General features: G+C 43.0%; 1 pseudogene; it reads right to left on the bottom strand.

Annotated features, from left to right (window-relative positions):
- Positions 1-16,807: 16,807 nt before the first annotated feature.
- On the bottom strand, positions 16,808-17,958 carry LOC101139759 (hsc70-interacting protein-like; annotated as a pseudogene).
- Between the last annotated feature and the right edge of the window lie 42,990 nt (positions 17,959-60,948).

Genomic DNA, 60,948 nt, shown 5'->3' with positions numbered 1-60,948 from the left:
TGTACAATGGGAATAAAAGCAATCCCTCTCTCATGACCAGAATATGATCACCACAATCACTCAAGGCAGTCCCTAGCCCAGTGGCTGGCATGGAGTAGGCCCTCATCAAAAGATACTAAACAGAGACAAACATTTGTTTCTCTGTGCACTACTTGCCTTTGCAAGCAGCCGCCATTTATTTAAGCACTTAAGAAATCTCAGGCATTTTAGAGACATTATCTTAATCTTGTCCTTGCTCACTTAGCTTCAGTCACACTGGTCTCCTTTCTGTTACTCAGACACAAGCCAGCCTCTCCTGGCCCCAGGCTCTTTGCACAAAGTTCCCTCTGCCTAGACTGCTCTTGCCTCAACCCCTTTGCATAGCTGCCTTTTTTCACTGTTCAGGTCTTAGATCGAATCTTATTCCTCAGGGAAGACATCATGCTCAGCCCATCAAAGCTTCCCTCTTCTTGCCCTCAAGCCACATGTGTGTCATCTCCGTGTCTCGCCATCTGCCTAACACTGCTTATTGTCCAAGGCAGAGCCCCAGACAGAGGCCATGGTCACAAAGTAGGTGGGAAAGTCAAGGGAACACTGTCAGTGACTCTTGTCAGACACTGGTGGCTCCAGGTGGCTCAGCTCTGTAGCATTTCAGAGGGGCTGGAATGAAGAATAAGTCAAGCTGTGAGCTCACCCAACCTGGGTAGGATGTGAGGAGGGCAGGAGATGTCACCGCGGGCACAGGAGAGAAAAGCAGCAGCGGCTGATGCCTCTTAGCTGGGAGGGGACATTGGTGAGCATAGTTGAGCCCCTGCCACCCCTGACTCCTCAAACTCATTGGAAGGAATGTGATTGGAGTTGGAGCTTCCCTGACTGTGTGAGGATGAAGCCAGATAAATTCTGTTTGTTAAGGCACTAGGTAGTGTGGAAAATTGTGGCTAAAATTATGACTCTTCTTCTTTAAGGGAGGAAGAGCATGGCTAACTGGACTAAGGCAGAGAGAGAGGTAAAGAATGCTGATTTCACTTAGCCCTCCACAGCAGCCCCATACAACATTTTTGTGGACTAAGGGTGATCTTAGCCAGTGAAAGACTTTTGGTCTTATCAGTCTCCTGGCTGTGTCAGTCCTGAGAGCATTTGGTGGTTGTGGTGGTGGGGTGGGGGTGTTGGGTATGTTGTGGTGTGGAGAGGAATCTTCCCTCCAGCCAACTAGTAGCTGGGTGCTTTGACCAGACAGTTCTTTAGGAGAAATTTCTTCCCCTATTCTCATGTTTTCATGAGGAAATTTTGCCCCACTTTCCAGGAGGTAAAGAGTTTGGAAGTAATGCACTTCCTACTTTTTTCTTGCTGGATCTTCCCTCAAGGGATGAGGAGAGCTTAATCTGATTGATGTTCACCTCTTCCTCTCTTTCTCCTTTCATAATGGCCTGTCTGCAGGATGCAGGCTTTCTTCCAGAGCTGCTCAGGAGGTGCACTGCAAAACTCCATGAGTGCATTTGCAGACAGGGAGCAAATGGCACCCTCTAGAGTGCAGAGTGCAGGCCCTGTATTCTCCTGCAACTGTAGCCTCCTGCCAAGGTGTAAACACCTTGGGATGAGATATGGGACATTTTCATCATCACAGAAATTTCCACCGAAGAACTTTGGGCTAGATTTAGGGAAAAGTTGCAGGAACCTATTTAACCAGGGGAAGTCGGCTGTGTTCTCTAATTAAGCAGTACCAAGATTATAGGTGATAGTTTATCCTCCATCGGACATCTGTATTTATAATTCTAGATATATTTTGCCCTGGGGGCAGTGAGGCAGAGGTGAGATTAATCCCTTTAAATCCTAACACAACCAAGTAAGGACAAAGATATAATAGAACTGAGCCCTAAAAGAGGCACTGAAAGGGAGGGGCCCAGCTGCCAAGGGACTTGAGGATGCCACACCCAGCACACATTAGGACTGACCACCAAGAGAGATCTGAGGGAGGGAAAGTGGTAAAGTCTTTCAGAAACATAACCCATACAATGGCTCCAGAACCCTTGAGATCCAGATCAGATTGACTTGAAACCTCATTCCATCCCCTCAGCAGTTCGACTCTCTTCTCCAGGTTTCTTTTTTTTAAGATGCCATCTCGCTCTGTCACCCATGCTGGAGTGCAGTGGTGCGATCCCAGCTCACTGCAACCTCCACCTCCAGGGTTCAAGTGATTCTCCTGCCTCAGCCTCCCAAGTATCTGGGACTACAGGTGCATGCCATCTGCCCAGCTAATTTTTGTGTTTTTTTAGTAGAGCTGGGATTTTACCATGTTGGCCAGGTTGGTCTCGAACTCGTGACCTCAGGTGATCCACCCGCCTTGGCCTCCCAAAGTGCTGGGATTATAGGCATGAGCAACTGCACCTGACCTCTTCTCTAGATTTCTGAGTATTCTTGACATTCTCAGGGTCCTTTTCTGCTTGAGACTAACCTATCTGCACTACGTCAACCCAGACCTGACTTTCAGCCCCTTCTTTGATTTTGATGCATCCCCCTCCTATCCCCGTGCCAAATATTTGAGAGGAAATATGGAATGATGGTGAACAGTGAGGACTCTGAAGTCACACTGCCTGGGCCTGTCACTTACTACTAGCTTTGGGACCTTGGGAAACTTACCAAACTGGTCTGTGCCTCAGTTTCCTCATCTGGGGAATTGGAATAATAATTGAGTTATTGTAAGAATTAGATGGATTAATTCGTGGAAAATCCTAGAACAGTTCCTAGCACATAATAGCCCTTTAAAAAGGGTTAGTCAATATTTGTAGGTATATTGGATTTCACGAAAATTTGGAGTCGACAGAGAGAAATCAGACTGTGTACACTGCTGTAAACAATTCAAAATATGCAGTTAGCCATTCCTGGTGTTAAATGTCTGTTCAGCTTCCGGCAAGGAAAGTTCTGATTAGCCTCCTACTGTATATGGTACTGATCTCACCTGTGTCCCCCTTTTTTCTTCTCCCTTCTTTGGCTGGGCGTCTCCAGAGTGGGGGTCCCAGCTGGCTGGAGCAGGGTATGGGGTTTTATCATCCAAATCCCTGACTGCTATTTTACAATGAGTTTTTATCATTCCAGATTTACGACTTTTCATGCGTTTATGCCAGTGGCATTTCAGGCTAAAATAGCTGTTGTTATCTATTTCAGAGGAAGTGGGAGATGGGAGCTTGCATACATCGTCTGTGAGTAATCGACTGCGGCTTTGAGTCAGTAATTCCTGGTCCCCTTTCTGCAGGGTCTAGGCTGGGGGCTGTAGTGCAGCTGATCTGAGGTTTATTCTGGGGTGTTGCCTAAGCCCAGTGTAAGCACCACTCCTCTTAGAAAAAAAAAAAAGGACCTGGAGTGGTGAACATGGGAGGAACTGGCACTGGTCTTAGAGCAGAAAAGACACAGGTCTCATGCTAGCTCTGCTACTTACCAGCCCTATGATCTTGGGCCATTTACTTCACTTCTCTGGGTCTCAGTTTCCTGACATGCAAAACGCTATAGCAACCTTACGAGGCTTTTACTACACTGTAGTTCAGTAGAATAGTGTATTTAAAAGGCAATAGTGCATTTTAAAAACCTGGTATACAGTGGGTGCTCAATAAGCAGTAGTTTTAACTTACTTTATTCATTGCTCATACAATGTTTATGAGGTAGGTGTTCTTGCCTTATTTTGATAGGCAAATTGCTGCAGGTTAGGAAGCTAATAAACACTTGAGCCAGGCTGGCAGCTGAACAGTCTAATTCCAAATGTTATGGTTTTGCCTTTTATATATCACACAAAGAAATCCATGAATACATTCTCTTTGTCAAAACTCAACAATTCATAAGCATGTAGAGTGAAAAGTTAAATTCATCCCTTATCTATTGACTCCATTCTCCTCCTTAAATATAATCACCATTAACAGTTCATTATGAGTATAGTTCATTTTCTATGAAGCTTCATAATTTTTAAACACTTTTTAAAAAGGAATGGGATCTATGTCTATCATCTCTCTCTCTCTCTTTCTCGCTTTCTCTCTTTGTCTACGTATCTATCTATCTACCTATCTAATCTATCTATCTACCTATTTAACCAGTTTTGTGACTCATTTTTGACATGTAGCTCTATGTCGTGGAGACTTTTTCGTACCAGTACATGTAACTTTGCATCATTCTTTGTAACCACTATTTAAGAGTCTGTAAAATGATTGTATGATAAATTATGTAATCAAGTTTAATTATTATAATCAGGTGTTAATGTAATCAGGTATGAATGATTTATCTATTGAAAAATGTTTGGATTGTGTACAGTGTTTTACTTTTTAACTTCACCTGCTGGTTTTAATTTGACAGGACTTGATTCTGATGTAGTTCACATCTGTCAATCTTTCTTGTTACAGCTACTGCATTTGGTGTCTTGCTTAGGAAGGTCTTCTCCCTATCTCAAGGTTGTAAAAACATTCTCCTGGGGTTTCTTCTAGAATGCTAAAAATCACACCATAATGCTAGAAGTGAAACCCAAAACATACTTTGTCACTTAAAGTGTGGGGTCAGTGTTACCGAGCTGTTGAAGATGAGAACTAATTGCCAGCCACTGGTCATGTTGTGTCTGAATTCATTTGTTATGGAGCATACTTTGTAGTTTTGGTTTCTATGTTGAACTCTAGTGCATCTGGGATTTATTGTTTTGAATGGTGTGGAGTAGGATCTAATTTTATTTTTTCTTTTGTAAGAGGGCAGTTTTGTCAATACCATGTATTGGATAGTCTTTCCTTTCTCTTCTAATTTAAATGGTCACCATTATTATTATTATGGGTCTATTTCTGAAATCTCCTCTTCCATTTATATATATATCCATTTTTATATATGTATATATATAGGATTAGTTATATTAATCATTTATTCTGTTCCATTGTTCTATACTTGAACCAATACTATATTGGCAAAAAGTAAGTGTTCAAATAATGCTAAATATTTTTGACTGAATTAATGTAGTGAATTAAATAGATGCCTTACTTCATGATTCTCATATTTCCTTGGTTATGCTCCTAAATCTGATCTGTTAATATTTATTTGGAATTTTCATTAGTTTGGTGAAGATGGACTATGGTTTCTGAAATCTTACCTGCGAATATTTATTTGGAATTTTGCATTAGTTTGATAAAGATGGACTATAGTTTTCTAAATCTGACCTGTTAATATTTATTTGGAGTTCTGCATTAGTTTGGTGAAGATGGACTATGGTTTTCTAAATCTGACCTGTCAATATTTATTTTGAATTTTGCGTTAGTTTGGTGAAGATGGACGACGGTTTTCTAAATCTTATCTGTTAATATTTATTTGGAATTTTGCATTAGTTTGGTAAAGATGGACTGTAGTTTTCTAAATGTAACCTGTCAATATTTATTTGGAATTTTGCATTCGTTTGGTGAAGTTGGACTATAGTTTTCTAATCTGACCTGTCAATATTTATTTGGAATTTTGCATTGGTTTTGTGGCGTTGGACTATAGTTTTCTAATCTGACCTGTCAATATTTATTTGGAGTTTTGCATTGGTTTGGTAACAGTGAACTATTTTGCATTGGTTTGGTGAAGGTGGACTATGGTTTTTTTATTTGCGTGCTCTCCTTGTCTGGCTTTGGTATCAGTGAACGAGTCCCATAGTCTTTCACCAGATCACAACTCCTCTTTATTGAATTTCTACATATGTTAGTGACAGATTTTATTTCGGCTGTTGTGACAGTACTATAGCTCTGGAGCATCCGTGAGAGAATATAACTAAAGAAAAATTCAGATCTTGATCTTGGATGAGATTGCTGGAATCTGGGGGGTGTTGCAGACTGGATGGCTCGGCTCAATGGAGGAATCCAGGCATCAGTTCTAGGAGTATTGTGAACTTGCCTAAGGAGGGTGGCAGGGTATTAACTCCACCGTGTGTATGTGTATGTGTATGTGTATGTGTGTGTGTGTGTGTGTCTTCATGCTATGCGTATGCATGAGTATTTGCATATGCATTTGTGTTAAGCCTGTATGCATGAATGTACAGCATATACATGCAGGTATAACATGTGAACACGTGAATGAGTCTACATGCCTGTGAGTAGATGTATGTGTGTATGAATACATGTGTGTTGGGGTGGCTTGCTTGTGTGTGTATTGATGAAATTCCTGCCTCATTCCAGGTCTGGGCAAGATAATGCAGGGACTGCTTTGGCCTTCATGGATTTTGGGAGTGGGTGGATCAGATGGTCAAGGTGAGACACAACTGGGAAAAGCCAAAGCAGGGGAAGTAAGGCCCAGGGCTTCCAGTATGGCTTTGCAAAAGTGATTTAATTTCTCTCAATCAGTCTCCTCACATAAAACACTGGAGAGACTCACCCCTGCCCTGTCCCCTCATGCCCTCGTGCTCAGTGTGAGACTCAGATGAGTTGACATCTGTGAAAACCCCTCACAGGTCAAAGCGGAAGGAAATGCCATCAAGGTCTGTTTTTTTTTTTTTTCCCGGATGTGCTGTCACTAACAAGGCTGGGGCAGTGACATGGTGACCCTAGTGCTGGGCTGTCAAACAAACACGTAGGAATGTGCATTACCCCAGGAGCCGGTACCCTCAGTGGCATGTCACAGGGCTTGGATACTTCAAATGCAAGCCAACTTCACTTCTCTTTGTCTGTGGATATCAGTGCTTACTCTTCCTTCCCAAGCCTCCCCTTGACACACAGATGAGCCAAGGCAGACAAGCTGCATCTCTCTCTGGAGCAAATGCTGGACATGCAGAACCAGCTTTGGAAGCTGCCTGTCAGGGCAACAGGAAAACTTCAACAACTCCCTCTTGCTGAACCTGCCCTGCACTGTCTGCTCACTTTCCCTTAGATAACTGTATTTGTCAGTTTAAAGGTGCCTGGGCTAGACTTCAGCAAAGTGGCTCCAACTGTGGTTCTCCTGCCCTAAACGCTATGGCATGGTCATTGTGCTCTGCAGGGGTCTGCAGGAGTGAGGTCACCCATGCTGTCTGGCAGCTGAGGGTCAGGCAGCCAGAAGATGAGGGCAGCAAGGAAGACCTGCCACATGTGAGTGTGGGGTAATGTGGGAGAGTGCTGCCTTGCAGTGGCCCACCTGAACAAATGGTACCAAAACATCCAGTCAGATCATATTTTATGGGGAGTGTATTAGCACTCTTTCTGATATAAATGACAGAAAAGCAAAACAAAACACCCATACCAAATTAACTTAAGGAAAAGGCAAAATTTATTGGCTTAAGTATCTGGGAAGTCAAAATGTAAGTTTCAGGCATAGCTGGATCCAGGCATCAACCATCTTCAGAGTATACTCTCTCTCTCTCTCTCTCTCCATCTCTTTGCTCTTTTCCCCTCTGCATTTGGCTGCATTCCCTCCTCCTACAGACAGGCTAACTCTCTGTGATGGAGGAAGATGGCCACTAGAAGTTCTGACTTCACATCTTCCCAAGACCCCCTCAAACAGATAATCTTCCCAGACTGCTTTAGCAGAAAAGTCTCAATGAAGACTAATTTGCCTGACTTGGGTCATATGTCTATTGTGGTCCAATCACTGTGGCTGGAGAGACAAAATCTGACTGGCCATTGTGGATCACTGGCTCACCCCTGTAGCTGGAGTAGGGGGATTAACAGTTCTATGATAGCACTTGGAGTGGGGGATCCATGCATCCCCAAATGGAAGGGATGCTGGACAATCAAAATTTTCTTTCCTACAGAAAGAACAAATGCTGGTTCAATTGAAAGACGATGGATTCCTTGACTTAAGCTACTTCCTGAGTAGCAACATTTTCCTATGTAGGCAACATTTTCCATTGCTTTGAAACCATCTGATAGTAAAAGGAATAACATGGGGTTATGGTCCTTACTGTTTATTAAGAGTATGGTGATTTCCCCCCAACATCTTACATTTCTAAGGCTGCTTGCAGTGTCATTACTGGAAGTTATTTATTCATGTCTATCTCTTTCTTGAAGTCTCGAGAACCCAGACTGGAAAGACGAGCCTAAAGATTCCGTGGATGTTACCTTCCTTCTGCTCTGATCATATTTGGGAAGAGGAAGTTCAATGTTTGGAGAAAATGCCTGAGAGGATCATTGATATGGTTTATAAATCTAGTAGAGCCAATATATTTCATTAGATTCTGGAGAGACCCACCCAGCTGGTAAAAGTCCTAGACATTTTATTCTTATGAAGAATCATTAAGAAAACTGGAGGTATTATTTATCTTGAAAAACAGAAGACATACTGTTACTAAAATTGCCTGAAATTATCACAAGTTTTGAGTCAGTGATGTTAAAATGAGTCTGTGTCATGGGTCAATGTTTAGGACCCTTATAGACCCTAATATATTTCCACAGATTAGTCCTCCCTATAGACAAAATTACTGCCAGTAGATTCTGGCCAGTAATTTTATCTATAGGGAGGATTAATCTGTGCAAGTATATTAGTCTGCTCAACAAAATACCGTAGACTGAGTGACTTAAGCAACAGAAATTTATTTTCTCACAGTTCTGGAGGCTAGAAGTCCCAGATCAAAGTCTGGCAGGGCTGGTTTCTGGTGAGGGCTCCCTTCCTGGCTTGCAGGTGGCCACCTTCTTGCTGTGTCCTCACATGGTGAAGACAGAGCAAGTGAGCTCCCTGGTGTCCCTTCATATAAGAACACTCATCCTATTGGATCAGGTCTCCCCAGGTACCCCTGCTTATGATCTCGTTTAACCTCAAGTACTTCTTATTACATAAAGGTCCTGTCTCCAAATACAGTCACATTGGGGATTGGGGTTTCAACATATGAATTTGGTGGGGGAGGGCATTTAGTTTATAATAGGAAGGAACAGTAGATTTATTCTTAATCCTGGTGAAGCTCATTTTCCTTATCTTAAAAATGGAGAAAAAGAATATATTAAGATTAGCTCAGCTTTGAGTGACCCAAAATTCAAACTTAAATTAATAGTTGCTTAAACAAGATAGAAGTTTAATTCTTTCTAATACAAAGAAGTCTAGAAGGGAGCAGGGAGGGGTAGTTTGGCAGCTCTATGATCATAAGGAATTCCAGATTCTTCTTCTTTTTTTTTTTTGAGACATAGTCTCATTCTGTCACCCAGGCTAGAGTGCAGTGGTGCTATCTGGGCTCACTGCATCTTCCACCTCCCTGATTCAAGCAATTCTCCCACCTCAGCCTCCCAAGTAGCTGGGACTACAGTTGTGTGCCACCACACCCAGCTAATTTTTGTGTTTTTAGTAGAGATAAGGTTTTGTCATGTTGACCAGGCTGGTCTCGAACTCCTGACCTCAGGTGATCTGCCCGCCTCAGCCTCCCAAAGTGCTGGGATTACAGGTGTGAACCAATGCGTCCAGACAGGTTCTTCATTTTATTGTTCCATCTTCAATGCACAACTTCTACTTCATAATCCAAGATGCCAGTTTGAGTTCCATGCCCAAAACATTTCAGCCATCAAGAAAGAGGACAAAGATGAAGAAGAGTGTGCCTATTTTATTTAAGTATTTTTTTCTGGATGTTGCGCATGTAATTTCCTTTTATGTCTCCTTTGCCAGAACTCCTACACTGAGCTAACTTGGATTAAATGACTGCCAAAGTGACTTCTAAGTCTACAGTTCTATTATGCCTCCTAAAAGTGAATGGAGGACTCACTGTGAGGGTTCTGATTATTGACTCATGATACAGACTCCGTTTTAACATCACTGACTCAAAGCTTTTGATAATTTTAGGCAGAAGCAGAAATGAAATTAACTTCTTTCGTAAGCAAAGGATAAGTTAGAATGTAGTGAGATGATTAATATTTTGAAAGAAAAACATGTTTCAAACACAACTCAAGGAGTCACGGACTCAAGAATAGTTGGTAGACAAAGTAGAAAATAATCTCATCTGCTGATCAAAGCAGGTCTCCTAAGCTTTCATTTCGTTACTGAGCAATCAATGGACTGGCTTCCAGATGTGCATAGAAGACAATACTATGGCACCAGCTTTTGGAAAAGAAAAGCTTTATTTTGAGTCAACTGGCAAGGAGACAGGGGGAAATGCTCAAATCTGTCTCCTTGAGCTGAGAGCTTGGGTGGGTTTTATAAGCATAGGGTAATGAGGTATGATCTGATTGGATCTTGCAATGAGGTGATGCCAGGAGGCATGATCTGACTGAATCCTGCCATGGGGTAATGCCAGGGTTTGATCTGATTGAATCCTGCCATTGGTGTCCACCTCTTAATTCAGTCCCTGCTCCTCTGCCCAAGCACTTAAGTTCCCCTCATGGTTGTACACTTGGTTCATCTTGGCATGCTGTGGTTATATGACCTTCCACCTGGGAGTCCATGGCATGTAAAAAAACTCACAACTTTGTTACATAAAAATTGAAGCAGATTGGTTTAGTCTAGTTACAATTTTAGTTAAAAGTCAAAGAATTTGATGAAATGACCTCCAAGGTACCTTTCCAATAATTCTATAAAAATTTGAGTGCATAATAAAATAACGTTTCTAGGTTTGCCCCACCCAGTTAGCAAAATGACCTTGGTATCTTCCTTTTTTATCCTCTTCCTTCTACCAGTCATCTGCTGCCACGTAACAAATTACAGCAAACGGTGGCTTAAACACACATTTATTATTCACAGTTTTTGAGGTCAGGAATCTGGGCATGGTTTAGCTGGGTTCTCTGCTTGTGTCTCTCACAAGGCTGTAATCAACATGTCAGCCAGGGCTGAGGTCTCGTCTGAAGGTTTGACCATGCTTTCATACAAGGTGGTGCTGGATGGCTGAGCACATTTTCTATGCAGTTTTGTTTGATTTTTCTCAAAGACGGTCCCCCAATTGTATAAGCTTCAGCTCCCTCAACCCTCTAGAAGGGACCTGCCTCTGCTTCCCTCTCACTATTGATTCTGTGACTCAGGATCCTCTTTCTAAGTAGCTAAGTGCCTGTGAGCTCTCAGTAGGATGGAGATCATAATGCCTCTGCCTTCATGTTGCCCTTGGGATCCCTTTCAGCTCTTACAGCAGGGTCCACAGTAAGCAGGCCCAGAGCGACCGCCTAACCTAGGTGCCTCTCGGGAATGAGGCTATTATTCATTAACAAGCCTGGTTATTTTATGGGCCAATTAACTAGGGAGGCCATGGAAGGGAAATTCCAACATTGTGCAAGTTTACATCTCCCCCTCTTCATCTCTCTTTTCTCCCTGCTGTAGTTTGGGTTTCTGCCACTGTTTAAATTTAAGCCGATTTGCTATCCCAGCATCTGCAGTTTGATTATTTGACTATTGCCTGGCTCTTGGTGAAACCACTGGGGAGCCCACTAGCCAGAGATTAAATCTGGGCCATGATTACAATGGTTTTATTTTAGCTGGGCCTCTGTTTATGGGCCCACTGGTATTAAGTACAATGTTATTGTAACGAGGTATTAGCCTCATAGAAATAGTCATGTGAAGCAAGTGGCTGAGGCGCGCCAGACAAATGGAGTCGATTATTTGGCCAATACATCTTTGCTTGATCTTCCATTTGGTTGTGAAAGAGAGACTGTGTGGAGCAATTGCAGAGAAGGCTGGCCGTTATTGAACACTTACTGTGTGTCAGGCAAGACCGAGGCACTTATCAATGTTATGCATTTTATTTTGAAATGATCCAGCGAGGTGGGATTATTAGCACATTGATATTTACAGAGGAGGCACAGAGTAGTTAAGAAACTGCCCTTAGTCACACAACTAGCAAACGGAGGAGGTGTGTGCTAACCAGTCCGTTTGACTTCAAGGTTCTGTTTCTTTTACTGGATGATGTGGATGTACTTGGATGGGCACTCCCAGCTCCTATGGGTCTTTTTTCATTTGCTTGTTTGTTTTTGATCTGGTAGTCTCAGTTTCAGAACTGCTCTCTTGTGGGTGCTGCCTGATAAGAGGAAGTCCTGAGAAGTAAGAATTCAGGTAAAGCCATTATAGGAAGAGTCACCAAGACTGTTTTTGCTATCCCAAGAGCAGGGTCTCATTCCAGCTCTGCCACAGGAGTTTGTGTTTTCTTCGGACAAGTCCCTGCCTCTCTGCCTCTCTGTTCACTGTTTCTTTCTCCAGCATTATCACCTACCACTTTCTATCTCGCTCATACTGCATTAGCTTCACAGGATGCAATTCGTTTATTTGGTAAGTGTTCTCAGGAAACACTGATAAGGGAGAGAGAACATGAGACAAAGGAGGGAAGTAAGTCAATATCGAGTGAGTTATTAAGTACAATCTCTTATGGGCAACTGCAGCTTAGTCCTGCTGGGGACTCCAGGGCCAGTGTAGAACACACACGTCAGAGTTATGCCACCTAAGGGCAGGTAGCTCTTCTGTGACTTTGGAGAAAGCAGTCTAAAAGTTGCAAGTTTTGGCAATTGGAAAACTGGCTAATGTGCACAGAACTGCCCAGTGCCAAGAGGCTATGAGAATGTCACTGATGCTATTCTTATACAATGAGAAAAATAAATCACAATTTGTTTAAGCTACTGGAGTAGGGTTTTCTGTTGCTTGCAGTTAAAGGGATTCCTAAGACGAGCTCTCGTCTAAGGACACCTTACTTTCTTTCAGTCCTGTGGACATGCTGCCTGTTTTTTGCATTAGGCAGGGACCCCTTTCATACTCTTGCCTCTGTCTCATGTTCTTTCTCCTCCTACAGCCCCTTTTCATCCCTTCAGTGTGGCTGTGTCTGATCAACCAGTCAAAAGTTGACTGCTCTTTGAACCCAGTCTATTCATTTTTTAATGATTAGATTCAAGAAGCATACATTCACCCTGTTGAAATATTCTAAATACTCCCAATTTCCATACTGACTATTGTGAAAGCAAATAAACCAGAGGCCATCAGCCCGGGGCTGTCCCTATGTTTTTGTAACAAACTGCAACCTAACTTAGTACTTGAACAAGCTAAAACCTGTTTTAGGAGTATATTTTTGTAACAAATAGCTGAATTTCAGCCAATCACAGGCATCCAACTGACCAGACCATGCCCCTGTAAGGCAAATGCCTTTCTGTAATGAATCAAGTTATTTCTGCACTTGACTTTTGTGTTCAGCCTATAAAAGCTCCCTCCCTACACTGCAGAGCGCAGCTCTCAAAACCTCTTCTGGTTCTGAGTGCTGTCCCATTCATGACTTGTTCTTTGCTCAAATAAACATTGTTAAATTTATTTTTTCTAAAGTTTTTCACTTAACATTGGTAACAAACAGTTCATTCTCCCCAGGGACTACACTTTGAATAGTATTGCTTTGTACAGTTCTGGCCATTTGTACCTATTGAATATGGTTCTGTTTAGCTATTGCTGCATTAAAAAAAATGAATCACAAAACTTTCTCGCTTCAAACAACAACTATTTTATTATCTCAGATAATGTATTTGGGTCAGGAATTAGAAAAAGGCTCAGCTGGTCAATTCTGGTTTGGGATCTGTCATACGGTTGCACCCAGTGGCTGGAGTTGGACTAATGCAGGGCTGGGGAAGTGGGGGGCTGATTGGACATCTCTCTCTTTGTGTAGTCTCAGGGCTGTTCCATGTTGTCCCCCTGCATAGGCTAGCTTGGATTTCCTCCTAGAATGGCAATCTCAGGGAAGCTGACTGTTTACATGAGGGCTTAGATGTCAAGGGTGAGTATCCTAGTAGGCAAGATGGTATGTGAGTCATCTTCTAGGGACTGGCCTAAGAAGTCATGGAGCATCACTTTGAATACTCTATTGGTTGAGATAGTCACAAAAGTGAACCCATATTCAAGGGATGGGGAAATACATCCCTCTTCTTGATGGAGGTAGCAAGATTCTAGAAGAACATGTGAGATGAGATATATTATTGCAATCAACTTTGGAATATATGATCTGTCTCCTCCTATGGTGTGGTATACATAAGGGTTGGGGATGGGGAGCAAAGAATGAAGGCAGAAAGCCTTTTAGAAAGCTGGTCTAGGTGAAAATGGAATGGGATATTATATAAGCAGTGGAAAAGAAGAGGAGAAGCTGGTTTGTATTATTTAGGAGGTAGAAATCACTAGGAAATGGTGACCAGAATGTGAAGAGTGAAGGAGAACATGGACACAGATATACCAAAGATCGTTGGTGTGGTGGTTTGGGTGGATGGTGGGTCATTCACTAAGTTAGAGAATGTAGGAGGAAGAGCAGGAAGCAGGAGTGTGGCTGTTGATGGATTTTGCCTTGGACATGCTGAGTTGGATTCATATTGTGTCATTCATTAAAACTCTTCCAAGTACAGGACTGAGTGACAGTGTGGAAATTGGAAAAGGCTATATCCAGTTCTTCAGAGTCTCTGCACAGGAGTGTGTCAGATGCTACAAGAAATTGGGAAAGAGAAGGGCATAGGGTAGATTGATACATTTCAAGCAAGGAAGCTGGTCGAGGCAGCATAGTGCAGTGTTTGCAAAAGTTGCCTGATTGTCAGAATCACCAGGAGAGCTTGTTAAAAATAAAAATTCCCAGGCTCTGCCCCAAACATACTGGATCAGAATCTTCATGGGAGAGGCCTGGGAATCCCTCTTTTTAATAAATGCCCCAGGTGAGTCTGATCAGGCAAGTTTGGCAAATGCTAAGGAAGTGATTACAGGGCTCTGCATTACACAACAACAGCAGGAGTGTCATTCACTTACACAAAATGTGAGTGATCCTCCCTGATATTTACTAAACTGTCACCCTAGATTAAGGGCTCAGACTCTCAAGTTAAACAAGTATGTGTGTCAATTTGAGCTCTACTGCTTCCTCCTATGTGATCATGGGAATGTAAAACCACTCTTAGTCTCAGCTTCTCATCTGTAAAATGGGAATAATGATCTCCTTGATAAAGCTGTTGTCAGATGATTATATGAGTGCATTTCAACACCAATTATCCCACAACTGGGTGTTCAACAATTCAATTTAATTCTGACACTAACTACCTGGAGTTCAGATGTCAGCTGCACTTGGGGTCCCCAGGCTACTCATACTTTTGCCCAACTTGGCTACAAATGTGGGGGCTCTCATGACCCCTTCTCAGGTGCGATAATTCACTAGGACAACACACAGCTCAGGAAAGCATGATATTTATGATTACCATTTTATTATAAAGGACACAATGAATATCCAGATGAGGTGGCACATACGGCAAGGTCTGGAAGGGTCCCAACCACAGAAGCCTCTGCCCTGTGGCATCCAGGGAACATGTTCACCAACCAGGAAGCTCCTAGAGCCTTGTTGTTCAAAGTTTTTATTGAAGTCTCAATTCTGTAGGCATGATTGATTGGATCAGTGGTCAAGGGATTGGGGATTGAACCCTGTCTCCAGTGCCCCTCTCCTCTCCAGAGGTTGGGGAAGAGAGTGCTGAAAGTTCCAGCTCTATAATCACATGATTGGCCTTACTGGTAAGCAGCTCCCATCCTGAATCTATCTAGGGAAACTGCCAGGAGCCACCTCATTAGCATAACAAAGACTTTCCTATCACTCAGGAAATTCCCAGAGGTTTTTTTTTTTTTTTTTTTGCACAACAGAAAATTTATCATTTTTTTAATCACTGGAGGGGAGGGAAAGAAAGCAAGCAGAGGTGGGGGTATGGTTACACTATTTAAGGAAGAGCTGAATACAAAGACAATGAGTCTTTCGTAGTCTCAACAACTCCACAATGAATAACTGTGGATTATCTCACTTATAATTCACATTGGATCAAAAAAATTGGTTCCCCTCTGTGCATATCAATTTAATTCAAACCTTATTATCTTCAGAATACAAAGATGAATACTACAAGATAAACTTTTTCTAAGTAGAAGACTAAACACCAAAGGGAATCCCTCTTTCCAATGTCTTCTGATATGGCAAGATTTTGCCAGAAGGGAAGTCTAACACTTAAATAAGCATTCTCATGGCCAAGTAAGAAGCTACAGTTGTTGTGGGTATTACCCTACAATTACCATATGTGTTACATATTAAATTAAACTCAGCATTAAATATGCTTGAATAATTATGCTGTTAATGATGATAGCAATGATGATGCTGGTGGAAAAAGCCTGTCTTTAGCCCAAGAAAAGTAAGGGAGAAAAATGTGACAAGCAGAAAGTAAACACAGAGTTGGGCAATTTTTGACTAGGAAAGAGAATTTTAAGCATAGAAATGTAAAAAGAAAAGTACTCCCTTATTTCCCTTATGTGGAAATAACATGAAACACTTATTAGATATACTGAACAAGAGCAGAACTAAGTACTCCAACTTTACTGCAGCATTACTGAAAAAGTCATCCCTTCACCACGGTGTAAGATTTAAGGGCAACCTGCCCAAGGATGCATGTTATATAAAACACAGCAAGATTGCTGCCCTGCCAAGTACTTCCAATCCCTACCCAGGTCCTACTGAAATATGGGTGGTCCCAATTAGTTTTACTGAAATAAATCTTTAAAGAAAAAGATAAAGCATTTAAAAAGACAAGTCAAAATGCATCAGGAACCACATTTCCAACACAAACTTTATCCTCAGATGAGTTATGTTTGCCTCGCACTAATAACTTTTATTTCACTCAAATTAGAGCAATAATCTTCCATACATATCTTCCCTGCCCAATAATTCAAAGAAAAAAAATCCAAAATTAGTAAAGAAAAATATAAGAATTAACAGATCCTTTAAATTTGTTTTAAATATTTTTAAGATTTAAAAAGTATTTAGAGTTTGTAATTCCTAGTAGGAAAACATTATCTGAATGAATACCCTAAAGGCAAACCACTGTAAAATGCTTCAGCTGCATTTGGGGGAGAGGGGTAGGGATTATCTTCAAAGCACCCCAGCTCTCTTGATGAGAAGGTCAGAGATACATTGGTTTGTATTATTGCGACATCCATAAGGTGATCTAGGTTGCTTTTCCTTCAGCAAGGGCTTTATTTATCAGAAGGGCATTACACTTGACCTCCAAATTTGGCTGACAATTTACTGATGAGATTCACAACCTTTGGGTTGCTCTGGTATTTTGACATATTTGCTGGGTTCTGAGCCACATCCTGGAGGGCCACCGTAACTTCTGGATCCTGCATGGCTGCAAGAACCTCTGGATCACTAAGAATTTCATTGAGTCCAGGCATTCCGGCCATTCCAGGCATGCCCCCTCCCATTCCAGGCATTCCTCTGGGAAAATTAGCAGGCATTCCCCCAGGAAAGCCACCCGGAAAAGAGCCATACTGAGCTCCTGACTGTCATCTGGCTTCTTCCTGCCTCTGGGCTCTCTCATGCTTTTCTCGAGCCTTCTTAACTCGTTCTATTCTTTCTTTGATCTCTCGCTCTTCACGTTTTCGCTCATACTTTCTCCGATGTTCTTCAATTTTCTGTGCCCTAGGTTGAACTTCTTTCAGCATTGCACTAACATCTTCATCATAATCCAATTTACAGGCAAGGGCAAGATCATGGGCTGCTTCTTCCCAGTGGCCTAGAAGTCTGTGTGCTTTCCCTCGCCACTTGTAAGGCTGAGCTGAATCAGGATTTATTTCAATGGCTTTGTCACAGTCTCGAATGGCAGCATTTGGCTTCTGTAATTTGACGAAGACACTGGCCCTCTTGGCATACAAAATGGCCAAGCGAGGATTCAGCTTGATGGCATCTGTGAATAAGTCAGTGGCTTTCTGGAGTTCACCATCATTTAGGGTTTCAATAGCAGCCACTTTCTTATCATTTGCCTGATTCATCATCTCCTCCTTTATCTCTGCATTTTAATCTCCCATTTCTTGAGGGGCATCAGTGTCTGGTTCAATCACACCTTCTTTATCAATTTCTAGATCACTTTCCTCACTTGATTGTTCGTCTGCCTTTAAGTCTTCCTCCACCTTCTTACTATCAGGTTTTTCTTCCTTGGTATTTTCTTCTGATTTAGCTTTCTGAGTAGCAGGTGATACTTTACCCACGATGCTCTCCACCCACTCCCTCAGGAAATGCATTTCCTCGGTGTGCAGAACGCTCGGATCCTGCTTACACATTTTCACAAAGGCCCAAAGCTCATTCACTTTGTGGGGGTCCATGGTAGGGAGGTGGTTGTCGAAGCTGTGGGACTGCGGCCCGGTTCCAGGCCCAGGCGCTGGCTCCGCATGACCGCGCAGAAGGGGTGGAAATTCCCAGAGTTTTTAAAGTTCTGTGCCAGGAACTGGGAACAAAGACCAGATATATTTTTTAAAATTATACCACAATGTTCAAGTGAGCTACCACAATAGCTCACTTTACATGAGCTACCACAATAGCTCACTTTACATGAGCTACCACAATAGCTCACTTTACATGAGCTAATGATGTCAAGTGTTTTGCATAGTACCCAGCATATGGCAAGAGCTCAATAAATAGTAAATGTGATAATAAAGAAATAGATACAACAACAACAGTAATAATTGTAGTTAGCAATTATAGTAGTAGTACTAAAGAAGGAGTTAAGTTGTCAGGTTTACAGCATACATGGAGTCTGGATTTGGGGATCCATATAGTTAAATTTGAAACACAAGCTCTAGACCAATAGCAGAAGTGCGTGATTTGCAGTATCCCTGGGCTTCTAGCTGTAAGTGCTCAAACCTCTTTAGCTGAGGGTCAAGATTTGTACTAGAACTGCTATCCTTAGACTTTGGTGGGCACCAGGATCATGGGTGAAGCTTCTTAAACATAGAGACCCATGGATCTCATTATTCTAATTGGTAGGGCTAGTGTAGGAACAGAGCACCTGAATTTTTTTAACAAGTTTTTTAACAAGTTTTCCAGGTGATAATAATTCATGTTAAAGGTGGAGAAACCACTGCCCTAGAGCCTCTCTGTGAGAATCAAGTTGTCCAAGCTGTGAGAGAAGGCTGGAGAAACTGGACGGAGATGTGGCAGAACTGTTGATTTCCTGCCTGACAGCCATTATTTCTCTTTTGTACTTGCCACCAGGACAACAGTTTGGTCTTAGGGAATGGCAGCCATACTGCTCTGGAAAGGCTGGGTCCTTCTCCAGCCCCAGGGGTAAGTTGTGATTTGTGAAAGCCACTCAGGGTACTCGTCCTTCACTTGCCTCCAGAAAGTCTGTGTGGCCAGGTGATGCAACGCTGGCCAGCAGGCATCAGGGGAGATCATTTGGGGGATGGGAATGGCTATCATTGTTGGTTAGATTAAAAAGATAAGGAGGAAGATTTCCCCTTTCTGCCTTCAAACCTATAGTTGGCAAGTGATACCTGGAGGTGGATCAGTTATCTTGGAAACATGAGGGAAGCAAGCCTAGGAAGATGGGCTGGCACAGTGAGCATGGTACAGTGAAAAGAAGTCTTTGCTCTCAAAAAAGGGTCCTTGAAGACATCATTGAGCTAGTGGGAGAATCTGTCCAGGAGCCACTCTCCCTCAGGAGTTCTTAATACAACTAACAGAGGCTATCTAATGGGATTTTTTTCTATTCTTGAGTAAGGCCCCAAAAGTTAGTCCTACAGGCTCCTCTCCCCTCCTCTCAACGTTATATCAAGGGAAGTCCTAGGCTAGACTTCTCAGTCTTGGAACTATTGAAATTTTGGACCCGATGGCTCTGTGTTATGAAGGGCTGTGCTGTGCATTGTAGAATGTTTAACAGCATCCCTGCTCCTCGGCCTCCTAGATGCCAGCAGCACCCCTCTAGGTGTGACAACCAAAAGTGCCTCGTGACATTGACAAATGTCCCCAGGAAGCAAGTGAGGGAGACAGCACTATCCCTGAGAGCCATTGCTGTCTGTGGACAATCCTGTTTAGGCCCCCTTCCCTTGGTTTAAGATGGAGAGAAATATTCACAGACACTAATATGTCCCCACTATGCCCACACTGGCAGCTGTGCAAACTTGTGGGCTCCAGGCCTCCACTGGATTGGAGATGAGCATAATTAGAGTTCTTGGGAGAACTTTGGGATACCTGGATGTTTTGGGGCACCCAAGGACTGTTGCCAGACTCTGGCCTGGAGAAGTTTAAAGGCAAGAAACTGGTGGAGTGTTATGTGGCAGAACAGCAAGAGTGGAGGCCTCTGTGGCAGGGGACAGATGGGGAAGCCATGCCAGATCATCATGGAAGGATTCACCTCTGGAAGTTTGAGGCAGGTGAGGGCTGTGTAGGGTGTATGGGGGAAGGTGGTGGTAATCGGTCAGTGGCAGGTGGATTATCTTTGCTCAAAAATGGTGCGGTAGGAAGTAGCTAAGGTGAGAATCTCCAATAACCACAAAAATGTTCCCCATCTGCCATCAGATGGCCACAATGCCAGGTAACAATGGCACCAACTGATTAGGATCTTCCTCTTATTCCTGTTCTGCCCTGTAGAGATCAGAGAAGCAACATTAGGAAGCGAGAGACAGCTGGAGCAAGGAACAGAAAGATACCCCCTGTCCTCCCTACTCATTGGAGGCTTTCTAGCTTCAGCCTAGCATGAACTGGGTAAAAAGGAGGGGCTGGAATATGAGGAAGAACCTTTAACTTGGATGAGAAATTGAGATTTTGATGTTAGACTGGGCTGGACTTTTATCACCTGGTAAATGAGATGATTAGTTAATACCTAATAGTAATCAGAAAAACTAAGGACTCTTCCCAAGCTATCATATATGGCAGGGTCAGCAAACTTTTCTGGAAACAGAATATAGAGTAGACATTTTAGGCTTGGTGAGCCCTGGGGTCTCTGTTGCAAATACTCATCAATTCTATCTGTTTCACCTACTCCATTCTACTACTATAATGTGAATGCAGCCACAGACAATATGGAAATGAATGGGCATGGCTGTGTTCCTATAAAACTTCATTTAAAAAACAAGCTGCTGGTTGGATTTGTCCTATGGGCCATTGTTTACCTAATCAAGGGGTTCACGGTTTGGGGTTGGGGAGCTGTGAGCTGTTAGTGAAGTTTTGAAAGACTAAATGTGTCTTCTGCTTAGCACTTACTGGATACAGCATGTTTGATAAACCAGTTACAAATACCTGTCTTAATTCCTTATTGCTGAAGCCGCTTTTCTATTACTTGTGGCTGAATCAGATACAGAAGAATACCAGGGCACCTGACTTGTAGCCATCGTTATCTTCATCATCCATCTGAATGTTTTGTTTGACAGGGATTACTTGGATCTGGGTGGGAATTCAGTGATCGGTGTTGTTGTTGTTGTTGTTGTTTTTTAATTGTGGTAAAAAAAAAAAAACAACAACATGAGGGCAGGGCGCGGTGGCTCACACCTGTAATCCCAGCACTTTGGGAGGCCGAGGCGGGTGGATCACCTGAGTTCAGGAGTTTGAGACAAGCCTGACCAACATGGTGAAACCCCATCTCTACTAAAAGATACAAAGATTAGCTGGGCATGGTGGCGTGCACGTGTAATCCCAGCTATTCGGGTGGCTGAGGCAGGAGAATCGCTTGAACTTGGGAGGCAGGGGTTGCAATGAGCTGAGATGGTGCCATTGCACTCCAGCCTGGGTGACAGAGCAAGACTCCATCTCAAAACAAACAAACAAACAGACAAAAAAAAAAAAACCATGAAATTTACCATCTTAACCATTTTTAGGTGTATAGTTCAGTAATGTTAAGTATTAAATAGATTCATGTTGTTGGAAATAGATATTCAGAACTTTTTCAACTTGTAAAACTGAAATTCTATATGCATTAAACAACGCTCCCCCTTCTCCTCTCCCTCAGTCCCTGGCAACCACCATTCTACTTTCTGTCTTTATGAATTTGAGTATTCTAGGTGCCTCACATAGGAAAATCATGTAATATTTGTCTTTTCGTGATCTATTTATTCTGTGATTGATTTAGCATAACGTCATCAAGGTTCCTCCATGTTGCAGCATGAAACAGGATTTCCTCCCTTTTAAAGGCCGACGAGTATTCTGTTGTGTGTATAAACCACTTTTTGTTTATCCATTCATCTATGGATGGACACTTCAGTTACTTCCACCTTTTGGCTGCTATGCTATGCAAATACTGCTATAAACACAAGTATGAAAATATATCTTTGAGATTCTGCTTTCAGTTCTTTTGGTATATAACCAAAAGTGGGATTGTGGAGGTCATACAGTAGATCTATGTATTAGTCTTTTCTTGCACTGGTATAAAGAAATACCTGAGACTGGGTAATTTATAAAGAAAAGAGGTTTAATTGGCGTATAGTTCTGCAGGCTGTACAGGAAGCATAGTGATATCATCCTCTGGGAAGGCCTCAGGGAGCTTACAATCATGGTGGAAGCCAATGGGGAAGTGAGGCATCTTACATGACAGGAGCAGGAGGAAGAGAGAGAGGGGGGAGATGCTATACACTTTTAAACAACCAGATGTGACAATAACTCAGTCACTCAGTATCATGAGAATAGCACCGAGAGGATGGTGCTAACCCACTCATGAGAACCCCACCCCTGAGATCCAATCACCTCCCACCAGGCCCCACCTCCAACACTAGGGATTACAATTCAACATGAGATTTGGTGGGGACACAGACGGAAACCATATCATTCTATTTTTAATTGTTTGAGGAACCTCCATACTGTTTCCCACAGTGGTTGTACTATTTTACAATTCCATAGACAGTGCTATTATTTTTGTTTTTAAAGAGAGTATAGGTATTTATTTTTATGAGTAAAAGCATTCTTTTTCCTTGGCCCTCTCCAACTTCCTTTGACCTAACTGACACAAGGCCATCCTTCTGGCGTAGGATTTTCTGTGACCTCTGCAGATTAAGTTGGCTCCCTTCAACATACCCCGAGCACCCTGTACCTCCCCTTCTAAAACACTCTCTATGCTTTGGTTGGCAGCTTTCACCTGTCTTCCTCAGTGAAAACTCTGTGAGGGCAGAGCTGGGCTTGCCTTCTTCCCTGCTGGGTCTCTGGCCCAGTTGGCAGCACATAGTAGGTGCTCATTAAATGAATCCTTCTTGACTGAATGAGTTGCAGCCTCCTCTCTAACCCTTGCCTTTCCTTCTCTCCCTTTCCAGTTCTGCTGTCAAGTGGCCTGTTGGAGAAAAGGGCATGGATGATGAAAATACAGATGAGAAAAAGGGGTAAGGAATTCTGTGCAAATGAACTACATTCAGCAACAGCAAATTCACTGCATTCTTTAGAAGCCTATGAAAATCTGGCAGACAAAAAAGGGTCTTATGAGTGGGTGTCAAGTGATGAGTGTAACCATGGATGGACATTTTTTAGAAGTGGGGAAAGAGATGAGGAATTGCTATGTCCTCTTAGACAAGCGAGAACAGTGTCTTCCAATTTTAAAATGTCTCTCTTTTTCTATAAAAGGCTTAATTGATATTTTAGGGGGATTTTCTTCCTTGGAAAAGCAAATTCTGCTGTGTTAGCATCAACAAGGAAGCCTTCCCTGGAATGAAGCAGTCTCTTGCAGGTGAAAACATAGAGAAATTCTGCTCCACACCTTGTATGCTCAGGGGCAAATATGGACAGAGAAAAGATTGATTTTTTGTGTTCCTTCTTTAAAAATATTTTTATTTTGAGTTAGTACCAGATCTACAAAAAAAGTTGCAAGAATAGCACAGAGAATTCCTGAATATTCTTATCTAGACTTCCCAAAGGTTAACATTTTTACCACATTTGCCTTATTATTCTCTGTCTACAAGTTAGCGTTTCTTTTTCTGACCTGCTCAAGAGGAAATTGTAGACATGATGTCCCTTCACCTCTTTTTTTTTTTTTTTGAGACAGAGTCTCACTTTGTCGCCCAAGCTGGAATGCAGTGGTGCTATCTCAGCTCACTGCAAGCTCTGCCTCCCGGGTTCATGCCATTCTCCTGCCTCAGCCTCCTGAGTAGCTGAGACTACAGGCGCCTGCCACCACGCCCGGCTAATTTTTTTGTATTTTTAGTAGAGACGGGGTTTCACCATGTTAGCCAGGATGGTCTCAATCTCCTGACCTTGTGATCCTCCCGCCTCGGTCTCCCAAAGTGCTGGGATAACAGGCGTGAGCCACCGCGCCCGGCCATCCCTTCACCTCTTAATACTTCAGTGTAGATTTTCTCTAAGAATCCAGAGTTTTTTTTTTTTTTTTTTACAATAATGAAAATCAGGCAACGTACGTTGATATAATTCTATTAACTGTAACTATTATGAAAGAAAACTATTACTAATACTGTTAACTAACATAGATCTTATTTAAATTTTGCCAATTGATCTAATTGCTATCTTTTATAGTAAAAGAAAAAATGTGTTTCAGATTCTGGATCCAACCCAGGATCAGGTGTTGAATTTAGTCGTTATATCTCCGTTAGTTTCCTTCAATATGGAAGTCTTCATGACTTAGACTTTTTTTCAAGAGCATGGGCCAATTATTTTTTAGAAGATCCCTCCATTTAGATTTATCTGATGTTTCCTTATGGGTTGATTGTGCTTTATGTTTTTGGTAGGAATATTGCAGGAATGATGCTGCATCCTAAATACTGATTTTTAAAAGGTGATCATTTCAAACAGTTTGGCATTTAGGAATATTTGGAAGCATCACAGAGTGGTCATAATCCCAGGCCTTAGGATCACTTGCTGGATATACAGTTTGGGAGCGTGAGCTTGAGAGAGTCGCTTCACCCCTCTGAGGTTTACTTTCCATCTGTAAAATGGAAAGAGTGGCTTACATGTATTGAACATTTACTATTGTCACAGGTTTCTTCAAATGCCTTATAGGTAGTGGCTTATTTCATCCTAATGACAACTCTATGACAGAGGTATTTTTAAAATGTTATCCTCCTTTTACAGATGAAGAAAATGAGGTACAGAGAGGTTAAGTAGCTTGCCCAAAGTCACACAGCTGATACATGGTAGAGATGAGATTCCAACCCAGTTGCTCTGTCTCTGAAGGCTGCCTGGTTAGTCACCACACCATATTAACATCTTAAAATTATACCTTAGAAGGTTGTTTGTGAAAAATACAGAAGGATAGGTAGGGCAAGCATCTAACCCTGTGCTTGGCACATAATAAACACTAATAATTTTAATATTTTTCTTTATTCCATTTGTTTCTTATTTTACAAATGACTTGGTTAAGGAGATGCTTCAACTGAATGATATTGAATGATCAGGAACATAAGGCTGTCCCTAGAACAGCTGACATTTATGAGTCCTCTGGGCCTCATGAAGCACTGACATCAACCTTGGGCCGTGGGAAGGGGTGAAGGAGAGGAGGGCAGCTCTCATCTGTACGTGGCCAATGCATAGATCCTAGGCATTCACAGACGGTCAGTGCCTAGTGGCGGCTTGGCTCACCAAGGGAAGCCTGGTGAGGAGACCCCCAAAGGTTCGGAAGTCTTTGGAGGCGCCTTAACCTCTTGATGGCATTTTTTTCAGGCTGTCATAAAAGTGTGTTCACATTTCCCTTGTTTTAGGGGGACACAGGGAGAGGTAGCCAAATCAGATCCTGTTGGTCAGGACCGGCGATCCTTTGAGATTAGAATGTGTGATATCAGGGAGGGATGGAGGAGGTCGTATAAAGTGAGCTGAGTTCATCAAATTTTTGCAGGAATAACCAGTTTTTTTTTCCTTTCCTGGATGGGAGAGATATCAAACCCTGTAGGACAGGGTTATGGGCCAGATTTCATGGGCAGGTTTCAGGGACTGTGTGAAGTCCTTTAATTATATACACAGAATTGTGAGTGAACATGTATGTGTTTACATGTATTTTCCCAGAGAGAGAGTCCCGGTGTTTATCAAACTCTCAAAATGTTCTGTTACTTAAAACAGAAAAAAGAAAAATCCTTAGTGGTAGGGAGAGAATATGAAAGAGAAAGGGAGAGATTCAGAGTAAGAGACAGAAGATCAAGATCATCTCACTATAGTTATGTAAGAAGTTGCTAGGAAACCATTCATTGACTGTGAATTATAAACATTTTCTTCTTAACTCAAAATAAATAGACCTCATATCAGTCTGATCATGAGAACACAACTGTTTATGAGCTGGGAAGGACTGGGGCTATGTGTGTTTTTTGTGTGTGCACTTGTGTGTGTGTGCGCGCACACACACACGTGTAGGGAGGTAGGGATGGGATAGAAACGAAGGAAGGAAGGTGGGTGGAACAGAGCTCGCCAGGGAATGCAGAGATTAGGTATGTGGGTTTCTTCTAGCCTTAAGAAGGAGCAGAAGCTTTCCTGCAGCTAGCCTTCAGTGGATACCCCATAATTATGATCCTGGATGGCAGTGATGGTGGCCACAAAGTGACAGAACCTGTCCTTAGTGACCCAATGAATACTCGAGGATTTCTGCTATCCTTCAAATCTGCAAACCTCACAAAAGACTCATGTCTCCTGAAAGGGAAAACAGAAGTGAAAAAGGCTGCTTAGCTGTTTAACCTCTGCTTCTCCAGTGGAGTGCTTTTAACTCTGGGGTCCTCATTCTGGGTGTGGTTTTGGCCTGTCTCAGGTAGGTTATAGAGACAAGTGACTAGACTTCCTGGATGTTCAGGGCATCCTGATTTCACATTCTTGATTCATTGGTTAGAGTTTTCTAGCTTGGCTCCATCCCTTTGAGGGTCTGTCCCCTTCTGGAAGATTTCCAGAAGTCTGGACCCGTCCCCTGACTCTCCAAAAAAAAAAAAAACAAAAAACAAAAAAAACAACCCTCAGAGAACATGACGGCTGAGGGCTGAGGGCTTCAGCATCTGACTCTGCCCTACTCCCTAGTGGGGTCTTACTCATTTCTTTCCTCTCTGTTGAAGACCTTTTTGCCAGTTCCCTGTCCTTGCCTCTTCTAAGTCATTCATTCATTCATTCATTCATTCTAAGACATTTATGAAGGCCTAGCATGTGCCAAGCACCAGTGCTATTAATAGATGCTGAGTGTTCCCAGGTGAACAGCATAAGGTGTAACCTCTGCTATCATAGCCCGACACCCACAGCTTAGTGGATGTTACACACAAGTGAACAAGCAGCTAAAAGACAGATGCTGGGTGCTCTGATGGGGGATGCAAAGGGAAGAGGGCCCCTAACTCAGTCTGAAGGTGCATTAGGTAATATCTTTAGAAGGGAAGATATCCCTTATGGGTGGTGAAGGATGAGAAAGAATTTTCCAGGCAAACGCAGGCTGGGAGAATGGGCTGGGGAAGTCCATTGCAGATAGAAAAAGCACAATGTACAAAGGTAGGGAAATGAAAACCAGGGTACTGGGTTTAGGTAACCGCCTGTAGTTCAGAGGGAAGGTTAGATGCAAGAGCTTGTGGGCTATGAGGCTGGGGGAAGTCACAGGGCTTTTCCATGGCCAGGTGCTTGGCCTTTTATACCAAGGGGATAGGAACCAGTTAAGGTTATTATCAGGGTCAGATTGCACTTAAAAATCTTCTTCTGGCTTCAGTGGCAAGAGTGGATTGGAGAATGGACAAGATGGGAGGCCATGAGACTAGCTGGGAGGCTGTCACAATACAAATAGAAATGAGGGCGACTGAGAGGATGCAGTAGCAGTTTTTATTAATGTGGTGCCCTGTCACTAGGTCCATAAAAATTACTGACTTCATTCCAGTGGAGTTGACCTTGCATCAATTAAAAATGACCCTCTTTGTCCCATATATAGCGCACTTTTGCTTTGCTTTCTGCATTATCTGTAATGGCTTTCATACCACAGCTTTCTCTTTGTTCCTGTCTGTCTGTTATGTCTGAGGACACAGGGGCTCTGGGTTGAAGAATGTTATCTAGCAGGTTGGTAACTAGAGGTCAAATCAGCTTTCACCAAGTAAAACATGAGGAATTTGTGGGAAAAAAGCAAGGCTGGATAACCCCTACATACTTCAATGATACGATGTGGCAAAAAAAAAAAAAAAAAATGCTTATACACAAAAAGGCTGTGACAACTTCTAAGTCAAAGAGTGTTCCAGCTTCAATTGTAAACCTAACATGCCCACAGGTAGGTCAGGGTCCTAGGAGTATGTAAGAGGCACCCTAGCAGTAGGAATCAAAGAAAAAAGCCAGGAGAGAGATGGAGATGGAATAATGACCATGATCGTTTGATTTTTACTGGCTCTGCTTATGATTTTCCCTGGAGTTAGAAGCTGTGGTGTCAAACTGAGATCATGAATCCATTTTCCCGCCTGCTTTTGCTGAGACATTGCAAATCAGTTGGTCAGATGTTCATCCGTCTTTTTATATTTAACCATTTTAGGCTATTTTCTTCTAGGTGAATCTCTTATAATCAGTATGTAATTAAACATTGTTTTTCTTTCTTATACACTCAAAGTCTATGACTTTTAATAGGATTAACACATTTTATTTAACAACTTATGTTTTTGGTATCACACATGTGATTTTATTTTATTTTATGCTTTCTGATTTTTATGTATTCCTATTTCCTTCTCCCTCATTTTTTCCAGGTTATATAGATGATTTTGTTTACTGCTTATCTTCAGCAGTAACTTGAAAGCTAAGAATTCTGTTTTATATTCTACTGTGGTATAGTTGTCTTCATCTAGTTGTCTTTGAGATTATAAAAGATGTATTGAAACCTGTATTTCTCTAATTATCAGAATTGAGGGCAAAATGATAATTTTTAATCTCCCAATATGTGAAGATTTAGTTTACCTTTCATCTTATCATCATCAATCATCATCATCATTATAATTTTTTTTGTAAAACCATGTAAATTTTACTTTTCAGTGTAGTTTGGGGCTTTGAATTAAAATGTGTGTAATGGTTATTCATAAGTACCTTAACATATTTAACCAGTTTCCATGTTCACACCCAATCTTTTATTCCATGACAGTTCTACTCTCCCATCCATGTTGTAGCAGCACCCACACCCACTCTCCTTGCCTGCTCTCTTTTTACTGTAAATGTACTATTCTAAATCCAATCACTCAAGAAAATCTCCAGAAATTCTCCCTCTTTCTCCCCTATTACTGTGTTAGTCCATTTTCATGCTGCTGACAAAGACTGGGAAGAAAAAGAGGTTGAATGGCTCCCTTAAATGTGATATGTTCTTATCTCTTGCTGCTTTCAGTATTCTTTATCTTTGATTTTTGATAATTTGGTTATCTTGTTTTTTGGTGAACTCCTCTTTGGGTTGAATTTGATTGGGGATCCCTGAGCTTCCTGTACCTGGATATTGTCATTTCCCTCAGATTTGGGGAACTGTCAGCCATTATTTTCTTTCCTTTGTTAAAATTTTTATTATTTTATTTTATTTTTCCATTAGTTATTGAGGTACAGGTGGTATTTAGTTACATGAGTAAGTTCTTTAGTGGCGATTTGTGAGATTTTGGTGCACCCATCGCTTGAGAAGTATACACTGCACCATATTTGTAGTCTTTTATCCCTCGCCCCCTCCCACTCTTCCCCCCAAGTCCCCAAAGTCCATTGTATCATTCTTATGCCTTTGCATCCTCATAGCTTCCCTCCCACATACCAGTGAGAACATATGATGTTTGGTTTTCCATTACTGAGTTACTTCACTTAGAATAATAGTCTCCAATCTCATCCAGGTCACCGCAAATGCTTTCTGGGCCTTTTCCTCTCTCTTCTTTCAAAAATTCTGTTATGTGAAAGTTGGTTCCTTTGATGGTGTCCAATAATTCCTGTAGGACTTCTTTATTCTTTTTCTTTTTGCTCCTCTGATATAACAATTTCAAATGTCCTACATTTAAACTCATTGATTCTTTCTTCTGTTTGATCAAATCTGTTGTTGACACTTTCTATTAATTTTTTTAGTTCAGTTATTCTTTTACTTATCTCTAGAATTTCTATTTGTTTCTATTTCTTTGTCAAACTTCTCATTGTATTCATTAATTGTTTTTGAAGTTTTATTTAATTTTCTATCTATATTATCTTGAATTTTCCTGAACTTCTTTAGAAGGAATATTCTGAATTTTTTGTCAGTGATTGCATACATCTCCATTTCTTCAGCATCCATTATTGGAGCTTTATTAATTTCTTTTGATGTTGTCATATTTCCCTGATTTTCCATAATCGTTGTGTTCTTGCATTGGTGCCTGTTCATCTGAGGATATAACCACTTCTGTCATTTTCAGGTGTTCTTTGGTGGTGATAGACCTTTACTATTTAATCTAGCCTTGGATTCTAGATGGCCAGCTGGTAGTGATCCCATATAGACAGACTTTGGTGTCAGGTTCTATAGTTGAGCTGTGCCATTTCTTGTGCTCTAAGGTTATATGGCACTGTTGGCTGTCCTCTGCGGTCTGTTGAGACCACTGGCTGGACTCTGTAGTCAGGCGGAGCTGCTGGCTGGGCTCTGTGGTCATCTCTAACTGGGCAGGATTGCAGGTTGCCTTCTTTGGCTGGGTGGTACTGTTGTTTGTAATCTGTAGTTGGTCAGGGCTGCGTGCTGGGCTCTGAGGCTGGGTGAGATTTCTGCGGTTGTTGCTTGGCCACATGGGGTGGCCAGGGCCAGAGGCTACGTCCACAGATATGTGTAGGCTTGGGTTTGCCTCCCAGCCTAACATAGCCTCAGGCAGAGCACTGAGGCTTGGTGGAGTCACTGCTCAGCTGCTGGGGTTGTGTGGGGTCAGATGTTCCATATGTGGGTAAATGCTGACTTGCACTTGCTTCTCAGCCTGAAGAGGGATTGAGGAGAGCTGGGGCTTGGTTGGATCACAGCTCAGCCTGTGGGTTGTGCAGGGCCAGATGCTCCCTCCATGGGTAAATACTGACCTGCACTTGCCACCCAGCCTGGAGAAGGCTTAAGGAGAGTATCAAGTTTGGGTGGGGAAGCTGGCTAGGGACTTGAGCTTGTGGAGCTGTAGGCAGTGCTTCCTGCAGAGCTATGCTGTTGGGTAGTCTCTTTTATGTGGCTCCACTGTTGGCTGGAATACAGAGCCATTGCCAAGATCTGGGTTCTTGTCACTATAGGCCCCACTACTATTTTGTTTTTTAACTGGTAATGTAGCTCTGCTGGTACACCCAATGTTTCCCATGGGATGAAACAGGGACGAGCCTCCTGCAGGGGGTCCAAAATGGTAGGAAAGTTGAATGCCCACCATGGGCCCAGGGGAATCCTGTGTGTGGTGCAATGCCTGCTTGGGGGAGGGTTGATGAGGTCAAATAGAAACCATCACTCTTACCCTTCAAATGAGGTGTTCCTCAGTTCTGCAGTCCCAAAGGGTGTCTTAGCCTCACTCCAGAGTTCTGAGATATTCATGAAGGTTTTGTTTTCTATGGATAGTTACTAGCTGGATTTCTGTGGATGTGTGTGTGTGTGGGTAGAGCCAGAGAACTCCTATCCTGCCATCATATTCACTCACAAACCTTCACAGTCCTCTCTGTGGGGGCGTGCATATCTGTTTGTGCCCATTGTATTTGTATAGTTAGATATTTCACTTCTTCATCCATGATCTAATCTGCTCAGAGAGATTCACTCAACCATCTATCCACTGAATAAATATTCACGGAATGCCTACTATGTTCCAGGCACTGTCCTGCACAATAGGAATACGGTGGTGAATAATCAACCCCAAAAGGTAAGGTTTCTCCCCCATGGAGCTTGTCTTCTAGCGGGAGAGCCAGGAGATACGTATAAAACATGTACTATAGTGTCTGGCAATTATAAAATGATGCATTATGAAGAAAGCGAATTGAGCATCTTGGCTCTTGCTAGGACACAAAGAATATTTTATTCTTGGTTTTATCCCTCCACATCCAGAGCAGCAAGTGACTGACCTCTTTGTTCAAGTCACTGCTCTCTTTTCACATTTTAGTCTCTGAATCAATAGTGTATGCCTAAAAGACATCACAGTAATCAGCACTGAGTATCTCTGGTTCTCCTATGAAGCACAGAGGCTGACACAGCCAGGAACTGAGTGAGAGGGCAATAAGAGGTGAGACCTAATAGAATAGCTAGACTTTTCCATAACATAGAAGAAAATAATTAGGGATGCTCAATTTGACCCAAATCTTGGTCAAAATGTATGGCTTGAATTGGTGGTAGCTGGCAGGGAACAGCTGATTTTGCCCGGACTGGTCCCTTTTGGTTAAAGCAGGAAGACATTTAGTTAGCCTGATTCATTGAACTATTTAACATCCACTAGATATTCTTTATTTTACCATTATTTATGACTTGCTGAGTCCTGGCAGTAAGTTCCCTAAGAAATAAGATGCAGGCGGAAGGCACGGCTGGGGCTGAGGAAGTTCCAAGGTAGGGAAGAGAGAAACCAAAGCCTTTTCAGCTCTCACGAGGCAGATGGACTGAGAAGGTGGTGACATCTCCAAGATGTGAGCTCGGCTTATTCTTGTTCCCTGGATTCCTTCCACACCTCCGACTCTTTCTCTGCTTCCTGTTCCCTTCCCTCCGTCTTCTTGCCAGCCCCCTGGCAGGCTGGCCTTGGTGGTATCCAGTGAAGCACGCGTTCAACCCACAGCCCAGTTATCTCTGGGATTTGGTTTACAAGCCCTGGCATCACATTTTATTTTTATAAATGTCGAGAGGAAAGAGAGATTGAAGAAGGAGGCGTGAGGAGGAAGGAGAGATGCACACACCGAGGCCCAATTACTCCCAAGAAGAGGAGCAGATGTTTCTCACGTTATATTTTCCACTTCTGGAATGGCTGTGACATGGGGTATCATCCCTGGCGCCCCCAGGGTTCGAGGTGGGGGGTCTGACCAGAAGCCCGAGGTGAGCCAGCAGTCCTCCCCAACTCGGCTCTGGTCACGCACGGGGCCCCGAGGAGCCCACACGCTGTTTACATTCCCTTCCAGGGATCCACTGGGAAGGAGCGTTCTGATTGCCAAACATCCTCATGTTGCCTCCGGAAGCCTTTGCTTGGATGCCATCCCGGCTGACCCCAGCCCATCCCAGGGCTGACCCCGTGCCCAGGGCAGCCTTTCAAACCTTTCCATCCTCACCCTCTTCCCCCGACTGCCCCCGAACCAGCATCTTTGCTCAGCTGCCCTTTGAACTTGCTTAATTCCCACACAGATTCTGACTAGCGGCCCTGGGAGCTCAGTGAGACCCTCCTAAGTCATCGTGTGCACACGCAGGGCTACAGACTAAACACTGAGTCACTACTCACTTGTTGCTCTCCCCGAAGCTCTGGTTTCAGAGGGAGGACCTGAGGGCTTTACTGAGAGAAATAGTTTCCCCCTTTTCTTGCTGGGTGGTTTTAAGGTGCGGCAGCGGCAAGATTGCTGGGAAAGTTGTGGGTGGGCCGAGGGCCAAGTACAACGAAGGTATCACTGGGTCAGCATTTGGTTTGAGAGCCTACCCTGGCCCCTCCCTCCCCCTCCACCTCCAGACTCCCACCCTACTCCCGCCAGGAAGGGTGGCTTCTAACATTACCACCACTCTATGCTTAACAAAAGAAGTGGCAGTCATGCCGGCTGATCCTCTCCACAGCCCTGTAGGGGAAGCGAGAAGAGGTTCTCCTATTCTGCAGATGAAGAAATGAAATTCCAAGGGGACAGAAGACTAGTAACTGAGCTCTGGCTAAGACGGCACTGGAGACTGGTCTTGGAGCCCGGTCTCCCAGCCCAGTGCTGTCATCCCTGCAGGCGGCTGCAGGAAACAGCTGGATTGTATAATGAGAAAAGAGGGACTGGAGAATTTAATGTTGCATTGTTAAGAAACTGGCCTCCCACAGTGAAATGATCAAGGTGCGGCTCATAGGCCGACTAGCCATTTGTTAGTGGCTGCACTGATCCAGACACTGCAATTTTCCATGGGCGGGGAAGGGTGCAGCAAGATCTGTGAGCTCTTAAGAACTTGACCAAGTAGCCAGGAGCCTGAATATTTGTTTAGCTTGCTAAGCAGGGACTGATTTATCCTGAGCAGTCTGTGGACTTGAATGCTTCATGTGGTTGTCTGAAGATTTGGGTTTGTCCGTTCATGAATGGGAGGGCAGTCTGGTCATTTTGTATCTTAGAGAGACAGTTTAAGGGTCATGACCAGTCACCATGAAGGCGTTTCCAAGAGGGAATCCACATTGAAGTCGAGGACCAGCAAATCCTATTTCCTTCAAGTGTCAGTATTTCATATCACCCTGTTTCTCTTTTGTCTGTTCCTTGTTGATAGCTCTATTGATGGATAGAAGGAGGCTGTGGTGAGGGAGTGAGGGATGTTTGGCATGAGCGCCAGGTGTGTGATGTCAGCAAGAGGGCAGGTTGTGGAACCTTTTATTGAGATGGGTCAGGAGGATATTTGATGGTGGTGCTCTGGGTCAATCATGACATTACTTTGGAACATGTTTAGTTGGAAGAAGTTGGAGTGAAGAAGGAGAGGAAGATGAGAGAAGCAGTTTATATTTTAGCATGCCATACATTTCTGGCACATTTTTAAAACATAAAACCCCAAAGCTGGAGGATTCTCTTCCATCCACATTTCAAATCTTAGGAAAGCATCCAGTTAATACCACTGACCCTCCAACTTACCCTCCAACTCAGTCTGTCTCATAAAACCATTTCCCAGGGAGAAGGTAATAAAGGGAGAGTCTGATTGAGGTTCCTCTCAGTGCAATATTCTTGTATATTTTCCCCCATGACCTGCACATCCATAGAAATGGAACTGAAACAAAAGTTTCACAAATCTATGTTTACCCTTATTGCCTATAATGAATTCTGCTATGTTCTATTCCATTGTATTTTATGTCAGTTACAAAATGTACTGGTTGACCCATTAATAGCAGGATCTGAAAAACTCTGTTAGAGAAATCTTTGTAAATGGTCTCAACAGCGTCTCATAAAATGGATGCACTTTTAGTCTTGTGGCCCAAACCCTACAGACAATGTCAGTAATAGCCAGGTGCTCACTGTTGTCTACTGAACAGGGAGTGGGAAGATGGCAAAAATTTCAAATCCTCAAACAGATTATTACCAAAAAAAATGACTACACAATAAAGATCCATGAGGTGACATGGGGGAATATCAGAAGAGAAAGGAGATAACCAATTTAGTTTCATTTGTTCTGCCCCCTGGCCTTTGTTCATGCTGTTTCTTTCTCCTGAAACACTTCCCAGCTGCTCCATCCAAAGTCTGACAGTCTCTCAAGGTTCACCTCTTCCAGGAAGTCTTCCCTGACTGACCTTCCCTGCTCAGGGCTCTTAAAAAATGCTTGACCCTACCACTCATTTGACATGTCATCATGCCTGGCCAGCCGAGTCTGAACCCCTTAATGTTATAGTTTGTAGTTGATCTCTTTTAGAGAGTTTGCCTGGCTTTATATACTACCTGGACACTGTGTTTGTGAAGTAGTCTCCTGCCCCTGGGTCCCAGCTGAGTGAACTAGGGGTGGGCACCTGACCAAAGCTGGGCCAATCACAGTCTTTCCCTGGGCACCTGGAACTGGGAAAGAACAGAAGAGAGTGAGGGTATAAAAGAGAGAGAGAGGGGGAGAGAGAGAGAGAGAGAAGAAGAAGAAGAAGAGGAAGAGGAAGAAGAAGAAGAAGAAGAAGAAGAAGAGAGATGACTTTGACTATGTTCCTAAGGACTTTCTTATTCTCAGTTCTAGAATGATCTGAAGTCCCTGCACTCTTGCTCTTGGGCCCTGTGTCTTTAGAATCTATTCCTGAGTTGACCCTATGTCCTGTTGCCTGGCCAGTCCTGGTCCATGCCAATCATCGGGGTATGACTATTTCTAGTGCCCCATTCCCTCAAAGTGCATTGGCTTGAAGGTACAGTCACCTCAGCCTACACTAACTGGAGCTGGTGCTGTTACTTCCAATTGCACATTTATGTGGGTGCCTGTAGCTTACAAAGAAATCTTACACACATCAGCTCATTCTTTTTCCAAGGGAATTATTTTCCCCTTAGAATTCCTGTCTTTATTTGTGCCCCCACGAGCTCCCTGTCATCTAAGCCAGAGACTGGGGAGTTAGTGTCAACGCTTCCTTCTCCATTCTTCATGAATCCACTTATTCATTCCTTAAAAACTGAGTGCCTACCATGGACCAAATGCTGTGCTAGTAGCTGGGTATGGTACAGTGAATGAACAGTCTTGTCTTCTTTGAATTTGCACTGTAGCTCAATAAACACCCACAAATTCAGTCACAGGTCTGATAAGTGTGGTAAAGGAAAGAAACAACTCTCTAAGAGAGGAACATGGGGGTGGATATGGGGCAGGGTCACCTTGTTTTGGATGCTCCAGGAAGGCCTCTCAGAGGAAACAGTATTTGAGCTGAGGTTTGAAGCGTCTGAAGGAGCCAGTTAATGAAGGGATTTCAGTAACAAGTGTTGAAGGGCGTCAGTTTACATTTTAGGATGATCACTCTAAAATGTTTGTGGAGGATGGATTGTAAGGGACAAAAATGGAAGAATGGAGACCAGTTGGGAGGCTGTTACAGTTGTGTAGACAAGTGTTGACGGTGGCTTTCATGAGGAATAGTGGGGGCAAATGGAAATGGACAGATTGGGGAAATATTTTGGGGGTACACATCAATGGAATTTGGCAATAAATTAAATGTGGTAGAGGGAAGGGGCTGTGGTGAGGGAGAGAGGGGTGTTTGGCATGAACACCAGGTATATGATATCAGCAAGAGGGCAAGTTGGGGAACCGTTTATTGAGATGGGGAAGAGAAGGTCAGGAGGATATTTGATGGTGGTTCTCTGGGTCAATCATGACATGACTTTGGAACATGTTTAGTTGGAAGTGTCTATGAAAATTCCATAAGGCTATTTCAGCTTCATGGGCATGTGCAGGGCCCTGGGCTCAGAAGCTCCCTATACTTGATTTAATGCCTTGCTGCTGCCATCTTGAAATTCTTGATCATTTGATCTTGAACTCACATTTTATAAGCGAAGTTGGGTTGGACAATGGCACATGTGTGTGAGCAGAAGACATACCTAATTTGCCTGTCTGCCGTTGCTTGCCACCCCATTTGCATATAGTATTTGTGATGTACCCTGAGCACAAATTCTGGGAAACTCATGAGGTATGAGTTCAGTGAGGCTCAAGTGAGTATAAGGTATGTGTGTTATGTCTGTGGTGGATAACCGGGGACACTGACAACCCCAAGGGCCATGCTTTCCATTCAAACCAGAGCTCGCTTTGAACAAGAAAAAGAAGGCAATGGTGTTCTAGAAAACATGAACACCAAGGAACCTTCTCATGTCCTATCTTATGCTGAAAATGAAGGCATAGAATGAAAAAGAAACAGAGGGAAATCCATAGTTACTTTTCCTTTCATTCCTTCTTTACTCATCCCTAAACTGAAGGTGGAGAGTATTGGTAGAATGTGTGTATATTAAGAAATGAGGCTGAGCACAGTGGCTCATGCCTGTAATCCCAGCACTTTGGGAGGGATAAAAAAAAATTAGCCTGGCATGGTGGTATGTGCCTGTAGTCCTCAGCTACTCAGCAGACTGAGGCATGAGAATTGTTGGAGCCCTGGAGGTAGAGGTAGCAGTGAGCCAAGATCTCACCTTTGCACTCCAGCCTGGGTGGCAGAGTGAGACTCTGTCTAAAACAAGGCAAAACAAAAAAAGTAGTTGTTTTTATTTCACTTTTTTTTGTACTTGTATTTATTGTGTATATACATTTTTTGTATTTTTAGTAGAGATGGGGTTTTGCCATGTTGGCCAGGCTAGCCTCAAACACTTGGCCTCAAGTGATCTACCCGCCTCAGTCTCTCAAAGTGCTGGGATTACAGGTGTGAGCCACCACGCCTAACACTATGTTGCTTTTATGCACCATTTCTATTGTTCTGGTATGAATGAAATACACATGCGTGTAAGAGCTAGGAAATAAGAATTGCATAATTGTATCATTTTGGGGATTCAGCATGTGAGTTAAATGCTCTTAATACTTGCACTTAAAACTGTCAGTGCACAGTATAAAGGTGAATGGTAAAATGTATGCTAATAATGTAAAATTTTAACTTTACTGAGAATGACGTTAAATAGCAAATAAAAAGTATCATGAAAAGTTGCAAGAGAGACTGTGGAAGGGAAAGCTTTATATTTTAATATCTCTAGTGGCTCTTTCCCTGTGTTTTTTGAACAAAGAGTTCCAAATTTTCATTTTACACTGGGTCCTTCAGATTATGGAGCTGGCCCTGGGTAGTTGGTCAAGGAAATGGTTCAGCAGTTGTGTTGTGTCTGCCAATTAAATATCTGTTCTGTCTGTCCTCTGCGTCTTATTAGCCTGAATTACTATGGTCTTTGGATGGTCTTGCTTTCTTTCATATCATTTAATTCTACCACTCAGTGAAGCCCCTTCCCAGTCCCCCATTCTTTAAGGAGGGTTGAAATGTCCCCCAAAAAGAAAAAAAAGCAGTATAGAGATACATCCAGGGAAGATCTTAAGAGGGAGAACTACTATAGGACCAAGGAGAGACAAGAGACATAGGGGACAGGGCAAAGGGAGGGCCCATGGGGCACACTTTCTAGAGACCTAGAGGTTATGTCCAAAGCCCAAGAAATGAGACCTTGTCTCACTGTCCTTTGTAGTGAGAGGAGACAAGTCCTAGTCAACGTCTGGTTTTGAGGAAGAACAACCCACAAAATGCTACCTTCCTAGAAAAATTATAAAGTAAATTTTCCCTCCACATTGTCTTCTCAAAAGGTGAGCAGAGAGATACTCTATAGGGCTGTGCCACCCAGTGTCCATGTGAGGGGCTCATATCAAGACTTTGGGACCTTAGTACAATGTCTGGCTTCTTCTGAACCCATCCGACTCTAGGCCTGGTCAGCAGCCTAACCCTCGTGAACGCCACCATCTGCCCTGTGAACGCCACCATCTTCCCCCAGACTACAGCTGTCAGCCATGTAGTGCCAAAGGGCAAAGGGAAATCCCTCTGTGAGTCTCCTAGAGTGTGAAGAACACTGTGGAGGCAGAAGTAGCATCAGTGTAGGAGTCTCTGTGAGGGCCGTGCCAGTGCCCAGTTCTGGGACCTGGAGAAAGATTATATTTCCCAGCCTCCTTTGCAGTTGTAGTGTGGCCCTGTGACTGGATTCTGGCCAGTGGAATGTGAGTAGGAGTGATCTAATGATGTAGATGAGTCTAATGATGTCCGATGCTGAGTGGAAAGTCAGACTTATGCAATGTTGCATAAGCTCACCAGGCAGTTATCTTATAAATGCTTCCTTGGGAGATGTCAGGGGAGATGGCTGTGGAGAGTGATACATCTAGCAGGGGCAAGATGGACATTTTGCAGGAGCATTCTTAAGGACAGATAAGATATTTGTGGTAAATGGTTACAGTAATGGCCTCAAATGAATCCCTCCTTTTGGTATCTGTGCCCTTGTGTGGTCTCCTCCTGCATTGACTTGGGACTTGGCTGTGTGACTTGCTTTGGCCAATGGGATGTCAACAATCATAATACAATCAGAGGCTGGGGAAGTGCTTTTCCCTGGGGCTTACTGTCGTGGAACACAGGCTTCCCAGCCATCCCAGCTGAGCCCAGTCCACAGCAACCAGGTAACTGCGCTGTGTGAGAGAGCCCAGGTGAAACCAGCAGAAGAACCACCTGGCCAGCCCACAGAGCTGTGGAAAATAAAATTGTTTGAAACCACTAAGCTCTGGGACAGATCACTGATACAATATCTTATTCATGTTTGTTTTCCCTAGAGCCAGCTATGCTGCCTAGCACATAATCTGCCCTCAACACATTTTCATTGAGATAAACTTTATCACCCCAACAACCCTATCAGATAAATATTACTATCAGTTTCTATTTATTTTTAATTATAGGAGCCACAGAAACTCTTACTCATCTCAAGCCTGTGTGCTGAGGGGAACCACCTGATTATCCTCATTCTTACAGAGGATGTAATCAAGGCCCAGGGAGATGCCACAACTTACATAAGGTCACCACAGCAGACTTTTTTTTTTTTTGAGACAGGGTCTCACTCTGTTACCAGGCTGGAGTGCAGTGGCATGATCATGGCTCACTGCAGCCTTAACCTCCTGGGCTCAAGCGATCCCCCTGCCTCAGCCTTCTAAGTAGTTGAGGCCACAGGCGTGCATCTCCATGCCAGCTAACTTTTTTTTAAATAGAGAAGGGGGTCTCCCTATGTTGCCCAGGCTGGTCTCAAACTCCTGGGCTGAAGCAGTCCTCCTGCCTTGGCCTCCCAAAGGGCTGGGATTATAGGCATTAGCCACCACACCCAACAAACCACAGCAGACTTTGATCACCTAAATTATGTGTCCCTCCTCTATTCTTGGGGGTGGGGAGGGGACAGAGTCTCACTCTGTCGCCCAGGCTGGAGTGAAGTGGCATGATCTTGGCTGAATGCAACCTCCACTTCCTGGGTTCAAGTGATTCTCCTGCTTCAGCCTCTCCAGTACTTGGAATTACAGGCACCTGCCACCACACCTGGCTAATTTTTGTATTTTTAGTAGAGATGTGGTTTTACCATGTTGGCCAGGCTGGTCACGAACTGTACCTCTTCTTATCTTCGCTATTTATTGAGTGCTTACAGTGTGCCTACCACTAAGCACTTTACGTATATTGTAGCACTTTTTTTCCTTACAAAAACCACATGAAGTGGGCACTATTATCATCTCATTTTACAGATAGGCAAACTGAGGATCAAGAAGGATCTGTGCCTGGCCACCCAGAGCTGAGCTGTAATCCCAGGTCTGTCCAACTCTTTACTCATGCTCTTCACTTGATGCGACATCACAGACATGTGAGGCTTAGGTTCTAAAATCAGTGCATGGAGCAAAATTCACACACGATGAAAAGTATCCTTGAAAATCTCATAAGTCTCCTTTAAAGTAAAGTGCGTATCATTTTATTTAGTAATAGATATGTAAAAATGTATAACATATTTCAGGGCTCTATCACATTGAAAAAATGGATTTCGACACAAGAATCACACTGTGGCATAGTCTGGCTGGATGCTCACAAATTCCATTTGTTTTCTTCTGGGACTCACAGAAAGATTTCCTTTCCTTTTGCAGTTAAACTGGGGCTGGGTGACTGGGCTCTGGCCAATGGAATATGGATAGGAATGATCAAAGTCACTTCTAGGCTTGTCCTTAAATACTTCCGTGATCCTATAGTTCAGAAGCTGGCAAACTATGACCCACTGCCTGTTTTTGTAAATAAAGTTTTATTGTAACATTGTCACACTCATTGAGTTACATACGGCCTATGGCTGTTTTCATGTGCAACAGCAGAGTAGTAGTTGTGACAATGACGGCATGAACTACCAAGCCTAAATTATTTACTACAAGATGGTCAACCCCTCCTCCAGTACTCTTGTGGTGGATGCTTTGATGGTCACCTGGGTCTCCCTTTAGTGATGAAAAAGTTATTTCCTCATTTGTAGGGAGTGCTGCTGGAAGATGGTCCTCTTCTGCATCCAATGACTTATCCACATAAAGGTTTAATGGCATCATCACCTGGCTCTGACTCAGGACAACTGTGAAAGGCCACCTAGCTCCATAGTTCCCAGAGAGCTGGCAGAAACCATTTTGGGGGATTGCGTGGCAACTCAACCTTTCCCTCTACCCAGTTTTGCATCCTTATTTCCCTTCTGCAAGCATTAATCCCCAAAGAACTCCCTAATGAAAGTCCTGCACTCTGACCTCCATCTCAGAGTCTGCTTTTGGGGAATCTGATGAGCGGCAGCTCTCATCCCCTTCCAGGGTGTTTGATAGGGCAGTGTCGCAGATGGGAGGTCTTGGGTCCTCTGAGTACTGCTCAGAGCACAGCCACAAAGAAGAGCCTCTGGATTCACTTCACAGTGTAAGAGGGGGCAGACTATCAGCTTTTATTGTGTTATGCCACTTAGATTTTGGCGTTGTTTGTTCCAACAGCTAGTTCTACTTATTTTGATAAACACAGTCATGTGGGGCATAACAATGTCTGGATCAACAACAAACCGCATGTATGATGATGGTCCCATAAGATTACAATACCATATTTTTGCAGTACCTTTTCTATGTTTAAATTTGTTTAGATACACAAATACTTCTCATTGTGTACAATTGCCTACAGCATTTGGTACCGTCACATGCTATACAGATTAGCAGCCTGGGAGCAATAGGCTAGACCATACAGCCTAGGTATGTGGTAGGCTCTACCATCTAGGTTTGTGTAAGTGCACTCTATCATATATGCATGGTGATGAGTGTGGCAAACGCCGCATTTCTCAGAATGTATCCCCATCATTAAACAACACGACGGTATACTCAGCCAGGCAAGCTACTGATGCAGCGAGAGGCTTGCAGGAACCGAGACTTAACCGTGGGAACCACAGATTCACACACACCATCTCATACTCACTATAGCAACTGCCCTGTGAGTGGGATGGAAGTTCAGGTCACTCAGGCCATGCCCATTATATTGTTCTCTTTCAGTCTGTTTTGTTTTCTGTCTCTCTCAGCACATGGAGCAGAATTCTCTTGTCAAATGCAGGCATGATGTGATTGTACCTCTATCCCTGTTTGAGCCCTGACCATCAAAGTAACTTCGAGCAACTTGCATTCTGCAATGGTTGAAGAATGTAATGTGTGGACGTCTGAGAGGAGGATAAGTGGGGCATCAAATCAAGCCCAGATGTCAGTCTCCCCAACTCCAGCTGTTGGTTGGGACAGAACTCAGAGGAAGAGCCCTCAGTGGGGGTTCCTAAGAGCTGAACAACCCTACTGCTGGCTACCCGCTGGGCGTGGCTGCACTTGTGTCAGCCCCAGTGTAAGAGCATCTGCAGGGGCAGCTGAAGCCCAGCAAGGTCTTTTGTCCCCCACTCCCTCAAAGTCATCCTAGGACACAGGTGTGCATCCCTCACAGCTGACCGACTGAAGATGAATCAGCTTCCCTGAAAGACGTGCCCCACAGCAGTGTGTCAGCTGAAACTCATCTGAAGGAGCCTGATTCCCTCCCTGACCACAGCTAATGAAAATGTTTGGCTCGCCTGGAGAAGAATCTGTGTTATTCTTTAAAGGAACAACGCTAACCACAGATGTACAGCATCTGGCATGTGGCAGATGTTTCCCTGAGTGAGAGGAACAGCAATTGGACCAGCCAGTTCATGAGATACCTTTGGGTCTAGGCATGTATTTTCCTGATTTCAGCTCTGGATTTTGCTTCTCAAAAGTTCAGGGGAAGTCCAAATACCTCTTCCTATCACATGATATTTTCATAATATGCTCCCTGGCCTCTTATCTTCTATGATTCTCAATGTATATGCTTGAGAAAAAGACCCATACCCTTGTCCCTAGGTCCTTGCTCTTGCTGTTCTCCATGTCTGTTCCGCCATTTCTCTTTTTTATGAGTCAATTTGTTAGGACTCTTTCCACCGCAAATGAAAGAAACCCAATTTGGACTGGCTTTAAGCAAAAAGCAAAACCGCAAAAAGCAATCCCCAAGCTACAGTTATTGAGTAAAATGTAACTTAAAATCCAGGACCATTTGACATCAAAGTCAGGTATTGCTGGATTCAGGGATTCCAGTGATTTTTCTAGGACCTGGTTTTGTCCATTTCTCCATGTCTAGACTATATTTTCTTCTTTATTGGCTTCAGTTTCAGGCAGGCACTGGATGATCTGTTCCTGGCTGCTTCAGGCTACCAGGTTAGCAACTTTATAGAAAGAGATTGCTTCTTTTGCAATAGTCCTGGGGATGGGACTGATTAGGCCATCTTGGGACACAAACATGTTCATCCATGAGCTAATCACAGTAGTCAAGGGGATGAGATTCCCATGATTTTCCATGCCTGGGCTCCCTGCTCACTCTTAGGGCCATGCAATGGGGTCTTTCCCCAGAAGGTATCAGGATCCTATTATGAGAATGAGGGTGAAAGGATGTGGCACAAGAAGAATCAACAGATATAATTCATAGCCTGCTTCTCAAGGTCAAGTTCATCTTAGGCCTTTCTGCAACTCTGACCTTCCCATGGAGGTTTTCCTGGTGACCTCAGTCCATGTCCCCTTCTCTGTTCACTGTAACACTTCATAGATGAATGTAGGATTATACATACCTCCTCTGCCTTGCTGGTTGTGTCTAGAGGGACTTCCTGGGCAGTAGAGGACATGGAGTGGGATGTGGTTAGAATATGAAAGGCAAAAGTCACCTTGTATTTCCTTTCTTCATTTGAAACACAGTGAAATAAAATGGAAACAAGAAAGCTTTGAATTGGGGAAAAAAATTCAACAGTTAACAGGCAGTTTAGGGCAGGGAAGAAATGGGTCTTTGTGGCAAGGACTGGCGGGTGATACCGCATGTGTATGACTGCTTCTCCACCTCAAGCTCCCCAGTAGCTGCCTCCGCCTTCAGGTAGAATGCCAAGGTTTGAATACTTCGGGGTCAGCTGGGTGCTTATTTCGTCTGTGCAAATCATTGAGCGTTTGGTGGCCAGTGCTTTCTGCCTTATATTTCTCTCACGCAACACTGTGTGGCTGGCACTTTGCTGAGTGCCTAATAATTACTCAACAAGTTTTTGTTGAGGGAAATCGTGTTGTGCCTGCCAGCACTCAAGCCGGCAGTCAAGAGGTCTGGGTTGTAATCAAGCCTCTTGACCTTGACCAGGCTAAGTAGCTGTGCAGAAAAGCACTGAGCAGGATGCCAGCTATTTTTATCTAGTGTTTCTAGATCACAATACTTACATTCCAGTTCACTTGCAGTGACCCTGTGACATAACCCAAATGCTGCAGGGTAAGGCTGTCAAGGTCAAATCTAAAGCAAAAATTGGGTATAATCGAAATGTCCCTGGAACCTCCTATAAATCATCCATAAAGTAGAATTTAAAAAGTTTTCGGATTACAGCCAAATGCAGTAATACTTGTAAATTATGTGGGATGGATATAGTAACACATTGCATATTATTTAGTGAGAGCATATATTCTACAGTGCAATATTGAAGTATACCTTTATGGGTTCAGTACAAGATTCTCACAAACAGGAAGTTAGAGAAGAGCAACTCCGCATTTCTGGCTTTGGTATTACTCTGGGGCACAGATGCCTGGAGTGGATTATCAAGCAACATCTTCTGTACTAATTAAATCATTATTTTAAATTGTTATTTTTCTTTCTCTCTCTTTGCTTTTTACTGAATGCAAATGAATGGATTTATGTAAATTAACTGTGCAATGAATTTTCCCTAGTCTTATTCAATTAAAAATGTTGATTATAGATTCAGAAGGTGCCAGGCACTGGGCTGGGTGTGGGGACTTCAGCAATGAATAGAATGGCCGTGGTTTCTGGCCTGATGGAACTTAATAGTCTTTTCAAATTGTTTTACAAATGAAGAAACTGAAGTTCGATAGAGGTAACTGCCAAATATTACACAGCCATTGAAGAGCAGGGCTGGAATTTGAATCCAGATCTTCTGACTTTAACTCTGAACTTTTCCCAGCTACTCCCTGCTGGCTTCCATGGTAAGTCAAGTCACTTCCAAAGTCAAGGCCAGAGGCCTGGAGTTCATTACTAAAGAAAAAGGCCGCTGGGACTGGCCATTTGCCTTGGCACTGGGATTTGGAATTGAGTTCATATTTGCTGTTGAATCGTTCCCTTCAGTAATGGGATAGGTTGGAATGGAATGGTAACGAGAGCCCTGTTTGCTCCAGAGGGCCCACTGCCTGTCCTGCCCACCAGCCATAGTGGTTGACCACCCTCTTTAAGTCCCCTATTGATTACAACGAGTCAATTTCTTTCTGATGCAAGTAGCTGAGCTCAGGGCAGTTAGAGCCGAGCCATGGCCCCTCAAATTACTGCCTTCCGGACTAAATATGTCAGGCAGCCTTCCCGAGGGTCCTTGTCATGGACAAAGAGACTGGTTCCGGGCTTGCATCTCCCTGCTTTGGTATCTGATGTGTGTACATTCCTTCCTCATGTGTACCCGCAAGTGGCCCAAGAACCAGGGTGCCCCCCTCTCCAAAGAGCCCCAGCTCTCTGTGAGCCTCTCAGGCCCCATCCTTGGAGGAGGAGGCTGCCAGCAAGACCCATCCAGAGCTTGCGGTTTGCCCTGGCCCTCAATGTGCTGACCCAGCCCACCACAGGGTGGTGGCACCAGGCCTGGGCTCCTCCTCAACTGGGCAGAGCCATCTGGATGAGTTAAAGAATCATCTTCATCTTGAAAACAGTGGCAACTCCTGTCCTGTGACCCTGAACCAGGGCAGATTTTGCATCGTCTGCTCTGTTTCATTAAGGACAAGTTTTCAGGGAGCAGATGCTTGAGTTAGAATTGATTCCTTTCTATTGCTCCTGTCACAAAGACAGAAATAAAACATTTAATCTAAGGAAAGTTGGCTTCTCACACAGACTTGTGGATTTGCCCTTTGGAGAAATGTCACTAATGGCATTTTAATCACGCTTTATGTGCCTGGAGACCAATAATGAGAAGAACTTATTTACCAAAGCAACTGCTAGCCCCTTAATGATGGGCTAAGTATCAGCTACTGGCAGGATATGTAGTGGGGAAGTGCTGTGTAATTACCAGAAAAATTCATCATTATTTCTGTCTTATAAACCAGAATATGTGTTAAATAATACTTTAGGGCCACTGAAGGTAATTATGGAGCCCCATCTCTGTAAGAACATGTAATTATCTTACGGTTGCCCTGTGTTTACTGAGCAAATCTATGCAATTATTATCTAAAGCCCAAATCCTGCCCTCAGAGCCACAAAAGTGCACCCAAGGGCAGGTCTGCCGCATGTGCACCGGGTCACGAAGGACTGGGGCCTCCACTTCCCAAATTTCAGCTTTGCCTTCCTCCCTGGACTCAAAAAGCCACAAGTGAGGCTTTGTGAAATGGGTTGTTTCTGTTTTTGCATCTCCCTGCCCCAATCCATCTCAGCCCCTGCACTGGCCTCCCAGTTTTGAGTGCTTAATAGATCCATGGGTCCCCACCACTTGGTATGCTGAGACCTCAGCATCTGGTGACAGTGGGTTCAGCTCAACAGTTCAAGCCTTTTTTAAGGCTCACCTTGTGTCAGGAATGGGGCTGGGCTCTGAAGACAAGGAACTGAACAGGACATGGCCCCTGCTTTAGAGCGCCCAGGTGGGAGGGGCGGACAGGTGTAAGCATGGTAGGTTTGGCATGGCAGAGACTGCATAGGGTCAAAGTCAAGAGCATGGCCTCTAGAGCCAGATTGCCTGGGCTTCAGATTCACATTTGCAAAATGGGGTTATCAGAGGGCTTTCATCATAGACCCTTTTGTGTTACGTTCAGCCAGTGCTTAGAATTGTCAGTGCTTAGAACTCAGCTGATGCAAGTGGCTGAGCCCAGGGCAATTAGAGCCATGGGCCCTTAAATTACTGCCTTTAGGACTAAATATGTCAGGCAGCTTTCCTGAGGGCCCTTGTCAAAGACAAGGGGCTGATGATTCTGGGCTTGCATCTCCCTGGTTCAGTATCTGATGTGTGTGGCACAGCCAGGTTATGTGGTACACAGTTTGCTATTATTATAATGTGGTAAACATGGGTAGAAAGCCCATCCAAACTGTTCAGCACTCAAAGGCCACCATGAGATAAAACCTTCCCTGCTCCTGCCCAAGAGAAGCCTTCTCTTTCTGCTCCGAGCTGACGGAGCACCTCATCCCAGAAGTCTCTTAGGCTGTTAGCCTTTTCTAGCAGGCACTGTGTTAACTGATGTTGATCTCTGACCTCCCTTATGGAGCTGTTTGAGTTCTGGGTCTGAGCTTTATTCATCGTTATGTCCCTAACACCAAGCGTAGGGCCAGAGGCACAGTAGGAACTCATGACATGTTTGTTGAATGAATAGCAGTCACTCAATAAATGCTCCTTAAAAAAAAGGGATCCTTTCGAAGGCCTATTTGACCACGTGGCCAAGGCAGTGAGCCAAAACCACAGATTTTACTTTGTTTTCACTAATGTGGGTACATGTGGGGGAATTGGGTTTTGAAAGGCTTGCAGAAGAGATTTCTTTACCACTCAGATGGGTGAACAAAAAGCTAATTAATTAAAAACAAAGAAAGGCCCTAAGCAGTAGGCTTCTTTCTGCTCACTTGGTATTGATGGGTTGACATTTGACCGTGAGGTTGGGTCTCTGAGCAGGACCCCAGATTCTTTTTTCCAGCGACCCCAGGCCTGAGCTGGCCCTGGTGAGCTATGGAGCTGAAAGCAGTATTGTTAACGGCTTTTGTACAGGAGGTCTTCCAGCTGGTCCCGGGTCACCACTCTTCACTGTTTGCGTGTGTGTTCTTAAGCTGGGGCCCTTAGTATTAGCAAAAGATTAGATTTTTCTTTCTTCATCACCAACTGTTCGTCTCCCACTCACTTCCCCCACATGCTCCATCCTTTTCATTCCTGCAGTCTCAGAATCTCTCTTGGTGAATGTTAATGAGGCTGAACACAGGCTGGGAGGTCAGTGCCCTGTGCTTCTTCTGGAAGGCGCCCTGTCTCTGGTAGATTCTCAAATTTGATAATAGAAACAATAACTAAATGGATATATTTACCATTTCAAATAACTTTCCCACACCTTTTATCTTTTAGTCTGACCAAGAAGACTATGTGGCAGGCATTTCTATTAGTCCCATTTTATAGTTAAGAAATGTAAGGCTCAGGGTGGTAAGTGATGTGTGCATTACACAACCAGGGGATGCTAGAAGAGCATTTTCTACCTTCTAACTCTGTTCTTTCTACTACACCACACTGCCTGTGATGCTCTGAAAGACACAGAAAAGCCTACCTATTAGCTATTAGGCTAAGGACATTTTAAATGAAATGCAGTTCCAGTTGTAAGCACACATCGTCATGGCATTTTAGAACTTTGTGAATGATAGCATCTGGTCATTTCTTGGGTTTGACAGTAGGCTACATGAGGGTGAGCTGGAGGTCAGTAAGAAGCACATTAACACAAAAGCTAAATGTCTACAAAGTGATTCACCCAACTCCAGTCCATTCCACTCAACCAAAGAACATTCCGAGGCTAGTATGTGCTCAGCTGGGCTGCTCCAGGCTGAGGAGAGGAGCTGCAAAAAATATGATTTTCATGCTCCTAAAAGAGCTTTCAGTCTTGTTGGAGAAGCAAGATGAACAATACCTGACAGAAAGAATCATATCCAATGAGTGCTTTAGAAAATATTGCCAAGGCACTGAGAAAGAAATGAGGATGGAAGTAGGCATAGAAGGATGGTCAATATTGGCATGGGGACAAAGTTGTGGCTTGACCAACTAGCAAAGAAACTCAAACTTACAGAGCCCTGTGTTTATGTAAACTGTGATATGGATAATAATGGCAACCATACGCAAATAAAAATGAACATTTATTAAGTGCTTACTCTATGTCAGGACCTAAGAGTTTTGCGTATACTAACTCACATAATCGGCATGCTAGCCCTATCTTGTAGATATTCTTTTTATTCCTTTAATGAATGATGAAATAAAGGCTCAGAGAAGTTAAATTGAATACCCAGCTAGTATGCATTGGAACACAGGGAATTTGGCTCCAGAGCTCAAGTTCTTAAACACTGTCTGTCTGATAGTTTGGAATAAGCATGAGTGGTTCACATGAAGTAAAGTCTGCTGTACGCTAGACTCATTCATTTTACATTGCTCATTCATGTGCTGTTGCTTTAAATGTATGTTGCCCAGAGATAAGCCGGGGGCCTTATGATCTTTGATGTATTTGCATGGCATCAAAATCAATGCGAAACACAGCTTAACAACAAACAATTTTTTTTTTTTTTTTGAAATGGAGTCTTGCTCTATCGCCCAGGCTGGAGTGCAATGGTGCGATCTCGCCTTATTGCAACCTCCACCTCCCGGGTTCAAGCGATTTTCCTGCATTAGCATCCTGAGTAGCTGGGATTACAGGGGCCCACCACCCCCGGCTAATTTTTGTATTTTTAGTAGAGACTGGGTTTTGCCATGTTGGTCAGGCTGGCCTCAAACTCCTGACCTCAGGTGACCCACTCACCTCGGCTCCCCAAAGTGCTGGGACTACAGACCTGAGCCACCGCACCCAGCCAACAACCAACATTTCTTAAAAGCTATTTCAATCCTCTACTTGCATCTCTTAAAGATATTACAGGAAATTCAGTTTGTAAATTTCAGTAAATTTCTTAAAATCCTCTTTTACCATTTCCATCACTTTAGATGCCTCCTTAATTTTGCAGCTGTCCCCAAACCCTTTTTTTAATTTACTTGTTCTCAGCTTTCTACCAAAACCTCTGCTAAAACCCAAGCCACACAGCTCTTGGCTTTTCCCTCCTTCTTCCCATCCTTTGGGGTCTCTGCTTTCCTTTTCTTCCTAATAGCTCTTTCTCTAACAGCAAATAAAAACATGTATTTGCTCCTATTTCTTATTTTCTTACCCCACTGATTATCCTGACCCACCTAATAATTTCCAGGAACTCAACTGAAAGACTGAAAATATATCTTAGAAAAGAAGGAGAAGATGACAAATGGCCATAGTTAGAATTTTCGTGATGAAGGAGGGGTTGTAGAATGAGGGAGAATGGGAGCATTTCATTGCATTTTCTTTGTCTCTTTTCCCATCACAAGTGTGTTGACTCCAAAGCCTATTGCTATGTTCTGGGGATAAGGAGATGAGTAAGAAATGGCCCCTGCCTTCAAAGCAAAGCTCATTCAGTGGGGGAAACCAACAAATAAAGAGACAAATACCACACTGCGGCTGGGCGCAGTGGCTCACGCCTGTAATCTCAGCACTTTGGAAGGCCAAGGCAGGTGGGTCGCTTGAGGTCAGGAGTTTAAGACCAGCCTGGCCAACATGTTGAAACTCTGTCTCTACTCAAAATACAAAAATTAGCTAGGCGTGGTGGTGCGCACCTGTCGTCCCAGCTACTAGGAAAGTTGAGATGGGAGAATTGCTTGAATCCAGGAGGTGGAGGTTGCAGTGAGTCCAGATTACACCACTGTACTCCAGACTGAGTAATAGAGTAAGACTCCATTTCAAACAAAAACAAGAACACCACACTGTACTTCACACTAAAAGTAAACACAAGGGCTATAGGTGCACACAGAAGGGGCCAGGGAAGGCTTTGTGGAGAAAGAGATGCCGATTATTGAAGCTAATGGACCAACACAACAAGACTAAAATTTGGATTCCCTTAGAAGGAAGCCTGGTATTTTTCCGGAGGAACAAGCAACAACATGGATTTTTTCACTTTTCCCAGAAGGGGAGCATAAGTAGTGCTCAACACACATTTGATAAATGAATGAAAATGGCTTAGTGGTTAGGAGTTTGCCTAATGCCCCACAGTCCTGATCTTAAGTCCACTACTTTTCAAAATAGAATCTTGAATCTACTTCTTGCTGGAAGCTTTCCCAGATCACCCTGTCTCACAGTGATCCTCTCTGAACCCAATGGTGACACCTACATTCTTAAGCCTCCTCTCCATTTTGTACTAGGTACATCTTGTCTTATACTATGACTTAATCTGAATGGGTTTGTTTCTACTTTTGCCCCTTAGGCTGTGAGCTCCTTAAGGAGAGGGGTCATGGGTGGTCCATCTCTGCCTTACCCCATTTGGGTATGTGGTGGGTGCTTTATCAGAACTCCCCAAGTGAGAAAGGACTGTTGATACCATCTAGTCAAACTTCTTCATTTGCAGATGAGGAGATGGAAGTTCAGAGAGTGGGTGACCCTGAATTACATCTCTAACCCTTTGTGACAGGTCAGGGGCTGAGATGAGACCAGAGCCAACTGGCCAATACTCTTTTCACTATGGTGGTCTCGTGGCTGACTCCGGTGGGAGAGACAGGCTGACTTTCACGTAGAATTTACCAAAGGGTGATGAAGGCTGTAGCTGGTTACCCCAATTTCTCAGTTCCCTATTTCAATTCTAGAAAATGGATGAAGGCTGGAGTCATTAAGTCTTCATCTCAGGGCTAATGAAGACCTTTAGGGGCAAAAACAAGAATTAGAACCTGGTCTGTCTGTACCAATGTAGCTCCAGATCCTGAAAGAATGCATTATGATTGTTCTCAACTATGATGTGTTGAATGTTAATACAGCATTCCTACAACACCTCTGTCTGTGTGCACTTCACAATACTCCTATTTTTCTCTTTTAACAGATGAGAAAACTGAGACTTAGAAAGCAAAGACAACTTGCACAGGTCTCACAGCTATAAACTGGCAGAGCTAGGATTCATACTCAAGTTGGTCTGATTCTAAAGTCCAGGCCCTTTCCCCTAACTCCCAGCCTTGTGCACCTGTGAGAATTATTAGCGTGGCACATTGAGGTTTGTCTGCTTATACGTTTGCCACTCCACAACCCCACACTTGGCATTATCATTATGAGCTGGGTCAGTTGTGTTTGGTGTGGTCTAGAGAATTATTCTGAGAAGGGGTGAACTAAAGAGCAGAGTTATGAGTGGAGGATGGCGATGGGAAGGGGATGGACTGTGGTTTTACCTTGACTTTCCATAAATTGTGTGCTCCTCTACTTTGGTTGGGTCTACTATTGATTGTCCAACTTCTCTTGTCCTTCAAGAATTGGCCAAAGCTCACCTTATGGCAGAGCATCTCTTACCCCCCACCCCAGGTTGCTATGCATCTTCAACCTGAGCTCTTGTAGCAGTTCTGCTCACAGCTCTTTTGGCCTTGGGCTCTTGGTGTTGTGATCTGTGACTTTCTTGTTTGCTCCTCCTGCTATCTGAAGAGCTTCTTGAAGGTAGATATTGTTATGTTTATCTGTCCATCTCTAGTGCCTAGACAGTACCTGGCATGAAAAAGTGGATGCTTCATAAGTGGTTAAATGAATGAATGAATCCAGCTGTAAAGCATCCTCCTCTTTTTGTTCTCCACACCCCCACCAATTTTCCCCCCATGGCTGTAAATGGCAGAGACGTGGGAGGGGACCAAGAGTCAGGGTGGGTATCTGCATGTGTATGTGAAGATATGCATGTGTGTGGCTATCCATGTGTGCACCTTAGATAAATCTGTCCTTATAAAGGTAGCTCAAGACACCATGTAGTATCAAGTCAACTCTCAGCCCAACCTGATTGATTTACCTTCTGAATATTTATTGTCTATACCACCGTCAGCACACAGCATGCCCTAGCTTCTATTTTTATTTTTATTTGCTTATTTTTATTATTATTTTTTTGAGATGGAGTCTCCCTCTGTTGCCCAGGCTGGAGCACAGTGGCATGATCTCAGCTCACTGCAACCTCCACCTCCCAAGTTCAAGTGATTCTCCTGCCTCAGCCTCCCAAGTAGCTGGGACTACAGGTGTGTACCACCACACCCAGGTAATTTTTTTGTATTTTTAGTAGAGATGGCAGATTCACCATATGGTCAGGCTGGTCTTGAACGCCTGACCTCAAATGATCCACCTAACTTGGCCTCCCAAAGTGCTGGGATTGGAAGCATAAGCCATTGTGCCTGGCCCCTTCTATTATTATTATTATTTTTTATTGTACCTCATTTTGGAGAGGAGATGGTACAATTGTGCTTACAAAGAAAGATTTGAAGCAAAGTGCCCAATGCAGGTTGCCAGACTCCTGATACATCTTGTTCATCCTTAATCTTTCCTGATCCTCCTCAATGCACTTGTTGGAACAAATTTAAGGTTTGTGTTGAGCTTTGATTTCAGCTCTGAGTTTGGATTGCTCCAGCTCTCCCACATAGCATGGACTCCCTATGAGAAATACAAGTATTCATTGTGCCAGAAAACCACAGTTTTTTTTTCTTGCTTCACACCAGGTAGGGTTAATCCTGGCTCAGCCAATACATCTTGCTTAACAGCGATTCTAGGGAAAGATGAGGCAGGAGCACCAGAAAGCAAAGCCTTCTTGTTAGAACTTACCATTCTGTAACAAAATGACTTGGTTGCAAATGTGGCTCTCTCTGTAGATGGCGAACTCCTCAGGCCCAGGGAGTATTCTTTTTTGTTTTGTATCTCTCGTGTCTAGCATAGTGCAGGTGTTAGAGGGGTAGCTTTGGATGCTGTGACTTGATGTAGAGCTAAGCAGGAATGGTGGTACCAATAATAGAAGTGATAATCACCAATATCATCATCATTATAAAATAAGGACAGCTTAGTGATCTCTTATCTAGTGCCCAGCATGATTTTAAGCACTCTGGACTTATTGACCCTTGCATATTAGTTTACTATGGCTGCTGGAATAAATTACTACCACTTCATAGCTTAAAACAACACAAATGTATTATCTTACAGTTCTGTAGGTCAGAAGTCCAACATGGGTCTTGCTAAAATCAAGGTGTAAGGCTGTGGGCTGTGTTCCTTTCTAGGCTCTAGAGGAGAATTCATTCCTTTGGCTTTCTAGCTTCTAGAGGCTGCCCATATTCCTTGGCTCACGGCCCTTTCCTCCATCTTTGAAGCTAACAGTGTTGCATCGCTCTGACCATTCTTCCCTAGTTATAGTTCCCTCTCACCACACTCTCTTATCTACCTCTTCCACTTTTAAGAACACTTGTAAATCCATTGGGCCCACTGGATAATCCAGGATAATCTCCCAACTTTAAGGTCAATTGAGGAGCAACCTTAATTCCTGAATTAAGGAAACATTGAATTTTTTTGCCATATAGTGTAACATAGTCCCAGGTTCTGGGCATTACATGGACCTTCTTGGGTGGCTATTATTCTGCCTACCACACCCTGAAAGTGGGGATTGTTATTACTCCTGTTTTATCAATGAGGAGGCTGAGGTATGTAGAGATGAAGTAACTTGCCAAACAGCTAATTGGTGGTAAAATTGTAAAATGGAATTTGAACACAAATGGTCTCAGACCACAATACAATACTGAGTCTTGGTAGCAGTAGAACAATTTTTACATAGTGCTTACTATGTGTCAAGTCCTATGCTAAACCTTTGTCTTTACCTAAAAGTGAGAAGCCTGAACAAAGACCCAAATAACATGACCATCATCAATTGAGCATCTACTATGTGCCAGCCACTGTGGTGGTTGCAATACCTGTGTTATTTCATTATACTTCATCTTATTAGAGTATGGAGTGAGTACTATCATTATCTCCATTTACCAATGTAAAAACTGAGGCTCCGAGAGATTGAGAGTTCTTTTTTGTGAGATTTTTTCATTGTCCAGGTTACTGAGACCCCAAATTAGGGTGATGTTCGTGAGTAGGAAAAGGGGATAGGAAAGAAATGCTTTAGAGATAAAACCAACAGGACTCAGTGATTCTAGGATCCAGACTCATACCAATGTGCCCACCTGACATCTCCACTTGACCATTTCCCAGGCCTTCCAAACCTAACACACACAAACTCAAACTCTCGATCTTTCCCTTCACATTCTCCCCTCACCCCCAAGCCTCTACCCTCTCGGTAATGGGTGCTGTCATGTCCCAATGGCTTAAGCCTGGTTTTCATTTCAGCTTCCCCCTTCCATTATTCTCCTATATTTTAAATAGTTAATATTCGCCTATTTTCAAATCCTATCGACTCTGTGTCTAAAATACATCTCAGCATTTTCCTACCACTCCATAACTTCACTGCTGATACCTCAGCCCAAGACCCCATCCTCCCCCACCTGGATGATGGTGATGAACTCTGACTAGCCCCCTCACTTTCACACTTGCCCCGTCCAATTCCTCCACAACATAGCCAGAATCATCATCTTGCAGTGCAAGTCTGATCCTGCAGCTCACCTTCTGAACATCCTCCAAGGGCTCCTTGTTGCCCAGAACTCTTTACCATGCTGCAAGCCCTGGCAGGTCTGCCTACCTTCCTCACACCTTTCTCCTTCTTCTTACATTCCTTGAACTGAAAGCTTGAACAGCCTTGGCAGCAAAGCAGGCATGAGGGCACTTGTCAGCATAGAAGCCAAATTTGTCTTGTACTTGCATTACTGATTTGTTGTTGGGGCAAAGAATCAGGCCCACCAAGAGAGGGGCATCAGTACTGAATGTGATTCAATTTAAGCAGATGGCTGATGTGAATGGAGGAATTCTTATCATCAACATTATCACCATCGCCATAATCGTCATCCTCATCATCGCCATCACCATCCTCCCCATTGTCACCATCACCATCACCATCATGTTTGTATGCTGCTACTCTGCCTGGTGCTCTGCTAAGCACTCCTCATGCTTTCTCTCACTTAATTATCCCAACAGTCCTGTGAGATAATATTCTTGTTATTTCTGTCTCACAGATGAGAAAACTGAGGCATAGAAAGAGTAAGTGACTTGCTTTAGATCATGCAGCTACTGGCAGAAACCAGACTTGAATCTAGCTTTCTTGGATTCCAAGCTCATGAGAGAGCAGTCATATAGTAAAAGCCAGGGGGGTCAGGGAGGACCACATCACTTAACTGATCTTTGAACCAGGATTTGAATACTGTGTTGAAGTTTTTCAGTGACTGGGCTAGGGGAGGTGGTGAATGAGGAAGACATTTCCCTAGAGGGAATAGTATAAGCAAAGGAATAGAGGCATAAAACTCATGAGGTGTTCAGGCAAGAGTGATGCAGAAGGGGTGAGTTGGATGGAGGAGGAAACGAGCAAGTGATGAAAAATAAACTGAAATGATAAGTTAGAACAATGTATTATTTTAATTTTTAAATTTAAATAGAGAAAAAAACTTTGCAGGGGGGACGTATATTTCTGTAAGTTTTGACAAATTAAGTCATGTGACCACCATCACATTTAGGATACAGAAGAATTCTATCATCTCCTTAAATTCCTTCCTGCTGCCCCACTATGGGCAAACCTCTTGACCTCATCCCCTAACCTGTAGTCCCTGAACCACTGATGCACTGTCCAACCCTGTAGTGTTCCCTTTTAAAGTGTCATAGAAATGGAATCAGACAACTTTTTGAGTCTAGCTTTCTTCACTTAGCATGATGCATTTGAGATTCATCTATGTTGTATGTATCAATAGTTCATTCCCTTTAATTGCTGACTTGTAACCCAACATGCAGATTTATTTGTTTATCCATCCACCAGTTGAAAGACAACTGACTTGTTTCCAGTTTCTAGTAATTACGAATAAAATTAGTATAAACACTACTGTAAACATCTACACACAGGTTTTGGTGTAGATATATATTTGTTGGGGGGGGCGGTGTAAATGCCTAGGAGTGGGATTGTGTCATATGGTAAGTGCACGCCAAACTGTTTTTCCAAAGTGGTTGCACCATTTTATATTCCAACTAGCAGTTTATGAGAGTTGCAGTTGCTCTGCATTCTTGTCAGTACTTGGAATTGTCAGGCTGTCTTTAAAAAAAAAATACTAGCCACTTTAACAGGTATGTATTGGTATTTCACTGTGGTTTTAATTGACATTTCTCTAATGACTAATGATGCTGAGCATCTTTTTGTGTGCTTATTTATCATATACATATATATGTACATCTTCTCTGACGAAGTGTCGGCGTAAATTTTTTGCCCAGTTTTTACTGAGTTGCTTGTTCTCCTACTGTTGAGTTTTGAGAGTTTTTAATATATTCTGCCTCCCAGTCCATTATTAGAAGTATAATTTCCAGATATTCTTCTCTCAGCCTTTAGCTTATCTTTTCATTCTTTTAACAGTGTAAAAGTTTTACTTTTGATTAAGTAAGTCCATTTTACCATGCCTTTGTGTCATTTCTAAGAACTCTGCCTAATCTTAAGTCACAAAGATTTTCTTCTAAAGGTTTTATTATTTTACATTTTCCACTTGGGTATGTAACTCACTTTGAGTTAATTTTTGTATAAAGTGTGATATATATATATATATATATATGTTGAAGTCCACTTTCTTTTGCACATGAACATCCAATTTTTCCAGCACCATTTCTTGAAAGGACTATCCTTTCTCTATTAAATAGCCTTTGTACCTTTGCCAGAAATCAATTGACCATATTTGGGTGGGTCTATTTCTGGATTCTTCATTCTGTTCCATTGATTTATGTGTCACACTTTTTGCCAATACCACTTTTTGCCAATCAAGATCACAATGTCTTGATTATTGTAGCTGTATAGGAAGTCTTAAAATCCGGTAGTGTGGACTCCCCTACTTTGTTCTTCTTATTTAAAATTATTTTGTCTGTTCTAGCTTCTTTGCCTTTCTATAAAGATTTTTAGAATCAGCTTTTTGTCATCTCAAAAAAGCCTGCCAGGATTTTCATCTGTAGTGCGTTGAATCGATTTGAGGAGAATGACATATTAATAAGATCAAGTGTTCTAATCCATGAATGCAGCTTATCTCTCCATTTACTGAGAGTTCTTTTTCTCTTATCAGTGTATTTTAGCTTTTAGCATATAGGTCTTGCAATATTTTGTTAGATTTATACCTAAGTATCTTATTATTTTTGGTGTTATTATATAGGGTTCTGTTTATTTAATTTCAATTCCTAGTTGTTTATTACCAGTATTCAGAAATAAGATTGATTTTTTTAAGTATTAACTTTGTACACTTCAGATTTGTTAAGCTCACTCCTTATTTTCAGTAGCATTTTTGCAGATTGCTTGGGGTTTCCTATGTGAATAATCACATACTTCGAGATGAGAAAGTTTGATTTCTGCTATATGCCTCACAGTTTTTTTCTTTGCTTTATTGCACTGGCTAGGACTTCCAGTAGGAGGAAAAGGAATGGTTAGAGCAGACATTTTCACCCTTGTTTTGCTCCCAATCTGACAGGCTAAGAATTCAGTCTTTCACCATTGAATATAATGTTAGCTGTTTTTTTTTTTTTTTTCCCATAGATGCCCTTTATTAGGTTAAGGAAGTTCTCTTCTATTCTTAGTTTACTGAGAGTTTTGATCATGATGTTAAGTGTTTCAAATGCTTTATTTGAATGTATTGAGATAATCACATGATTTTTTTTCTTTAATCTGTTAATATGGCAAATAACATTGATTTTTTATTGTTGAGCCAGCCTTGCATTTTCAGGACAAAATCCACTTGATTGTACTATCCTTTTTCTGTACTGCTGTATTTGATTTTTTAGTATTTGTGGAGGATTTTTGCATTTATAAGGGGTATTGGCAGCTAGATTTTCAGATGTTTATGAGAATAAAGTTAAAGGCAGCAAGATAGAAGATTAAGCTATTTGAATGGAATTATAACAGTAATAAAAATAATGCTCAACACTTATTAAGTGCTTCCTATATGTCAGGCACTATTCTAAGCACTTTAAATATATTCATTTATCTCATTATCATAACAGCGCTATGAGGTAAGTACTATTATTATCCCCATTTTACAAAAATAGAAGTGGAGTCAGACAACTTCAGAGTCTTTGCCAAATATTTATTTGTATAAATGATATGACCCACTTCTTTTCAGAGCGCAAGTGTAATCAAATCTCCTGCATTCTTCCAGTGAACAATTGTTCATATCCCCATTAGTAGAAGTTCTGTATCGTCTTCTTGAAGATTCCTCCCTCTTTGCCCTCATCCAAATGATCTGAGGTCCCTGGAGGCTTTATAAGTTCAAAGTGTTTTGCCTTGCTTCCAAATCCTGAGCGAGGAATAAACTAGAAAGTTGAATCTGGTTCCTAGGACTGCTGTTTCTGTGGCTTCCCAGTGAGATCTCTCTGTGGAATGTTGGTCCCAGATAACCTAGAGAAGAATGTCCTATGCCTCTGGGATGAGGGTGCTGGCCTTGGGGGGGTCTCTGTGGGGCTTGCTTGGGCTCAGATATTATTCTGAAGGCCACCATTTGGACAGGATGTCCACGTCTGGAGGGATTACTGGCCTCAGCCACATGTTACACAGGGCCAGGCCATTTTCTTTGACTTCTTAGGCCAGAGACCTAGTCATCAATAACAAAATCTTTAGATTTTTGCATTAAAATATTTCTTGTTTCTTTTGAAAAAAAAGTGAAGATGTGGTCCACTTATGCCTACATTCTTCTGCAACAACAGTCAGCGGAAGCTGAGCGAGCATTCAGTGGGCAGGGTCTCTGGTACATCCCACTTCCTGCCACTTACACTGTTCTTCTGACTGTTTAGCCCCTGAATGCATTTGTGCTTTCAATTTGTGCCATAGGCCTTTGCACTGGGCTTGGATTCTGCATATATTTGCTAAAGTAATATTTATCGAGTGCCAAATGCATATCAGGTACTGTCCACTGTGAATGCAGAAGTGAGCAAAATAGACAATAATCCTGACTTCCAGGACCTTACATTTTGTATGGGGGGACAGAGCCAGTAAGCCAAATAAGTACGTTATATAATTCTTTATGTAACTGTATAATTCTAAATGTAATTTAATAAAGTGCTGGGGAGAAAAATAAAAGCAGGGATGGTAGACTGGAAATGTCAGGCAAGGCAGGGTTGAAAGTGTCACAGGTTGTTAGTGATGGCCTCAGGAAGAGGATGACATTCGAGCAAAGAACTAATCCATTTGCATATTGGAGAAAAGAACATGCCAAGCAGAGGGAACAGAGAGGCACAAGGCCCCGAGCCTGGAGCCTGTTTGCCAGTTTGAGGGTTAGCAAGGAGACATTGTGGTTCCAGCAAAGTGGGCAAAGAAGAGTAGGAATAGGAGAGGAGGTGAAACAGTTGGCGGGATCCAGTTTATAGCGGACCTGTTTGGGTTTTGGAGGCAACATATTCTTCATTTGAGTGTGTTATTCCAGCCCATTTACTGAGCGACCTGCAAAGCTGCTAGTTTTGAGTGGGACCCAGAACAAGAGAAGGCTCTGCGACAGGTCCAGGCCACTGTGCAGGCTGCTGTGCTGCTTGGTCCATACGATCCAGTAGATCCTTTGGTCCTTGAAGTGTCAGTGGCAGACAGGGATGCTGTTTGGAGCCTTTGGAAGGCCTTTGTAAGTGAATTGCAACACAGGCCTTTAGGGTTTTAGAGCAAGGCACTGTTATTACCCACAGATAACTGCTCTCCTTTTGAGAAACAGCTCTTGGCTTGCTATACAGTCTTAATAGAGATCAAATACTTAACTAAGGGCCACCTGCATTTATAATCACCTCAAGTTATCACGCAACCTGAGCTACGTGTCATGAACTGGATATTATCTGAGCCACCTAGCCACAAAGTTTGGTGTGCACAGCAGCATTCCATTATCAAATGGAACTGGTATTTATATGATTGGATATGAGCAGGTCCTGAAGGCACAAATAAGTTACATGAAGAAGTGGCCCAAATGCCCATGGTCCCCACTCCTGCTCCACTGCCTTTTCTCTCCCAGCGTGTACCTATGGCCTTGTGGGAAGTTTCCTACAGTTGTTGACAGAGGAAGAGAAGCTTGGGGGTTGTTTACAGATGGTTCTTTATGATATGCAGGCATCATCTGAAAGGGGACAGCTGTACTACTATAGCTCCTTTCTGGGACATCCCCGAAGGACACCGGTAAAG

The sequence above is a fragment of the Gorilla gorilla genome, chromosome 10, assembly GCF_029281585.2.
Source record: "Gorilla gorilla gorilla isolate KB3781 chromosome 10, NHGRI_mGorGor1-v2.1_pri, whole genome shotgun sequence".
Lineage (NCBI taxonomy): Eukaryota > Metazoa > Chordata > Mammalia > Primates > Hominidae > Gorilla > Gorilla gorilla.
Note: the sequence above shows the minus strand (reverse complement) of the source record. Positions and strands in the feature narration are given on the sequence as shown.